The sequence below is a fragment of the Balaenoptera musculus genome, chromosome 4 (genome assembly GCF_009873245.2).
Source record: "Balaenoptera musculus isolate JJ_BM4_2016_0621 chromosome 4, mBalMus1.pri.v3, whole genome shotgun sequence".
Classification (NCBI taxonomy): domain Eukaryota; kingdom Metazoa; phylum Chordata; class Mammalia; order Artiodactyla; family Balaenopteridae; genus Balaenoptera; species Balaenoptera musculus.
Genome location: NC_045788.1, coordinates 59,222,868 through 59,294,956, shown reverse-complemented (window position 1 = coordinate 59,294,956; position 72,089 = coordinate 59,222,868).

The window sequence follows — 72,089 nt, the reverse complement described above, 5'->3', positions numbered from 1 at the left end:
CTAACCACCAGGGAAATGCAAGTCAAAACCACAATGATATATCACCTCATACCTGTTAGAATGGAAATTATCAAGAAATAACAAATGTTGGAGAGGGTGTGGAGAAAAGGGAACCCTAGTACACTGTTGGTGGGAATGTATATTGTTGCAGCCACTATGGGAAACAGTATGGAGGTTCCTCAAAATATTAAAAGTAGAACTACTGGGCTTCCCTGGTGGCGCAGTGGTTGAGAATCTGCCTGCCAATGCAGGGGACGCGGGTTCGAGCCCTGGTCTGGGAAGATCCCACATGCCACGGAGCAACTAGGCCCGTGAGCCGCAACTACTGAGCCTGCGCGTCTAGAGCCTGTGCTCCGCAACAAGGGAGGCCGCGATAGTGAGAGGCCCGCGCACCGCGATGAAGAGTGGCCCCCGCTTGCCGCAACTAGAGAAAGCCCTCACACAGAAATGAAGACCCAACACAGCCAAAAATAAATGAATAAATAAATAAATAATAAAAATAAAGGAATTCCTTAAAAAAAAAAAGTAGAACTACTGTATGATCCAGCAGTTGCACTTCTGGGTATTTTTCCAAAGAAAAGAAAAACACTAAGCTAAAAAAGATATATGCACTCCTGTGTTCATTGGAGCATTATTTATAATAGCCAAGATATGTCCATCAATAGATGAATGGATAAAGAAGATGTCATATATATATACACACACACACACACATATACACATACATATACATACATACATATGTGTGTGTGTATATATACACACACACACACACATATATACATACAATGGAATAATAGTCATATAAAAAAGAATGAAATCTTGCTATTTGCAATGGTGAATGGACCTAGAGGGTATTATAATAAGTGAAGTAAGTCAGACAGAGAAAGACAAATACCATATGATTTCACTTAGGTGGGCTCTAAAAAAGAAAACAAATGAACAAACATAACAAAAACAGACTCATAGATAGAACAAATGAGTGGTTGCCAGAGGGGAGGAGAATGGAGAGATGAGTGAAATAGGTGAGGAAAATTAAGAGGTACACATTTCCCATTATAAAATAAATAATTTTATAATAGATGGCGTAGGGAATATAATCAGTAATATTGTAATAACTTTGTATGGTAACAGATGGTAACTAGATTTTTCATGGTGATTATTTTGTAATGTATAAAATATCCAATCACTATGTCATACCCCTGAAACTAATATAATATTGTAATTCAATTATAGTTCAATAATACAAAATAATAAAGGAGAAAGAAAGATAGAAACATTGTTATACCTTTTAAAGTTTTTCAAGTATTTACATTAAAAAGGGAGATAATATTAATTACAGTAATGTTCTTGTTAATTAGGGATTTTTATAGTAATGATTTCCCTGGATGTTTTTATTAGTTACTGTATAACTTTTCATAATGTTAAATATGGGTTTTTTAGTTGATACATATATATAAAAGACTAGGGCAGAGTTTCCTAAACTTTCTTGGTAGTTTTTCACAGTGCCCCTAAGCCAAAGAAAATACTTAGTAGTTTCATGTATTAAGTAGTAAGGTCCAGTGGACTTAGTAAGTATTTATGTCTTAACAATTTAGTGCCTTTGAAAAAAGTAATTCATATAAATTGAAAGAGAAAATATTTTCATTTTATTCCTAATCAGAATTACTTACTAGTGGGATGTGTATACCTACTGGCCACTGCAAAACTAATCAATCCTTGGAATCAGATTGGTTCCCACCACCTTTATTTCCTGTTCCACGTTGCTTTTAGTATAGTACTTGCTTTTTATCAAAGCAACCACAGAAAGCTCAGTTTTGCAAAGATATGAAATAAATAAAAAGGAATGTAGAACAATCTAATGTTGAAACGACGAACCACCTGGGGCTGGCAGTTTGCACAGTGTCTGTGCAAAATACCAGACTATAAATATAAAATATCTCATGGTACCCCCTGTGAGTTCACTTTGGCACTCTGGGGCACCTCTGCACACAGTTTGGGAATCATGGGATTAGGGTATTATATATGATATCCTGTCTTTTAGCAGAAGGTGTTTAAGTATTTAAACTGCATTGTGTGTGTGTGTGTGTGTGTGTGTGAGAGAGAGAGAGAGAAGCTGGTATTTAGAAATCAAACTGTCTGTGGCTTTTTCTGCCTTCTAAGGGAGATGGCCTAATTCATGAGAAGGGCAAAGCATCTCTCTTCTGTTCTTTTCCTCTTGATAAAGGGAAGAAGAAAGGGTGAGGCCCAGCACAAGAATGAGTCTGTTGACAGGCAATGGGATGCCAGAACCTAGTTTAGAATAGACTAAGAAGAATTGAACTGCTCTGCATAATAAAGTGAGCAATTAAATAAAAGAGCGAGGTGGGAGACTAGACCTCCAATTAACACAAATGACTGCGGAGGTTTTTTTTAAGAATAGTGAAATCTGATATTCTACTTTATGTTACTGGGTTATGAACCCAAACCACCTCCACAGACCTTCAGTGTAGAATGCTCTACACACATGCCTTATGTGAGTGTTTTTCTGGTGAAAATCAGAGAGGGCTGAGGTTTACCCTTGGATCATTCCAGAAGAGATGAGTGATGATGCACTCATCACAGTAGGAAGTGATGATTCATGAGTAACATTGAGAACTCTGTGGAGGTAGGCTCTCAAAGCCAGAAGGGACCATTACAAGCAAATCACCAGGAATGCCCAGAAAGCTTGGAGAGGATAAGGATGGGGGTTTGATAAGAGATGCTGAGAGGCTGATTTAAGGTATGGTAGATCATGAGGGACTAAGCAAAGGACCACAGCTTGGAGGTAGTGGGAAGAAGTCATTAATGCAGAAACTGGGGTTCTGCAGATAGTGTCAATCTAGTGGGAAAAGCTAAGGTTGGCGACTAAAGTGTTTTTGTTGAGTCAAGAGACCCAGTCCCAATTAGAGGGCCAAGGTAGGTGTGTAGTCTGGATCCAAAGACAGAAGTGGCATAAATCATGACCTAAAAAAGCAGAACTGGCAGCAAAGATTGTGTATCAGATACTTACCAGAATCAGGGGTGATTTTCTCCATTGGTCATGCCTAATTTTGGTCTTATTAGACAAGCAATGACACAGCAATTCAGTACTGCAAGAGACCCAGAGGCCAAAGAGTTGTTTTATGTCTCAGTTATTCTATACTCAAGATATTATGATATCCAACACAGTTTAATAATAAAAACACTCAGAAAACTAGGAATAGAAGGGAACTTCCTCAACATTATATAGGGCATTAATTGAAAAACCCACAGCTAACATATTTAATGGTGAAAGACTGAAATCTTTCCCCCTAAGATTGGGAACTACTAGTTTTTCATTGTTGTACGAGAATTTCTAGCCAGAGCAATTAGACAAGAAAAAAGGAAATTCAAGTCATCCACATCAGAAAGAAGGAAGTAAAACTATCTTTATTCAGAGATGACATGATCCTATGTATAGAAAATCCCAAAGAATACGCAAGAAAACAACTAGTGCTAATGAATGAATTTGGCAAAGTTGCAGGGTATAAAACCAACTCACAAAAATCAGGGGTGTGTGTGTGTGTGTGTGTGTGTGTACAACAAAAATGAACAATCCGAAAAAGGAAATTAAGAAGGCAGTTCCATTTACAATACTATCTAAAAGAATATAAGATTTAGGAATAAATTTGACCACAGAAGTGAAAGACTTGTATACTGAAAAATATAAAACATGCAAAAAGAAAATAAAGAAGATCTAAATAAATGGAAAGACATCTTGTGTTCATGGATAGAAAGACAATGTTGTTAAGATGTCAATACTATTCAAAGCTATTCACAGATACAATGCAATTCCTATAAAAATTCTAACAGCCTTTTTTTTTTCAGAAATGGAAAAGCCAATCCTCAAATTCATATGGAATTGTAAAGGACCCAGAATAGCTAAAACAATCTTGAAAAACAAGAACAAAGTTGGAGTACTCCCATTTCCTGATTTCAAAACCTAGTACAAAGCTGCAATAATCTAAACAGTGTAGTATTGGCATTAGGATAGATACATAGGCCAATAGACTAGGATTGAGAGTCAGGAAATAAACATATGTGGTCAGTTGATTTTTGACAAGTGTGCCAAGGCCATTCAATGGAGAAAGAAGAGCTTCCTCAACAGATGGTAATGGGACAACTGGATTTCCACACGCAGAAGAATGAAGTTGGACTCCTACCTCATACTATATACAAAAATTAACTCAAAATGGATCAGTGACACAAAACACACAAGCAACAAAAGAAAAAAATAGATAAATTTGACTTCATTAAAATTGAAGTTTTGTAAATCAAAGGACGTTATCAAGAAAGTAAAAAAAAATAACCCACAGAACGGGAGAAGTTATTTACAATGATATATCTGATAAGGGTTTAAATCAAGAATATATGAAGAACTCTTAGAACTCAGCAACAAAAAGACAACCCAATTAAAAAATATGCAAAGGACTTAAATAGACATTTCTCCAAAGAAGATGTACAAATTATCAAAAAGCACATAAAAGAGGCTCAACATTATCAGCCAATAGGAAAGTGCAAATAAACACCACAATGAGATACCGCTTCACACCTACTAGGATGGCTATAATAAATTACAAAAACAAAATAACAAGTATTGGTGAGGATGTGGAGAAATTTGAATCCTCATACATTGCTGGTGGGAATGTAAAGTGGTTTAGTGGCTGTGGAAACCAGTTTGGAGGTTCCTTAAAAAGCTAAACACAGAATAACCACATGACCCAGCAATTCAACTCCTAGGTATCTAGGTATATACCCAAAATAATTGAAAACAGGGATTCAAACAGATACTTGTACACACTGTAGAATTATTCACAGTAGCCAAAAGTTTGAAACAACCTGAGCACCATCAACAGATGAATGGATAAGTAAAATGTGATATATAAATACAATGAAATATTATTCAGCCATAAAAAAGAATGAAGTTATGATACATGCTACAACATAGATGAACCTTAAAAACATTATGGTAAGTGAAATAAACCAGACACAAAAGGACAAATATTGCATGAGTCCACTTACATGAAATATCTAGAACAGGCAAATTCATAGAGACAAAAAGTAGAATAGAAGTTATCAGGGTCTGGGGGAAGGGAGAGTGGGGAGTTATTGCTTAATGAGTACAGAGTTTCTATTTGGGGTGATGAAAAAGTTTTGGAAATGTATAGTAGTGATGGTTGCACAACTTGGCAAATGTAATTAATACGAATGAATTGTACATTTTAAAATTATTTTATGTTGCATACATTTTACCACAATAAAAATGTACCCCCCAATTTGGGCAATATTATTTAGGGAAGCTGAAGGAGCAGATAAGTATCAGAAAAATGAACCTGTATTTTAGGATCTTGGAATTCTTTAATGGGAAAATCTGAATAAATCACTCAGCCAAAAAAAAAAAAAACCCATTAGTATATACCATTCAGATATCAAACATTAGTTTCGGGCTCCTGCTTTGTTCTTCTTCCTAAGTCTGAGCATATCTACATTCTCTAGATTTTAAGTAATCTGGGTGTCAGCTTCAGAGACATGGGAGGCACTCTGGCCAGTTGTGATTGACGATCCATTACTTCATTGGTGGGACTTATTGGACAGGTCCCGTTGGTTCTTTGATTGCAAAATTAAACAGAAAACTGGGAAACTTTTGGACAGATTTCCAAGAAAGTTGCATTGTCTTTCCCATGAATTCAGTAATGTGAAAATTTTCTTTCTGAGCAAAGTGAACATGGAAATTGGTGTGACTTCCTTGAGAATACTATCCATCACCATTTACTGTTTTCCTTATTTTTTCCCAAGAGGGTCTATGAAAGAGAGTTTGATCAGGGTTCCTTAGAACAGATTGTGATATAGGAAATCTGTTTATCTGGAATCTGGGAGTTGGAATAAAGGGTCTTTGGGGCCAACAAGACAGGCTGTAGGTGATGGTAGTATGTGGGCTCTGTAGGAGAGAGCTGGAGCAATGGAGTCAGACCCAGCTACTGGGTGTCTGAGCAGCAGGTCATTTGCTGGGGGAGGTAGGGTGATAAGAGCAAAGCTAATGTTGATCCTGAGTCAATCTTCTGTTACCTGTCTGAAATCCTTCTTAAGTGAAATGGATTTAAATAAACGAGTAATAAATAACTCATACTTCCTGCTTGGAGCTGAATATATACATAGCCGAACCTACAGGTGGAGGCAAGGAGACAGCCTGGGCTAAAGGAAAATGGTACAGGAAGAACCATAAGTGCTCTTATGTATGTGAAAACATATTGTCAGTGATGAAGCATTAATCAAACCTTAGTTATCTGGTTATTCATGGATGCAGAATTTAAGAGCTATTTCTCAGTAGAAGGATCTGGTCATCTTTGGAGTCCTGATGGTAAAACAAAGATGAAAATAACCTCATCTTTTAATATCTCACTGCAACATAGTGAGAATTGGGGTCTTGAGAGGAAGCAACCAAGGTTTAAATGGTCATGTTTTTAATCTAGGAAAAAAAGAAAACTTCCCTGGTTTTAGTAACAAACTTTAGACTTCTAAAAATGTTTATCATCTGTAGTCTTAGGAAAAAAACCTTCTACAAAATAAAGATGTCCTGTACAGCATAACCCAAACTAGATTTGGAGTTGTCCTGGTAAAGAAGGATACTTATTTGGAGCAACTGTTAACTTGCCTTAGTAGCCAAGAGCTAATATTGAGAGTTTACCATACACTAGGAAATGTTCCAGGTACTTTAAATGTATCAAGTTGTTTAACACTCCTAACTTTTTCTTAGTTAGGTACTACTATCATGCCCACCCTAAAGGTGAAGAAACTGAAGAAAGGAGAGACCAAGTAACTTGCCCAAGAGCCTGCAGCAAGTCAAGAGTTTAAACGCCAGCAGTCTGGCTCTAGAGTCCATACTCCTAAGCACTGCATTATCCCCTTTTTCACAACTAAAAAGAAAGGCCTCTGTTGATAGGGAGAAGTGGTGCCAAATCAGTACTTTCAAAGAGTGATCCAAAAGACATTGGTCCCTCAATGTGTTTCATGGCAAAAAAAAAGGGTCCACTGGTGAAACACTGAACATTATATACCCCTCCTCCCATTGCAAATCCATAGTAAGTACTAGTATTAAAGGCTCTGTTAAGTTTTATCATAAATAAATCTTTTCATAATTTGTTTCACCCAGCACAGGATCTTCATTTGTATAGTATCTATTACTGTATCTCAGAATAGGTACTATATAAACTATATCTGAGAAAGGTTGCATTAAAATGCTTTAATAACTGGCCATGTTACAAAATAACTGTTGCTAACAGTTTGTTTTTGAGAACCGTATGTCGTTAGTTAGCAAGGCAAATCCATTATTTGGATTTAGTGAAACGGGCCTTAAAGTTAAAACCTTACACTCTTCCTTGATCAGGGAATTATTCTCCATATTAGATTTTTCTTTTTTCCAGGTTATAGGGATCTCTTTTTTATGTTTTTACTTTTATTTTGCTTTCCCCATATTCTTCTGGTCTTATGCTGGTCTACACTGGCTTTAGTCACTTTCTTATTTCAGGACTTTTTACTATTTATAGATTAGTTTTAGACTCTGATAATGGAATCTCTCAAAATTCACTTAAATGTGCAAGTCTTTATCAACTGATTTTCATGAAAATTTGTTCTTTTTAATACCGAAAATAAGAGAAATGACTTGTCTTTAAATATGTGTCTTGTGTCTGTGTCGCTGACATGCTGTCTTAATGAGAGGAGAGAGGTGGTTAGAGTCTCCCTTTTTGGCTACAGGAGTCATGTCTGAATTGGCTGTTGAATTGAAAATGGATTTCCCCAAATGGCCAGAAACATAAGCACTGTGAAATATTCCATCCTTCTGTCCTGCCCCTACCTCCCACCTTCACCCCCTACCCCCTAATATCGCTCTGTCCAATTTGTCAGGATATAGTCTTTAAACCACTTTATTCTGCATTACAGTCTTTACATTGCTTTCTGTATGACTGATATTACTATTAGGTAACACATGATAGTTTCCTTTTTATTATGTGGTAATATTCTCTCTCTACTAATGTTCTGATAGCTTAGAACATTTTTCTAATTATTTTGAGCTTGAACACTTCTCGTAACTAAGTTACTAGTTCTTGTTTCTTTCTATATCCTTTGCCCATTTATATATATTTTTCCATGTTCATTTATAAAACCTTATTTTTTTAATCCATTAAAGACAGGCTGTGTTTGAATCTTTGTTCCACAATTCACTAACTGTGTGTCTTGGGCAGCTTATTTAAACTTTCGGTATCTCTGGCTGCTTATCTATGAAGTGAGGTTAATAACATCTACTTTCCAGGGTTCTTACAAACATTAAAGGAGTTAACATATGTAAAGTAAAGTGTCTGGCTGTGGCAGATACAGCGTATGGGTTCACCATCCATTTCATTTTCCTTGTCATGGAGCTAAACTATATTTCTCAGCTCCCCAACATCTAGGTAAAGTCATATGACTAAGTCTCACCAATGGAATGTAAAGGGAAGTGATATGTCACTTTACAGGCTGAAGTAGGAAGGAGTCCTCTCTATTTCACCATTACTGCTATAAGTGAGAGACTCTGAGATGGCATAGTTGCAGAATGGAAGGAAACTATTTTCTTGAATCATCAGTTAGAGGAAAGCCACAAAGAAGAGCCACTGGATCCATATCAAACTCTCTTGATATCTAGCAGATATTTTTTTATTAAGAACTGGGATTTGGGGGTTTACTGATTGTAGCAGCTAGAGTTATTTACCTGTCCTCACATTTGCACATGGTAGACAAGGAATAGAAGCTATGACCATTATTATTGTTCACCATCAAAAGTAATGGCCAATGTTAGCTTTAGACTTTAATGATACTTAATATTCATTGGCCAGATGGACTAAAACAATTTCCTTCTGACTCTGAAAACTTCTCTCTGTACCCTACTTAAAAAATTGTATATTCTCAGGATGATGTTTTCACAAGAAGTATGAAGTATAATATTTTATATTTAAGTTTTATTTCTTTAAGGTCTCCACTTAACCTGAACTCCTTAATGCCACTGTCCCTTATTCATCTGAATAACTGATTTCACGAAAAGGAAATTAATACAATATGTTGGTGGAAGGTACTGATTAGTAAAGTTTGGTCTATAGCTGTAAATCTGTTTGGACATAATTTTGGGTATTTATAGACCAACAAACAAGTGCAGGGACATGTGATCCTTGTTGAAGTAATTTATTCACAGACAATCAATAGGTATAAAATGTCTAAAGTACCACTAGGTAGAACAATTTAACCTCATTAACACCCCCAGCCCTTGTATAGTCCATGTATATATTTCTGAGAATGAGAAACAATTTCAAAATGTTCTGATATGAACTATTTTATTATTATTTTTAAAAATTTTACTTTAGGAATCCATTCAGTGTCCAGCTTTTTGTGAATCTGACAGTACCCAGCTGAGGTGAATGGAAGGGGGCAGAGGGCAAAGGAAAATGCTGGAATGGTTCATCTTGGTTGAATTAATTGTGTTTTTTCACAGTGAGCTCTGGGGGATTCTCCTACTTTTCCTTTCAACCTCCTGTCCCTTCCTTTCTCATCTGTTCTTCCTGTTCCTCTTTCCCAGATTTTTCACAAAGGAAAAATGGCCCAAAGGGCTCTGCTGTATAATTAGGTGTCAGAAGGCTGAAATCTTTATTGTTCCTTTCCCTGAATTTCTTCAAGGGCGGTCATGACTAATTAACTGTGAACATGGGAGTAAGGAGGACATCTTGTCAGAAATGAGCCATATTTGGGGTCGATGACTTTCATACACACAAAAAAAGGCATGCCAACTTTAAGATACTAAGCACAAGTAGCAAGCACAATTAGTAAATGAGTAATTGTATTTCCATATTAATATCTCATTTGGCCCTCATTGCAGCCTTCTCCGTGAAATGGTTTAAAAATAATCTTTCTTTTATTGAAGAAAATACAAGTTCAGAGATGTTGTAAAATGGTAAGAGCCAATAGAGCCAGTATGTGCTGCTAAAACCTGTCTCCTGACTCTACTATGCTAATATTCAGATGGACCAAAAATAATGGAGAACCTACTGTGGCCAAGTGCCGCTTTAACTTCTGTGAGACCTTTGCCAAGCTACTTAATCTTTCTGTACCTTAGTTTCCTCATCTTTAAAGCAGGGATAATAATACTAACTTTACGGGGTTGCTGGAGGATTAAATGAATTAATCTCAATAGATTCCTGAGAATGGTGTCTGGCATATAGCATATATTCAGTAAGCATAAGCTACTATAATATAATGTGGCAATTATTAGTAGTATTTCTAATTAGTAAGTGGAAGAATTTGGTTTTTAAAACAAGATCTTTTAACTCCACACTAAATGCTCTTTTAATCATAGCACAGTTGTCTCAGATTGCTTCACTATTCCCCAAAAGTCATTTAGGTGTCATATGGCATCACAGAAACACACAATTGAATAAAATTAATATTATATATTATATCAATATAGTTAATTAAGCACTAAAATGCTAAGCAGCTACTTAAAAATTATAAGTATACACTAAAGTACATGGTAGTTTTCCTCACCTTTAAAAAACTTATATATTGTAGTAAAATTCACCCTCAAGTGTATAGTTTTGAGTTTTGACAAATGCATACAGTTGTATAACTACTGTATAGAACAGTTCTTAGAGTTTACTTTTGAGTAGAATCTTATATGAATATTCTAGAAGGAATTTTTCTAACTTTAGAAGCCAATGTAAGCACATCTCCTTGATTCAGGGACATAAAAAATACTTGACACTTGGATAATAATTCTCATTCATTTATTAATTGACTCAAGAAGTATTTACCGAGTTTTTTCTACATGTATAGTATTGAGTTATTATTTATAAAGATGAAGAAGAAGTGTCCCCAGGTTTACTGCCTTCAAAAGAAGAGAATGTAATAGTTTTGTTTTACACTTCTACCTAATAGATAAATCAGGAGAGGGAAATAATAGGCCTTTTTGTAAATTCACTTTAAAAAGAGTGCATGAAAAGAAGGATGACAAAGTGTCAATTCTTCTCTAATTAGCATGTATTAAAACAATAATATCCTCTCTCCCTATAAGACCTACAACTCAGTTTAATTTCTTGAATATTTGTTGTAGACAGCACATCACTGGGTAGACACAGTCTTTGTCCTCAAGCAGTTTGTAGCATTGTAGAGCAGATAATTGTAATACAAGGCAGAAAATGATCAAAGGCACAAAATGGTATGTATTCAGAAAGAGGTGGGGACTGTTGAGGTGGGAGAATCAATAAAGACTTTATAAAAGACGTAGTGTTCAGACAGGGTCTTGAAAAGGTGAAAAAGCTATTGATGGAGGGAGGAGAAAAGTTTAGTATTCTGTAAAGCTGCTGCACTGTCCAACTAGCTGCACTAGCTACATGTGGTTATTAATTCCAATTAAAATTAAATAAAAATTAAAATACGCCTCCTCAGTCCGACTAGTAACATTTCGAATGTTTAATAGCCACATGTGCCTAGTGGCTACCCATATTGAACAGGATAGAGTAGAACATTTCAGAAATGTTCTATTGGATAGTGTTTCTATAGAAGGAACGGCAATGAAAGATCAGGAGGTGGGAACAATGAATTACCCAAATCTCTGTTCAAGCCCTTGAACAAAATACCAGAAATAATGGTATATCCATGTATTTCCTCCCCAAATATAAATTGGAAATATATGCCTATGTAAAGATCAATGACTCAATTTTTTCACTGGCTGGTCTGGTTCAATAGTCATGCTGAGTTCATACTATAAATCAATAACGAAGACATAAAACCTAACAGGCCTATCTAATTGCTCCATCCATCTGAGCATGCAGATCACAGTGGCTGAAAGCCAGGCCCTAGGGCCCAGCCAAGTGTGGTGCTGCTGTTTCTTCTGGCAGGGACCTGTTAGCTGACTGGGTCCAAACCGAATGGCTTGGGCCTGTCACAGTTGCAATTCCCTAAGAACATGCTCACTATTAAATCACTGGCTTCTTTAGAACTAGTGGCAGTATCCATTGCAAAACCTAAAGGTAGGTAGAGGTTTGAGGGAAACTATGACTCAGAGAAACAAGTCCTGGTGTACGAATATGGATGAATTGAGCCATGTGTGACGTTAGTCACTGATAAATTTGTGAAGGTGCAGGCTTCAGCCTTTTGATAAGAGTTGCTGTCCACACTGTCAGAAGGGTAGTTCAGCCAAGCCAGCCAGGTCATCATTTGTCTGGGGTCCAAATGGACAGAGGTGTGTAGGGATAGGAAACCATGTATCAAGGCTTTCCAAATCTGAGAGTCTAAAATGTGTGCCTTCATTAGTTTAAAAAAAGCCTAGAAAATCAATCATCTGGGGAAATCAAAGGCAGCCGTGAATATACTGAATCCATACTTTTTGGTTACGTGGTTCCTCTTAATTTTAGATCCAATCATTGCTTACACCTTGACTTTGATTCCTTTAAAATATTATTCAATACTAATTGGCTTTATTTTTTAATTTATTTTTGGTTGCGTTGGGTCTTTATTACTGCGCATGGGCTTTCTCTAGTTGTGGCGAGCGGGAGCTACTCTTCGTTGCGGTGCACGGGCTTCTCATTGTGGTGGCTTCTCTTGTTGCAGAGCATGGGCTCTAGGCACACGGGCTTCAGTAGTTGCGGCTCACGGGCTCTAGAGCACAGGCTCAGTAGTTGTGGCGCACAGGCATAGTTGCTCCACAGAATGTGGGATCTTCCTGGACCAGGGCTCGAACCCGTGTGCCCTGCATTGGCAGGCGGATTCTTAACCACTGCGCCACCAGGGAAGCCCAATACTAATTGACTTTTAATGTGTATATTTGGGGGGGTTGGATTTTTTTGGACACCATCATTAGGCATTTTATACATGCTCATTGGACAGTAGATCATTGTCTTCTCTTAAAAGGGCTTAAGAGTACCAGAAAAAGGCAAGGGGAAAAAACAGTGAGATACTAATTTTAAATAATTACTTTTCAAAAGTAAGAGGTACTATATGCATACTATATATCCTATAAATACATATGCACTTACTATGTTTTTTCTTATGAGGGAAGCTTATAGAACCATATTCTTCCCACCCAAAGACTGACATTTGGAGGAGTGTCAGTGTCATCTAAGTGGCTTTATAGTTCCATAATCTTATGCACAAACAAAGCAACTATTATGCCATGAAAAGTATTTTTGTAACCCTATTTACATATAAACACCTGTTTTCAATGTACTGTTAACTAATAGTGTCAAGGGCAAATATGAAAGTAAGTCTGCATACCAAGAAAACCTAAATAAATATAGATATTAATATTTTTCAGTTTATTAGATTCTTTTGAAAATGCTTATGATGATACCTGAATTTCAGTTATTAGATGCTTCTTGAGTTCACATTTATTTGGGACTGTTCCCGCAATGAACTCAGCATTTTCAAAGAACTGAAGGAGAGACTTTTTTTCCTTTTCTGAACAGTCAAGTGAGGGAAAAAGTGATTAATTTTAATTTTCTTTATTTTTAGAAGGCTTCTGTGTTTCATAGGTAGGGAAATCATACTGATGACTCAACCTCCCAGAGTGTTATTTTGCTGGTTCATGCTACCTCAGTAGAAAATACCAAGTCTAGTGTTTTTCCCCTGCATAATAAAAATCTATTACATTTATTGGGGACTCTACCAGCTGTAGGAACTCATTTATTTCAGGATAGTGTAGCTCCTGAAGTACTATTGATGACATTTACCTTCAACTGGATTGCAAGATCAGAATGCATACAAGTCATTTGGTTCCCAGTTTCATAATTTTGGCATCCGTACATTATTTAGACAAGCTTAGGATGCCTTGCTTGGCTATGATAGACATTTTAGAATATCTCTGACTCATGAATATAAATAGTTGTGCAAAAATAAATTTTATAAAACCAGAGCTGGTAACAAAAAATCACCTAGATATCAACAACTCTGAAAGAATCTAGTGTCACATTCCTTAGAATGTCAGATTAAACTAACATGTGCCAGTCAATATTGCTACACTGCGACCCTTGATGCCTCCTAAGCAAAACTATTAAGTCCAACATTCTCTCCTGTAAGCACTTATCTGTAAGGATGGCTAACATGTCCTCTGAAGCAGATATTGAAACTGATTGGACAATAGGTAGATACCAGACAGAGGCCTGGGGGCCGACCTCTAGAAATAGGGGGAGAAAATCTTAATCTGCAACACAATGCCGTTCTCTTGAAACCCTATCATTTTCACTTCCCATGTGTCTGCTGCCTGACTGTGAATGGATTTGAAAAGGAATGGTTAGTGCTGAAAATTGGATCAGAGCTAACATTCTCTCATTTTTATCAGCAGCTGCCAAAGGTCATCTGACATAATAGCTGATGAATTCAAGCCCAGTGGATTTCATTTGCAATTTTCAATTTACTGAGGCCTCCAAACCCCACGGTGATAAAAGCTTCCCCTATCGTGGCCTGTCACAAACATCAAGAAACTGCACAAACCCACAAGAAAGAAAAAAGAGAAAGCCGTGCATCCTCACAGGTACAGATAAGGAGAACAGGAAGGAATGGTATCATGCAGGAAGGTACAGAGCAGCTTGTGTGGCTAGTTCTCTAAATGCCAATTGAAAGGAAAAGACTATGAAGAACAATCAAATAACTTCCACGGAATAACATCATGTTTCTTTGGTGCTTTTGTGTGAAAATTGCCTTCTAATCTCTTACTTGACATACCCTCAAACAAAAATGTGAGTGTAAATATGCGAATAAATAAATGAATAAATAATTCTTGCTTATTTAGTCCCTGGAAAGAAAGCATGCTCTGTGTGTTGTATTTACGATAGTTTTGCTTTACAAAATGCAGGCTTGTAAAGAATCTTTTATCATGGAAGTGTTGGTCAGCACTAAGAAATCATTTGTTTTGTTACAGAGAACTGGTAGATCCTTTGATTGATTTGCAAGGGCAGTCAAAGGACTGACATAGCAACTACTTGTAAGTGGATCTAGACAGTGTACATCGAAGATGTATTAGCAAGAGGAAGAAAGCCATTTTTACCCCCTGTCAAGCTATTTACAGTGAACTTAGGCAGGATCATGGAAGTAATCCTGCTCCGAGCAATTGTTCAAATTGAGGAGACCATATCGTGTTCCTTAAAGAATGGCAAGTTTGAAAGCCAAGCAGTCCATCTTCATCCTATCCTACTCAACTCACACCACAGCCGATAAAAAGAGAAAGCAGAGAGAGGACCACTATTTGGGATGTAACTGCTGGGAGAATTTAATTTCAGACATGGATGTCTGGAGCCCATTTCTATCAAACAGATTCAGAAAGCCTTATGAAATTGGTCTAATGAGGCAAGAGGACTTGGCAGTGGGCATCTACCAACCTGCCTCATGACAGGATTTCTCATGACAGTTGACAAGAAACCCAAGCATGGCATCAACAGGACCAGGATATTCGTGTGTTGATAACTGTGAAACAATCAGAGTTTGGAAAGAAAATAATTCCTGATTGAACTGATGTGATTGTGAAAGATTGCCTCTTACAGAATCATTATTTATATTGTCACAGCAAAAAAAAAAAAGGGCTATTCATCATAATTGAATCCTTAATTCTTTGAAATTGAGCTATTTCTTAAGATTTTCTGTTAGCAAAAAATTTAATGACCTTTTAATTCTTGAAACTCTCAAAATAGAAGAAATGGTTTCCTCAGTAGCTAAAGATGGCAGGAATTAACATTTTGAAATAAGGGATATAAAATTTTATTCTTAAGCTGCAGAAAATATGGTAGGTAACCATATTTTAGCATCTTAGTATTTCTCTCCCACACAAAATTGTCAGGATGCCACTTTTCAAAGGTTACTTCCCCCCTGTCCCTTTTTTTAGTTTTTATAGGTTCAAAAAGAACTCTCTATAATTTGCAGTTTCTATGGTTTCTCTTTGGATTGTTAGCATAATACGGAGACCCTGGTGGTGGCAAAAGATTACTTAATAGGGTCTTAATCAGTCCTCTAAAAAATACATATAACTAATTTGGTGAGGGTTTTTCATTATCTTTGCTCTTCTATGACAGTGATATAAGGCAAGCTGTACTAGTTGGTCTGTCGTTACATAGCAGAAAGGTTAATCTCTTTTATGTTCCTTCTATTAGAAAAGCAGATCTTGAATCTTCAGGGCAGAGTCCTAAATTGCTCTTGTAGACTGGTTCAGAGAGACTGTTCCTTCTTATGCCCTGTGGCTAATTACATTGAGTCAGGCCAGAGCATTCACTGTAGTTTGAATGGTACAATAGAGCATTTCCCATTTCATTAATTGATTCTTTCATTCCTTCATCTAACATCTATTTAGCACCTATTAAGTGCAGTATACTATGAAAACTATGAATAAGACTTTCCCTACTTTCAAGCAGTTTACAGAAGAGTGGAATAAAAAAATGTTGTAAATCTATTTTCTCCACCCCCCCCTCATCCCCACTCCATTGAGTTTATGTCATATAGCTATAAAACTTTAAAATAATGAAAAGTTTATCCTGAGAATTTGGGCAGTGGAATGATACTGTTGACATCTGGACATTTTATTTTAGGTGGAAGCTGTGTTTCCCTTTTTTTTGGTTTTGCTTTGTTTTTTGATAATATACATATCACCATAACATTTTCCCCCAAGTCTATATACAATCTATACTTATTTACTAGATACTTTTCTTTGACTGAACTCAGCTTTTTTAAATTAAATTCAATTAGGAAGAAGTCATTGTCTATACTATCACAAATGGAAAGCCAGTATCATGAACCATGAGTAAAATATAATAATAAATATAAATGTAAAACTATTATTGTATTAGTCTGTGTACCACCTACATAATTTCACATTTCACTAGTGGTATGAGTTCCACCCTTTGGAAAATACTGGTTTGGTGCATGGTGCTGACAAAGACCAGCGTTGCAGGTTTGACCTCCATGAGAACGGAAGCTCCATGAGAACAGATATTTTGATTTGTTTCTTGCTGACCACAAGTTCCTAGAACAATACCTAGCACATATTAGATAATAAAAATACTTGTTAAATAAATGAACAAGCGTCAGTTAACTTCTCAAAGATCAACCTGTATTTCCCATATAGTCATAATCATCATACTTTATCAGGATTACTTGACTAATATCTCTCTTAATCACTAGACTGGTAAAAGACTTTGTCTTTTTTGTTCATCACTGTTATAATCTTCAGTGCCTAGAAAAATGTATGGCACATAGTAGGTGCTCAAAAACTTCATTGAATGAAGGGATAATGGCATTCCAAGGTCATACAGCTTTTTCTATAATCTCACTGATCATTTTTATAGAGCAGTTGAGTTGGCTTAAAGGTGTTTAGTGCCTGGCATGTTAAAAAAATCCCTGTTGAGTAAATGAATAAATGAACATTTTTGTGACACCAGAGAAAGGGTCAACTCCATATATGAAAGATAGAACTTTAAAGGGGAATAAATAATCCTTCCTTAATGCTTAAATGTAGTGCCAATTTTCAACTCTTGAATAAGTCACCCCTGGCAAGCCTTTCTTACTATTTTACAAATTAAGATTACACTGGAATTTATGCACTTATAAAAAAACTGACAAATATTGAGGCCAGCAAATTACATAAAATGGTACCAGCCAGTGACCCGATGATATATTTTCATTTAGATTGCTTTTATGAATTCTTTGATTCACTTAAGAATCAAACATCCTGTCTAGACAAGTAGTATTTACAAAATCTAAGTTTTCAATAATGAGAACATCCATAAGAAGAAATAGTGAAGAATTAGCTGCATTTCTCTGGTCCCACCCCCAAAGTGTACTGTCAGTCATTGCCCCAAACATATGCTTTTGTAGGTTTTGAATGCTTTGAACTGGAAAACGACTATTTTAGTGGATAATTAAAGGGTGTTACAACTGATTGAGCTTGTATAGAATTAGGAAAATTGGTGGGATTGGAATGGACATGTAGGTCACACCACGTTTCTTTTGTAATATTTTCTACTATAAATGATGCTTCAGTTGAAAATCAAGCCTTGAACTAAGGTGTCACAAATGGGTTGATAAGGTATGGCTGTAAAATCAAACACTGGGGGAATTGTGTTTATCATTTGAGAAATCATACTCAGCTTAAACAAAGGGATGATTTCTTTAATAGCATAATTTTGTCTCGTAAATTTACAGCTTGAATTATGTATGTTATAACCACGGTTTATTTTAGCAAATCAGCACTTATCTAATCTGTGCTGCATGGAATAGGGTTCAGTAAGATATCAATGAGTATCACATAGAAGAAAAATCTGGGGCCAGGAAAGTTTGCGTTAAACAGATTTAAAAAAAAATGTTCCAGGACTTCGCTGGTGGCGCAGTGGTTAAGAATCCACCTGCCAATGCAGGGGACACAGGTTCGATCCCTGGTCAGGGAAGATCCCACATGTCACCGAGCAGCTCAGCCTGTGCGCCACAAGTACTGAGCCTGTGCTCTAGAGCCCGCGAGCCACAACTATGGAGCCCACGCACCACAACTACTGAAGCCCGTGCACTGTAGAGCCCATGCACCCTAGAGCCCACGCACCACAACTACTAAAACCTGCGCACTCTAGGGCCCACGTGCTGCAACTACTGAGCCCACGTGGTGCAACTACTGAAGCCCGTGTGCCTAGAGCCTGTGCTCTGCCAAAAGAGAAGCCACCTCAATGAGAAGCCCACACACCGCAACAAAGAGTAACCCCCGCTCGCCACAACTAGAGAAAGCCCACGTGCAGCAACGAAGACCCAATGCAGACAAAAAAGAAAAAAATGTTCCCCTGACCTTCAGTATATGCCAGTATATATTGTAACCAGTCAATAGTCAACTTATTTAAGCAGGAAGATGTTTTTTTCCACAGAATACCTATTAGAACCATCCAGAACACAGACTGGGAAACTCTCAGATCACAATCATCCCTATAGGAATGGCCTTCTTGAAACAATAATGCTCATGACTACTTATAAAATATCTTCTGTGACAGATAATGGAGACTCTACCCATTCTCTCTTATAAAAAGTATCTTATTATAAAATATGACAAACATATAGAAAATAAAGAATAATATTATAAAACCATGGGTATACACTAGTCATTTCCCATTTTTGTAAGATCTTTTAAGGTGTAATAAAATATTACTGAAATAATTAAATTCCCCTGTATGCCTCTTTCCCATCCTATTCTATTCTCACTTTTCCCAAAGGTAGCCAACATCCTGAACTTGATACATTCCTACATATACGTCACTAGATACGTTTGTATGGCTTTGTATATTTTAAAACTTATTATAAATTTTAAAATACTGTATAATACTTCTGCAATTTTTCACTAAAATTATATTCTGAGATATGTCAACATTGCTACATGTAGGACCAAATTATTTTAACTCTATATTGAACTGTTTTATAAGTATATCATATTTTATTTATCTATTCTACTAATGTTGAAAGTTTGTTTTCAGTTCTTTGATAATACAATGTGGGAATGAGCAGTTTTAAACCTCTCTCCTTGGTTCGGATGTGCTCTTCTTCTTTCTTGCTATGGTGCTGCTCAGTGGGTACTCTTGCATACCCAGTGGAGTTCACACCCGGTGAATTTCAGACACCCTTCCCCCTGACATGAAGGTGACTTCCAGCAAGTACAGCAGCTGTCCCAGTGGCCAGGTTCCTGCTGAGTTCCCAGGCACCCTGGCCAGCTTCTCCCAAAGTTCAGTGGCATCCCTCATAGGAAGATTTCTTGCAAGGTTCATGAGCACCCCACCCCCCAAGCTCATGGGTAGCCTAGGCTTGCTGTCCCTTACCAGAATTAAAGCCCAGATTTGAATAAATTTCATTTCCTAATTGGATTAAGATGATCTGAGATTGGTAGTGGCCCCAGCCTATGTTTCTACCAGAAACCAATGTAAATCCTCTTTAGAGAAAAATACTATAATCCAAAGCCTCAAAATATCTTTAAAATAATAAAATGAAAGAAAAAGAAAAGAAAAAGCAGATACTTGAAACAAATACACAGGAGATATAGATAATGGAATTATCAGACATAGGCTTAAAAATAACTATATTTCATATGTCCAAGGAACTAAAAGACAAGACAGAGAACTTCAACAGGGAACTGAAAGTTATAAAAAAGAATGAAATAAAAATTCTAGAAATGAAAAATATAATAACTGGATTTAACAGCCAGTTAGGCACAGTTTAAGAAAGAAGTTATGAAGTGGAACACAGTTCAGGAAAAAACATGAGACAAGCATAGAGAGACAAAACAACGAAAATAAAGAAAAAAATATAAGAGGCGTATCAGATATATTTGTAGACAAGAGAGTAGAGAGAAGCACTATTTGAAGAGATAATGGCTGAGAACTTCCCAAAGTGCTAAAAGATGTGAAACCACATTTTAAAATATTTTAAATAAAAACTTTTTATTGAGGTATATTGACTTACAATTAGTTTCAGGTGTACAATATAGTGATTCAAAATTTTTATAGATTATAGTCCATTTAAAGTAATTATAAAATATTGGCTGTATTCCCTGTGCTATACATTATATCCTTGTAGCTTATTTATTTTATTTTTTTCACATCTTGATTGGAGTATAATTGCTTTACAATGTTGTGTTAGTTTCTGCTGTACAACAAAGTGAATCAGCTATATGTATACATATATTCCCATATCTCCTCCCTCTTGAGCTCTCTCCCACCTATCCACACCCCTCTAGGTCGTCACAAAGCATCAAATTGATCTCCCTGTGCTATATAGCAGCTTCCCACTAGCCATCCATTTTACATTTGGTAGTGTAAATATGTCATTGCTACTCTCTCACTTCGTCCCAGCTTCCCCTTCCCCCAACAGTGTCCTCAAGTCCTTTCTCTACATCTGCATCTTTATTTCCTGCCCTGCCACTAGGTTCATCAGTACCATTTTTTTAGATTCCATGTATATACGTTAGCATACGGTATTTGTTTTTCTCCTTCTGACTTCACTCTGTAGACAGACTCTTATGTCCATCCACCTCACTACAAATAACTCAATTCCATTCCTTTTTATGCTGAGTAATATTCCATTGTATATATGTGCCACATCTTCTTTATCCATTCATCTGTCGATGGACATTTAGGTTGCTTCCATGTCCTGGCTATTGTAAATAGTGCTGCAGTGAACATTGTGGTACATGACTCTTTTTGAATTATGGTTTTCTCAGGGTATATACCCAGTAGTGGGATTGCTGGGTCGTATGGTAGTTCTATTTTTAGTTTTTTAAGGAACCTCCATACTGTTCTCCATAGTGGCTGTATCAATTTACATTCCCACCAACAATGCAAGAGGGTTCCCTTTTATCCATGCCCTCTCCAGCATTTACTGTTTCCAGATTTTTTGATGATGGCCGTTCTGACCAGTGTGAGGTAATACCTCATTGTGGTTTTGATTTGCATTTCTCTAATGATTAGTGATATTGAGCAGCTTTTCATGTGTTTGTTGGCAATCTGTATGTCTTCTTTGGAGAAATGTCTATTTAGGTCTTCCTCCCATTATTGGATTGGGTTTTTGTTTTTTTTTTTTAATATTGAGCTGCATGAGCTGCTTTTATATTTTGGAGATAATTCTTTGTCAGTTGCTTCGCTTGCAAATATTTTCTGAGGGTTGTCTTTTAGTCTTGTTTATGGTCTCCTTTGCTATGCAAAGGTTTTAAGTTTCATTAGATCCCACTTGTTTATTTTTGGTTTTATTTCCATTACTCTAGGAGGTGGGTCAAAAAGGATCTTGCTGTGATTTATGTCATAGACTGTTCTGCCTATGTTTTCCTCTAAGAGTTTTATAGTGTCTGGCCTTACATTTATGTCTTTAATCCATTTTGAGTTTATTTTTGTGTATGGTGTTAGGAAGCATTCTAATTTCATTCTTTTACACGTAGCTGTCCAGTTTTCCCAGCACCACTTATCGAAGAGGCTGTATTTTCTCCATTGTACATTTTTGCCTCCTTTTTCAAAGATAAGGTGACCATATGTGCATGGGTTTATCTCTGGACTTTCTATCCTGTTCCATTCATCTATATTTCTGTTTTCTGTGCCAGTACCTTACTGTCTTGATTACTGTAGCTTTGCAGTATAGTCTGAAGTCAGGGAGCCTGATTCCTCCAGCTCCGTTTTTCTTTCTCAAGATTGCTTTGGCTATTCGGGGTCTTTCTTGTTTCCATACAAATTGTAAAATTTCTTGTTCTAGTTCTGTGAAAAATGCCATTGGTAGTTTGATAGGGATTGCATTGAATCTGTAGATTGCTTTGGGTAGTATAGTCATTTTCACAATGTTGAGTCTTCTGATCCAAGAACATGGTATATCTCTCCATCTGTTTGTATTGTCTTTGATTTCTTTCATCAGTGTCTTATAGTTTTCTGCATACAGGTCTTTTGCCTCCTTAGGTAGGTTTATTCCTAGGTATTTTATTCTCTTTGTTGCAGTGGTAAATGGGAGTGTTTCCTTAATTCCTCTTTCTGATTTTTCATCGGTAGTGTATAGGAATGCAAGAGATTTCTGTGCATTAATTTTGTATCCTGCTACTTTACCAAATTCATTGATTAGCTCTAGTAGTTTTCTGTTGGCATTTTTAGGATTTTCTCTGTATAGTATCATGTCATCTGTAAACAGTGATGGTTTTACTTCTACTTTTCCAATTTGGATTCCTTTTATTTCTTTTTCTTCTCTGATTTCTGTGGCTAAAACTTCCAAAACTATGTTGAATACTAGTGGTGAAAGTGGGCACCCTTGTCTTGTTCCTGATCTTAGAGGAAATGCTGGTATCCCAATCTACTACTAAGGAAACGAAGGATCAAATAGCATTTAATAGGTCATAGAAATTTGAAATTCTAGTATAGGGGTTAGAACACAGTTTTTTCTAGATTCTTGTCCAAAGCCCCTTCCAGAAAAGGATGTTAAAGACTAATACATATGTGCATCACTCAGGGCATGTAGGTACATAATAAATGTTATTTGAAATTTAAGGTATGTGCAAGTATGAAAAGAAAGATATACACAAATGATTATTACAAAATGTAAACTTTTGAATGCACTCTTTTCTCAACTTAGAATGCCTCTCCTTCCTTTATTCCCTGGCAAACTCACAGCTGTCCTTCAAAACTCCACTATAGCACTTTCTCCTCTGAGCAATTATCCTTTCCACATAAACACAGTTCAACACTGAGTTCACTTGCAGAAGTAATATTGTGTAGAGATTAGGAATAAGTGCTCTAGAGTCAGACTCAGGATTGGCATCCTAGTTCTGACACTTAAGAGTTGTATAACTTTGGACAGGTTACTTAGCCTCTTGGAGCCTCTATTTCCTGCCTGTAAAATAAGGATGATAATAGTATCTTATCTATCTTACAGCATTGTTGCAAAGATTAACTAAGTTAATATATGTAAAGTGCTAGAAGAGTACCTGGTATACAGTAGGTATTATATAAGTGATAACTGGGATTAATATTTTTCAAAAATATTTATTGTGTACCTACAAGATGCCAGGGACTGTGCTAAGCTTTTTTGATAGGCAGAAGTGAAATAAATAGTTTCTTGCCTTGTAGTGAGGGAAACAGACAATAAGTAAATAAAGATAATTCACAATTTTAAAATTTGTATAAAAGATACAAACACAGGGATATAATAGAGAGTAGTAGTAGTAGTCATCATTGTCGTCTACTTAAAGTAGAATGGTCAAGGAAGTGATGTTTAAGTGATCAAAGGGCGGGTATAAGTCTCCATTGCTAGTAATGAATAATGAGAAGAGCCATGAGGGCATCTGGAAGAAGAATGCTCCAGGCATGTGGAACAGACAGTATGAAGATGCCAAAATTAGAACAAGTTTGTGTGTCTGAGGACAGAAATGGGAGCAGTGTGGGTGGGAAATACTGGAGAGGATGAGAGAGGTAGCAGATAAAGTTGGTGAGGGGAACAGGGGTTGGATCATGCAGACTTCATAGGCCATGGAAAGAAGTTTTGACTTTATGTGTAGCTAGAAAACACTGCAGTAAGTTACAAGCAGTAGAGGGATATGATTCAATTAATGCTTTAGAAAGCTCATCCTGACTTCTCTTTGGAGAATGGATTGCAGGAAGGCAAGACTGGAAGCAGAGAGACTCATAAGGAGACTGATAGGACAAGAGATGATGGTAGTAGTAGAAAAGGAGCAAAGTGAATGGATTTGGGATATGTTTTGGAATAGGGGTTTACGGGCTTGCTGATAGACTGGATGTGGAGGCTATGGGGAAAAAAGGCCTCCAAGATGACCACCACAGTTTTTGGCTTAAGCAGTTGGGTGAATGGTGGGGCCATTTACTGAGATGGGGACTGATCATTCCTTTGGGACACTGGTGGTATATTTAGTATATGATTCTCTTCTTGAATTTTTCACACTGATTCACAGTGAATTATTATATAGCCTCATTATTTCCCATTTATATTATTAGTTTCTTGAGGACATGAAATATATTCGTGTGTATGTGTAGATGTATTTCTAGTATCTGGTAGAGTATCTCATACGTGGTGTGTGATCAATAAATTCTGGTTAAATTGAAAGGAAAGAGCCTGAGAGGAGTAGAAATAAGGAAGTTCAGAGTTGGCAGAAATTATTTGTAACAGTGGAAAGGATCAAATGGCACTTGAGATGAGACCTTGAAGCATAGTTGAGTGTAGATATCCAACAGTGAGCAAGAAGTAGAGAAAACAATGTGTGCAAAAAGCAGGAAACAGGGAAAGCCAGAGTGTGTCCAGTGTATAATCCTGTTTGGCTGAAGCATAGGGGCTGTGAAAGAGAACACTGGGAGGTGAAGTTATGGAGGAGATTGAATCCAGTTCAGGGAACACTTCCAAAGCCAGGCTAAGAAATCTGAGCTTCTTCTCACAGACACTGGGAGTGGGTGGGACATGGATGGTTTCTGAGGACGGAGTGTTGAAAACTGTCAGAGTTGTGCATTTGGACATTAAATCCGGCATAGCATGCAAGAGGACTCCCACCTTCTCTGGTTGCAGTATCTCTCTCTAAAAGTAGCTCCTGTGGTCATTATGATGGCCATGACTTTCTTACCTCTCATCTGCATTATTTTATCTTTCATTGGGTTGACTACAACCATTTTCACTAAGGGCTTTAGTTTGATTATCACACCATATCATACTATATGTTTCTGTGCTTCTTTCTTACGCCATTGTTTTTGCACACATCTCTCAAGATTTGCCTTTCTCTCTCTTCCCTTACCTCCCCGCTCACTTCCACAAGACAGGTCTCATGCTTCTTACCTGAGTCACATGGCCAAGGGGAGGGTGACCAGTTCAGGTTCTGCTGAGCACTGTGCCACACACTGGCCACCCCTCATCTGATCATCGCATTGCCCAGGACACTCTGAAAGTCACATCTCAGTCATTTCATAATCTCAGTTCAGCTCTTTGGAAAGCCATTCTTTTTCATCTCTAGCATGAAAACATGCTGTTATAAAGCTTTCCTTCTAACAACAGAGATCCCTCCCCTCTATCTTTCTCTTTCTCTCCCAAGTAGCTTCCTGATTCTTTCTTTCAAAGGTATTTCCCTTCTTGTCACAGTTGTACTAGCATTCAAAGGACAACTATCCAAGCAGAAAGTCCCCTTTCATCACTTTTACACCCTTGACTTCTTCCAAATTCGCTCCATGTGGTTCACACATATACAGCCAACAAATGTAGAGCTGAGACTGTCAGATTGAACCAAAAGACCAAAAGAATCATTCTGACTACATAGTTATAGGAAAAAAATCATTTCTCAACTACAATTAAACTATTCATCTTTTTTCTTTTGGAGACCTAGACGATACCATTCTCACTGTTGTAATGAATTCACATAAGTGAAGAATTAAAGAAGTTGTTTTGAAAAATGCCTTAGCCACCAGCTGAATGTGACAAATGCATTGATGTTTTAAGCTTCAAAATAAAAGTCTACTGACATGCCATTAAAATAATAACTTTCAAGTACTTTACCTTTATTTAAAAGTATTATTTTCTATACATTTATTCTAGAAAATACAGAAAGGCCAAAGAAGAATATAAAAATAAATACCATTCTTTTTCTATGCATATGCATTAATTTTTACAAAAATATGATTACATAGTACAGGATATTTTGTGATATGCTTTTTCACCTAACACTCACTATATTGTGAGCATTATGGCATTACTCTATTGATAGAACACTTTTATTAAACTGTAGAATATTTCACTGTATATCATATGACTGTGTCATAATTTATTTAATTAATTCCATTTTATGGGACATTTAGATTGCTCTCCTTTTGCTACTGAAAACAAAATATCCATGCAATAAAGTTTTTGAATATATCTATGAAAAATTTCAATGATAAATTCTTAGAAAGCTGAGTCAAAGGGTATTGAAAATATCATGACTTTTGACATATTTTTAGTTTAAGACAATAAACTGAGAGGAAATTGCATCCTTAATTCACAGGTTGAGTTTAGAAGTGGCCTGAAATCATCATGCACACAAGTGTAAAAGCTTGCTCCACTGTCATCTTTAGAATACTCCAGTTTGTAAATAGCAGAAATTACATTGTGGATTTGTTCACAGAAACTTCAAAAAATAAAAGCCTATTTTCTGGTTACTCCTTACAAGTATAACTGGTGGAAATTAATCACCATTTGGCATCATATGCAGAAATTCCCTTCCTTAGTGCAGGAACTATATTTCTGGTTAGGAAGTTCTTGTGATTGGATAGAACTAAAATTGCGAAATAAACAAGCAGACTTTCGACAAGATAGTGTGTTCATTTGTTTTGCTTGGTTGTTTTTATTTTTATTTTTTTAAACACAGGACAGTGGTTGACTACAGGAACCCAAGAGGAGCCAAAAGACCAACGTGAGTCATAGAACCTCTCAGGTATATATAAGTACACAGCCCAAACTTTGGATATGTATATTTATATGTATTTTTTACTGCTCTCCTTCCCTACATATTTCTTCACCAATCCTTCCACTTACTCCTCAGTGTTGCCTCCTAACCCACTACTTCCTTTCCATCTCCCTAGCCAGAGCACACACAGTTCCCTGCCTTTAGTCTCCCCACTGTGTGATCTTTACAACTGTGTGTCTGACCTTCCTCAAACATAATTCTCATGATTTCACTTCTCATTCAAGAACCTCTAGGGATCGCCAAGTTATATCCTCTCTCATTTCCTCAGTTTGAGACCTCTACCAATTGTCTCAACGTAAGTTCAGCAAGCTTTCTGGGATGTTTTGTTACCTTCTGGCCCAAAGAAGTCATTAGCAGCCCCAGGTGGGATACATAACAGTGAATACATTTCATGGAACTTCTCCCCCAATTATTCTTTCTTGGTTCATTCACTTAGCATGTTTTTCAACTCCTTAACATCTGACCACACTTGCCTTTCCAGGCTCATCTCCTGCCACTCCTTCCTTTCCCACAAACGTACTATATTCAAGTCACTCCAGACAGCTTGCAATCCCTGGAAGACTGATGCTCTTCCATATCTCCTCACCTTGACTAATGCTATTCCCAAGGTCTTGAATGCGTGTCTTCCTTTCATCATGTAAAGAAAGGTGGGACCGGTACCAATTTCACTTCTGCAAAACTTGTCCAACTCCTTGAGCTGGCCTTATGCTTCTTTTATAGTCATTGCTTCCTACTCTATTTTCCCATAGCATTTGGTTTAAAATGTTTTGTTTGGATTTATGCTGGGTTCTGTATCGTTCTGTATCTCAGACTCCACTGTATAAAATCCTCAGGGCAGGCATCATTTCCTATAGTTATTTCTATATTTCCTATAGTTATTTCTATATTTCCTATATTCAGCTTTTATTCTTCAAGGGCTGACACGGGCTGCTTAATAAATGTTTGCAATTTGAATGGAATACATTCCCATAAATTGTATGTTCCTGTTCTCTGTACCCCATTTTAAGTGTCCTGTGTTGTTTCTTATGTATGTGGCATGTCACGAACGCTAAGTTGGCCTTAGCTTGGCTCAGCAACCACCCTCTTCCATCTCTGCTGCCTCTGGAGTAACTCTCATTCCCAAATACTTAATATTAATACTCTATGGCATTCCATAAAGCCAGTGAGATATTCCACAAACATTTTTTGATTATTAAGAAAAATTATAATTCCCTTGGCTAAGGCTTCCAATAAAATTCAAGACAAGAGAATCATTAAGATCAATTACTGTACAACATAATGAGGACCAGCCTTTGTCAACCTTTGGTTGTGTACAAGGGCCTAGCACGTAAAACCCTGACATTATCCTTACCTATTATTTTTGTGTGGTTTAGAGGTGCCCGTCTCAAGCTACTCTGATAATAATGCTGCCCTTCATTGAGCACATTGTATGAGTAGATACTGTGTTGATGGCCTAACTTGTATCATCTCGTGTGTTCCTTATAGCAATCCTAAAAATCTATTTTCAAGATTAAAAAATCCTGAGGCTTAGAGAGGTAAAGTAACTTGTCCAAAGTCACATAGCTAGTAGACGGTGGAGCTGATACTCCTGATAAATGATCGTGTAGATTTTGAGTTATCACTTCTGGTGACAAGTAAATCATTATGTCATTTGAAAATAACTTTTTGAGGGTTAGGGCTTTAAAAAAATATTGAACTGAAATACGTAGCTTTCAGCTCTTGGTCATAGTTCTGTATTCTAAATAGATTATGTGTAAAGGTCTAATTCTTACTTCTTATGATAGCCTTATTAATATTTAAAGGCCGTTGCTGTTTTTTCAATTAAGTTTTTTTTTTAGACCTAATATCATCAGCTCTTTCAGCTGTTCCTCATGTGACTTGGCCTCCTCAGATCTCACACCCTCTGGGTTACTCTCCTTTGGACAAGCTCCAGTCGTGTCAATCAGTATCCCTCTTAAGACTCGAGGAAGCCCAGAGCTGAACACAATGCCCCAGATGTTTTCTAACTAGCACAGACTGAAGTGAAACTATCACCTCCTTTGTTTAGATACTTTACTTCTATTACTGTAGTCTGAAATTGCATTATGTTTCTTGTCAACTAAGAACTTATTTGTTGACTTTTTACATTGCTGTCAACTAAAATCCTAAGTGGTTTTTTCCACATGAATTATGAAATTTATGAATAGGAAAGCAATTTATAGACTATAAACTACTACACTAATATTATTTATTAATAGTAGCATAAATGGAAGATTTGACCTACATTTAAAGCGAAAAAGTTCACAGAATAAATTTTAATTGGTGGATATTCTTACTTCCTTCTAAAAATCTCCATACCATTTTTTAAAAAACAGGTTAAGCTAATCTGCCTGCAAATAGTAGAGGAAAATCTCTGTGAGTAGGAGCTTTATCACCCATGAACTCTAATATTTCTAAACCACTCCTGTGCTCAACATCAACCTAGAAACCAGGCAACACAATTTTTATTATATAGGCTGCTCTGGACAGCTACCGTGACGTCAGAGTGTTCATCTTTAGAGCAGAGTCTCTTCATCAAATACACATATGTAAAGTATAGCGTTTGACAGCTGTTTGAAGGAAAATAGCTATCCTATTTTCAGAAAGCAGAAAGTGCCCTGCCTAAGAACTGGAATCAACTATTCATTTCAGTTCAGAAACTTTTACTAAGCACATACATAGTACGTGCACGGCATTGTAGTAGGTGCTTTGAAGGATGTAAAGACAATGGGATTCCTGCCTTCAGCCTGGGAGAGGAGCCAGATATTTAGATCCATACATAGATAGAAGTACACTTATCATATAAAACCATTATTAATAGGCCCACTTTCATATTTTCTCAACATTCTATGGAATAATAAAGATCACTTAGGAACAAGATCGATTATCTTTCAGTTACCTGGAATTTTCAGTTAATTTAGGTAGGCTTCAAGTTTTCCATATATCCAGTAATAACACAGAGGTACCTGTACTGAGACAGTTGCTCATCAATTCATCCAAGAAACACATCAAATTCAGTAAACTCTAGTAATTGGGCCTAGCTAGGGTTAATGTATTTATGGGGAATGAAAACCAATAAGGCTATGCTGGAAGGCAGGGGCCAGATGCGATGGTCCTTGTATGTTAAAGTGGAGCATATGTTGTATTTGTCTAGCCGCTACCCTTCTCCAAACTCTCCTGGTAACAGAACTCTCTCTTCCAGGAGAGAACCCTCTTCCCGTGGCTGGGAGAGGCAGAATGACCTGAGCTCCTCCATTCCTCACCCAGATACAAGGGTGGGCACATGAGCAAGGCCTAGGCAGTCAGAGGACACTCTCCCTCAGACCTCAGCAATTGGTACAGGGCAGGCAGGTGACCCAAGTCAGGCTAATCAGGGTGCTGTCCCGGGCTTTTCTGTTAGAGCTTTCCAGAGGGGTAGCTAGACTATCCATGATGGAAGTGGAGGTTCAGGGAGAGGGAGGCTTTTCAGCACCATCTTGACGCCAAATGGAGACAGTCTGAGAAAAAACCAAGATAGAGCCCTGATGACATCACTTGCCACCAAATGAAGCCAGGTCTGCCCCTGTATTTCATAGTATGTTGGCTAATAATTCCCATTTATTGTTTAGGTTAGTTTGTATAGGGTTTTGTTGTTTGCAATCAACTTGATTCTAACTAAAAAACTCATGTTATAAAGAATTTGCTATCATGACATTCATATCAAAATCTATAAGTTATATATGTATATTTGGCATATGTGTATATGTATGTATACAATACATATATGCATACTCATTTCTCTCTCTCTCCTCCCCTGCCCACCCCCCGCAATGTCATACAGGCTCTAATACTGTGCTCAGTTCGCTGATCTAAACTTTATGCAATTTCATCTTCAGCAAGGCACAGTCTCTGTCTCTGTATTCTATCTGTAAAATAGATATTATATTATAGCTGAGATAGGGAATTTTAATAGAGCCTATTGGTGCTGAGTGGTTATTTAACATATACTGGTGACCTGTTGAAAGTAGGCTTATGAGGCTTCCACACACCCATGCCTTAATTGCGGCAAACTCCACTGTTTCTTTAGCTTCTAATTTTGGATGAATATCCAAAATCTGAAATTTACTATCCAGCATTCTATTCACTAAAATAGAGAACACGGCAATCTTAAACCTCACTTCAAAACTGTTCTTCACAAAATTTTATGATGTATCAAAATAAGTTATGTCTGAAGTAAATGTTCTAATTTTAGAACCACTTTAGAAACCACTTTAATATAGACTAATTTCCAGTATACTTACTGGAAAAGACATATTCCAAAAGAAGGAAGTAATTTGCAAGTTTTTTTTTTTTTTCTGACTGAACAAGGCCTCTAAAAACAAATACTCATCTATAATGCATGGGGTTTATTTTAAAGCAAAAATTGTGTCACATTTTGCCGTGACTAAATACTTATATTTTCTACTTTCTTCTTCCTTCTCTCCAGATCTAGTAATATTTGAATTGATCCACAGAAAAATTACACTGAATTTTTTCAACAATTTAATAAAATACAATAATAGCATTAATGTTGTAGATGGTCTACACATACAAACCAATCTACCTGGAATAATTTGACCGGTTAAATTGGTCCAATTGCTTATTTTAAAAGAAGTAATCAAACAACCAGTATCATTATTGTTTGACTGATTGATCAAACTTGGCTTTGCATGTAGTACCCAGAACAGACCTGAAGCATCAGAAAAGATGCAAGCTTTTCTGGGCCTCATACATCCAAAGTTGAAACTTAGTCCTGTGAAGATGTTTGATACCTACAGCAAACAGGCATCAAAATTCAAATATTTGCTTTGTTTCAGTACTTTAACAAACCATGGCTATACAAACTCCATGTAGAATTGGGTCAAAACAAATTGAGCTTAGGAGGTTTGTTAATTCTTTGCCTATATAATACAATATACACTTTCAAATGTTAAATATTCAATAAGTGCAGTTTTTTGTAATGCCAAATGTCTGACTGTGTGTGTATGTGTTTGCATAGACACAACTAATAAAAATAAGAATTAAGAACAAACTAGAAATCATTTTGTCTTTTGATACCTAAACTACATCCCTGGCTGTATATTAAAAGTAGCTGAGAAACTTCAAAAAAAATACCCATGTCACCTCAAGAGATCTGATTTATATAGCCTGGGACAGGGTCCACACATTTTTTAAAGCTTCTCAGGTGATTCTAATATGCAGCTAATTTTGAGTATGGTCTAAACTTTTCTAACCCTTAAAGTATTATTTACAGAGAAAGTGTTATTTAGCACATCATCAGGGGTTGAATGCTCAAAAGCCACCAAGGCATCACATAGGTAAACCAGTCTGGGTGGAATGTGAGAGGAGCTGCGGGGACTATGGCAAAACAGGAGAGACTCAATCTGAAGGCGACACGCACTGCTTAGCTCCTGCCACTTGTCACGTAGGAATACAGGCAGTACTTTCAGATCTTCTGTTCTTCTTAAAAAAGAAAGAAATTCAGGGTATTTTTATGGTGAAATTTCCCTTCTTTTAAAGCAGCCAAACAAAACATATCTGTGTGTCACTAATTTTCTATTCTGGTTTAATTCTCTTTTGCCATGTAAATATACTCTTGTTATATGGTTGTGGATGGTTTCAAAATTTGCCCTTGTTTTAGGTTCATTTTAATTAAATAATTAATTATTCATTTATCTCTCTACCAAGTATTTCTTCCTAACTGGATCAAGGATTTCTAATTTATTTAATTTTTATTGAGGTATAATTGCCATGCAACATTATATTAGTTTCAGGTGCACAACATAATGATTTGACATTTGTATGTACTGTGAAATGATCACCACAATAAGTCTAGTTAACATCCATCACCATATGTAGTTATAGAATTGGATCAAGGATTTCTAGCTATGACTTTGCATGACATAAGCATATGATGAATCTATTACTCTTTAGATCTTGTGTAGTTAAAATACAAAATTTGTCTATGATACACTTTTTCCCATGTTATTAATGGCATAATTTTATCTCCCTCTATTCTTATCTCCCCTCCCCAACCAATAGTAAATCCGATGTGTGATACTAGAATTCTTTCTTCAATTTCAACTGCACTAATTTGTTATAGACATCACTTAATATGTTTCATTTGCAGTCTTTCTTTTCGGGACAAACAAATGTTATCTCTGGCCACTTGTATCAATAAAGTTTAGTTCCTTCTAAAGAACACCACATTTTCTTATTCTTCTGTATCCAGTAACACCACTTAGCTTCACAGTTGCTAATACGTGCACACATACATGAATGAAAGCAGCTTTATCTTTCCTTAGAAATCTAATGTTATATCAATACCCATAAATATGTTACACAAATACTATAATACACTTATGTTTACATAAGGTGGATGAAGTACTTTGAACCCTTCCCATAAGAGCCCTGAGTTTCTCATTTCCTACCAAAGCAGCCAAACATGGAGGTGACAGGTTTGTGAGTGGATTTGCTGAGAAACTCCATCCCCATTATAAGCCATGAAGATAAGAACTGACACAAAAACTTCCTCCATGAATTATGAGTAAAAAAACCTATTCAAAGTTTAAAAATTTGAGGCCTACAATTACTGTATAGAAGTTTGGGAAATTGTACCAAGACTGATGGAAGGGCACAAAATGAACTGATAGCCGAAGATGTGATTTATTTGTGAAAGATTCTGTCTTTTGAGTATGCCCTTAACAGAGATTAAAGTTTTTGTTTGGGATTAGTTAAGGTTTTGATCTGAATTAGGGTCTCTTGAAAAGAATAGAGTGATCTTGAAGACCTCCTTGTATGAATGCAGGTTTAAACAAACCAATTAGAAAATATCCAAATGTCCAGAGTGGATGATAATTAATGATATGTAACTTAATAGTGATAAATACTATGAATAGTTATAAATAGGTATAAATTCAACCAATTCATGATTGATTCATAAAGGTAACTCCTGTTGATAGAACAGGAGAACTAAATAAACTTTTCTGTGGAACTCCACCATTTGTGGAACCCACCATTTCACTTAGAGGAAGGAGGCCATAAGCTACTTGGAATATGAACTTGTTGAAGGGTAACATTTTCCTCATTCTACTATGGCAGAAAAAAAAATCATAGAACTTGAAGTTTTCAATATGATCATTTGTGTATATGTAACATACATACATGTATGCATGCATATGTCACACAAATGTTATATGTGTGAATATGTAACATACATATACCCATATGTGGCTTCCTTTCTTTCTCTTTCCTTTTCTATTTCCTTCCTCCCTTCCTTCCTTTCTTCTTGGTAACGAAGAAATAAATAAACATTCAGTGCTGTAATACAGTCAACTTTTGTGAGAAGAAAACATTTAATCAATAATTAGTATTTACTGAAGTTTTACCTAAAGTTATTATTTAAAAACATAAAAATTTTATTTTTTTGCAGGAAAGGAGGATGCAGGAAGTATGGGCTATTCAAATATTTTATGTACTATATTTGAATACAGTACATACTATGACCCTCTCTAGCTGTTTTTCATAGACTCATAGAAAGCCAGACCTGGAAGAAACCTAAGCATATAGATTAAATTCCTCATTTTATAGATGAGAAGACTGAAGCTCTTACTAGTTAAGTATCTTCCACAGACAACCAGGATTTAAACTCAGGTTTTCTGACTCCAAGTCAGTAGCTCTTTCAGCTCTACCAAACAGCCAATTTAAACAAAACAAAACAAAACAAAACAAAAAGTCTGAGTCTACAATTCTCAGCATAAGGTTAATTAAAAAGAAAAAAAGATCCTTTTCATTTGGTGACAAAGTCAGCCAGAGTAGTAACATACAGTTAAAGAGAATATATTTTTGTTCATTTGTTTAAATTTTCCATCAGTAGTTTTAATACAATATATATCATTTAACCCATAATTCCCACCATAATAAAGCAAAAGAGTGGCACTGGGCAAATATTGTTCTTGCTCAAAATGATTAGCTATAGTCATGTAAGTTAGTTCTGATATTCAAGTTCATTGCTACAAAATAGGTTAGACTGGAATATTGAATGCTGTGTTATAAAGAACTGTGGATAGAACACATATTTGGCATTAGCAAATTCTAAGTTCTGATCCTACCAGGTACTTACCAACTGGGTGACCTTGGGAAATGTAAACTTTCTGAGCTTTGGTTTCCTTATTAAATTGGGTATATTAGCATATATCTTAGAGGATTCCTCTGAGTATTAAATAAGATGAGGTGCCCAAAGTGCCTGGCTCTGATGCTCACTAAAGTTCAATACTTTATCTGTGAAATTTTAACAGCAGTTGATAAGAAGGTGGTTGATGAACTTTCTGGGGTTATACTGAGATGACTGGTTGATGTCTGAAACTACTTGGAAGATTGGACACCCATAAAAGAATACCTTCTTATTTTTAAGTTTTGTTTCACCTAAGACGTGGTTCTAGGTCTACTGGTCATTTGGAAGGCTTTTTTGTACTCATTGTTGACTTACAGTTTCGAAGGTAAACTTTATATTCCTTTCATTTCCCTAGTCTGAATCATAAGGTGGTTATTAAATGCTTGTTGAATGAATGTCATCGAGCTTTGCATTAGACATGTGCTTAGTGCATATATTCACACACAGGAGCACGTGTGAATGTAAACTCAGGGACAGGCTCTTGGCCCATTTTGTTCACAGCTCTACCCCCCAGTGCTTATAGCAGTGCTTGGCACATAGTGAGTGTTCAAAAAATATTTGTTGAATAAATCAATAAAAGTGTTTGTGTGTACCATCCCATTTTAGGCACTGTAGGAAGCAAGCTATTAATGGTTCCTGTTTTTTAAAAGCACTTGCTTCAAACACATGAAAGGATGCTCAACATCACTAATCATTAGAGAAATGCAAATCAAAACTACAATGAGGTATCACCTCACACCGGTCAGAACGGCCATCATCAAAAAATCTACAAACAATAAATGCTGGAGAGGGTGTAGAGAAAAAGGGAACCCTCTTGCACTGTTGGTGGGAATGTAAATTGATACAGCCACTATGGAGAACAATATGGAGGTTCCTTAAAAAACTAAAAATAGAGCTACCATATGACCCAGCAATCCCACTACTGGGCATATACCCTGAGAAAACCATAATTCAGAAATAGTCATGTACCACAATATTCACTGCAGCGCTATTTACAATAGCCAGGACATGGAAGCAACCTAAGTGTCCATCGACAGATGAATAGGTAAAGAAGATGTGGCACATATATACAATGGAATATTACTCAGCCATAAAAAGAAACGAAATTGAGTTACTTGTAGTGAGGTGGATGGACCTAGAGTCTGTCATACAGAGTGAAGTAAGTCAGAAAGAGAAAAACAAATACCGTATGCTAACACATATATATGGAATCTAAAAAAAAAAAAAAAGGTTCTGATAAACCTAGGGGCAGGACAGGAATAAAGACACAGACGTAGAGAATGCACTTGAGGACACGGGGAGGGGAAAGGGTAATCTGGAATGAAGTGAGAGAGTAGCATTGACACATATACACAACCAAATGTAAAATAGATAGCTAGTGGGAAGCAGTTGCAAAGCACAGGGAGATCAGCTCTGTGCTATGTGACCACCTAGAGGGGTGGGAAAGGGAGGGTGGGAGGGAGATGCAAGAGGGAGGGGATATGGGGATATATGTATACATATAGCTGATTCACTTTGTTATACAGCAGAAACTAACCCACCATTGTAAAGCAATTATACTCCAATAACGATGTTTAAAAAAAAAAGATCAAAATAAATAAATAAGTAAAAGCACTTGCTTATACCAATGCAACTAATGAAAGATTAAGAAACAACAGAACAATTGCAAAAATTGTCTATATTCTGTTCAAGTACTCAAATTTGCATACTGTTTTTAGCTAGTACCATTAGGATAGAAAAAGTGAGAACATTTCTAAAACTAAACTAAAGTTTAAAATTCTATTCTTAAAGACTTTCTGAAAAGAAATGACACCACATGCCCTTACTGTCATATCAAAAAGTTGGTTCTGCATGTTTGTGACCTTTCCTAAGTTCGTAAACAATAAGTAAGAAATGTTACTCAAGTTTTGCTTGGTTTACATGTTTGTCTCCCCTGTCCAACTGCAAGTTCATTGAGATGAGGGACTGTGACTAGTTAGTGTCTGCATCTTCATCACCTAACACTGCCTGACGTGTACTTAGGTGCTCAATAAACGCTTGAAGGAGGATGATGTTACCTAAGTGCCAAAGCCTATATTTGTGAATGCAGTTTTTAATGTCTCTCTCACCTTTTCTTCACTTGCCCTCTAAAGTCAAGATCATTTTTCTTTTAATACATAACTACTTTTGGACTGCATTTGGTCATTTTATGACAACTGAAATAGATGAATGCACAGAGAGAGCATCTATAATAAGGACAGGATTCTTCTGAGTGACCAGAGCATCATGTTGCCATCAAGTGTACAGTGGACAGGACTAGCAGGCTCCCTTTCCAGTTCTTCTCTTACTCTGTGCCAACGGGGCCCTCGGTCTTATCGGTATCCAATAATCAGCCCGATTACAGCTAGCCCTGGGAGACATGACAGAAAGAGAGTCCTCATCTCGCATTAATTGCTCCTATTGAAACTATGCCACATCTCTCCAAGCTAGATGTTGCTTAGTATCCCTTTGATATGATAATGACATGCTTCTTAGCAGATGAATATGCAAATTAAAAGCAGTAATTTGGTGGCATGCACCTGCTGACACTGCACGGCTATGCTTATGTGCTCTGCTGTAACACTGCAGCCACACAAAAGCATCACAGAGGTAAAATTAAATTCTAATGTCGTATATATTAAACAGATGCTTCCACTTTTCTTTGTATATCTACTTCTACAGATTTTGCCATTGGAATCTCAGTTCGCTTCATGCAATTAATGGACATTGATGTGTCATACACACAAGCATACTCAGTGCCATTTAAGGGGGCTGATTTTAAAGAGGTGGCTTACATATATGCACATTAGAAGATGAACATTTCTTCTTCATAGCATAGAAGCTGATGACTTTACTTTTGTTGCACAAAGACCCTATTTATACATGGAATGCATCCTTGGGCTGCAAAGCCAAAAATCATGTTTCTATAGCAAAGATGTGCACTGAAATATACGGTTACTTCATATCGCCTAAAAAGGATTCCAAAATGATTTGAAGAGGCTAGCAGAATACCCGGAATCAATACACTAAATTTCTCTGCTTCATGAGGCTAGCTGCAATGAATGAGAAAGCCTAAATGGTGATTGCTTGGATGTGACCTGTAATTACCCTGGGAACCTGAAAGTCTTTATCAATGTGTCATGTGCATGTGGCTTAACCAGTTAGAATTAAACATTCTTAAGACAGAATTTTATAAGGGGTGCTACTTCTCTGGTTTTGTTTTCCCTACCCTTAAGCCCAGGTAGCATTCACACAGTTATACACATACACACACACACACACACACACACGTATGACAGTAGCTGGATTGATTGGGATTGAACTGTTTAATGATACACACACAGATTAAACACATATTTCTTTACAATGAGCACTTTATACTATGAATTTAATGATTATATATTATATTAAGTGAATAGACTCTAATTTAATTAAATATCTCCCTATTGTTGGACATCTAGGTTTTTCCCAATTCTCCAATTATATACATAATACCACAATGAACATCTTCAAAACATATAGCATTTTCCTTCCTTTTGTTTATTTCCCTAGAGTAATCTTCCAGAAGAGAGTTTACTAGATCTAAAAATGAGGCCACTTTTAAGATTAAAAAAAAATCTCTGGGAAACTATTTGTTTTATTTCACAATGTTATGGTTTTTGGAAACTTAGCAAGAGGGACATTTTTATGATTACATGATTGGAGACACAATTTTCAATTTCCTTATACAGGCATGTTACATGTCGCCATCTGTGTTGATTTAGACCTACTTTGTATATTTTTGTAGAAATCGTCTAGTAATCTCTCTATAATTAACTGGAGACTTCTATGAATTAGCTTCATTTTATAGTCCCTGGCCATTCTAAAAATATTTCTCCAGTTCCAGCTAGTTATTTACAGAACTACAAAACAGCTTCATATATATATATATATATATATATATATATGTGTGTGCAGTTTTACATATGGATGAAGTGATTCACTGCTGCTTAATAATGCCGCTAAATATCTAAGAGTAAATACTACAGAGAAATACAAGTCTTCTCTTAACCTTTCAATCTTATGCTGTATATAGTTTATTAAACTGAGGAATAAGAGATTCAAGGTTATTTCTAATTGCATAAAAAGTCCTATTACTGGTGAGCTTTGTGGAAATAAGTATCTGCTACATTTATACACAATTTAACTTTTTACCGCAAGGAATTATATTCTTAAATTTTCAACTGTAGTCCTTGAAAAATACGTAAAGCGTGTGTGGTAGGAAGAAGGTCAAAATTTGCGGTAATTTTCAAAATTTCATTTTCATTTCTATTGTTCAATAAATGACTAGTTTTGTTAGATCATTTATAGATTTTTCAAGACTTCTATTTTAATTATTTAACAGCCACATCATCAACAAAATTTAACTTTTCAACAAAATAAAAATAGTGTTTGCAATGACTTAGGATAATCTTGAAAAGAAGTGGGAAGCCATTTTACTCTTTTCTGCCTCATTTCAGCCTTTGAAATTGCTGTAACTTTCTTTAATACTGCTTTGAAGAGCAGGATACAAATTCTGAAACCCAGCTTTACCTAATACTGGAATGTTCACTGTACTGGAAACCAGGAGACTCAGGTTTTAGATCCAACTCTGACATAATAATCTGGGCAAGCATGTTATTTAACTTTTCTGGGCCTCAAATTTTCACTGAAAGTAGTCATTAGTTTAACAAATATTTACTGAATACCTACTGTGTGCTAGGAACTGTTCAAGGTGACGGAGATATAGCAGGGAATAAAATAAGAGCCCTCTCTTATGGAGCTTACATTCTAGTATGTGAGAGGTATATAATAACAACTAAGCACACTTAATATGAGGTGCCTGGAGCTCAGTCACTTTATAGTGCTCCACATTCCTCCATCTTCTCTGTCCTCCACCAGCAAGCCTTCAGATTGACTCCTCTAAGGCCAAGCTCTGATTAAAGGTATATTTAAAATAAAAATAGAAATAGAAAATATGAACAGACCAATTACAAGTACTGAAATTAAATCAGTAATTTAAAAACTCCCAGCAAACTAATGTCCAGGACCAGATGACTTCACTGGTGAATTCTACAAAACATTCAGAGAAGAGTTAACAGCTATCCTTCTGAAACTATTCCAAAAAATTGCAGAGGAAGGAACACTTCTGAACTCATTCTATCATGGCCACAATCACCCTGCTACCCAAACCAGACAGAGATACCACAAAAAAAGAAAATTATAGGCCAATAACATGGATGAACATAATGCAAAAATCCTCAACAAAATACTAGCAAACGGAATCCAACAATACATTAAAAGGATCATACACCATGATCAAGTGAGATTTATTCCAGGGAGGCAAGGGTTTTTCAATATCCACAAATAAATCAATGTGATACAGCACATTAACAAATTGAAGAATAAAAACCATATGATCATCTCAATAGATGCAGAAAGAGCTTTTGATAAAATTCAACATCCATTTATGATAAAAACTCTCCAGAAAGTGGGCATAGAGGGAACATACCTCAACATAATAAAGGCCATATATGACAAACCTACAGCTAACATCATACTCAACAGTGAAAAGCTGAAAGCATTCCCTCTAAGATCAGGAACAAGACGAGGATGACCACTCTCACTACTTTTATTCAGCTAGTTTTGGAAGTTCTAGCCACAGCAATCAGAGAAGAGAAGGAAATAAAAGGAATCCAAATTGGAAAAGAAGTAAAATTTTGTCACTGTTTGCAGATGACATGATACTATACATAGAAGATTCTAAAGACGCTATCAGAAAACCACTAGAGCTCATCAATGAATTCAGTGAAGTTGCAGGATACAAAATTAATATACAGAAATCTGTTGCATTTCTATACACTAACAATGAAATATCAGAAAGAGAAATTAAGGAATCAATCCCATTTACCATTGCATCAAAAAGAAGCAAATACCTAGGAATAACCCTACCTAAGGAGGCAAAAGACCTGTACTCCAAAAACTATAAGATGCTGATGAAAGAAATTGAAGACAACACAACAGATGGAAGATATGCTGTGTTCTTGGATTGGAAGAATCAGTATTGTTAAAATGACTATACTACCCAAGGCAATCTACAGATTCAATGCAATCCCATATCAAATTACTAATGGCATTTTTCACAGAACTGGAACAAAAATTTTAAAATTTGTATGGAAACACAAAAGACCCTGAATAGCCTACATAATCTTGAGAAAAAAGGATAGAGCTAGAGGAATCATGCTCCTTAACTTCAGACTATACCACAAAGCTACAGTAATCAAAACATATGGTGCTGACACAAAAACAGACACATAGATCAATGGAACAGGATAGAAAGCCCAGAAATAAACCCACACACCTAAGGTCAATTAACCTACAACAAAAGAGGCAAGAATATACAATGGAGAAAAGACAGTCTCTTCAATAAGTGGTGCTGGGAAAATTGGACAGCTACATGTAAAAGAAAGAAATTAGAACATTCTCTAACACCATATACAAAAATAAACTCAAAATGGATTAAAGACGTAAATCTAAGACCAGATACTATAAAACTCCTAGAGGAAAACTTAGGCAGAACACTCTTTGACATAAATTGCAGCAATATTTTTTTGGATCCGTCTCCTAGAGTAATGGAAACAAAAGCAAAAATAAACAAATGGGACCTAATTACATTTAAAAGCTTTTGCACAGCAAAGGAAACTATAAACAGAAGGAAAAGACAATCTATGGAATGGGAAGAAATATTTGCAAACAATGTGACTGACAAGGGCTTAATTTCTAAAATATACAAACAGCATATTCAGCTCAGTATCCAAAAAAACAAACAACCCAATCAAAAAATGGACAGAAGACCTAAATAGACATTTCTCCAAAGAAGAAATACAGATGGCCAATAGGCACATGAAAAGATGCTCAGCATTGCTAATTATTAGAGAAATGCAAATCAAAACTATGAGGTACCATCTACACTGGTCAGAATGGCCATCATCAAAATGTCTGTAAATAATAAGTGCTGGAGAGAGTGTGGAGAAACGGGAACCCTGCTACACTGTTTGTGGGAATGTAAATCGGTGTAGCCACTATGGAGAAAAATATGGAAGTTCCTTAAAAAACTAAAAATAGAGTTACCATATGACCCAACAATCCCAATTCTGGGCATATATCCAGAAAAGATGAAAACCCTAATTCAAAAAGATACATACACCCCAATGTTCCTTGCAGCACTATTTACAATAGCCAAGACATGGAAGCAACCTAGATGTCCATCGACAGATAAATGGATAAAGAAGATGTGGTATATACATATTGATACAATGGAATATTACTCAGCCATACAAAAGAATGAAATGATGCTGTTTGCAGCAACGTGAATGGACCTAGAGATTGTCATACTAAGTGAAGTAAGTCAGACAGAGAAAGACAAATACCATATGATATCACTTATAGTGGAATCTTAAAAAAAAATGATACAAATGAAATTTTATATAAAACAGAAATAGACCCACAGACATAGAAAACAAATTTAGGATTACCAAAGGAGAAAGGCAGAGGGAGGGATAAATTAGGAGTTTGGGATTAACAGATGCATACTACTATATATAAAATAGATAAACAGAAAGGACCTACTGTATAGCACAAGGAACTATAGTCAATATCTCATAATAACCTATAATGGAAAAGAATCTGAAAGAGTATATGTATATATGTGGGTGTATATGTGTATAACTGAATCACTTTGTTGTACACCTGAAACATTGTAAATCAACTATACTTCAATAAAAAAATAAAATAAATACACTCACTATTTGAAAGCTGTTATTTCTCCTGTAATAAAAAAATCCTTTTTTCTCCATTTCTTCCTATAGCTACCAACTTATTTCTCTGCTGCCCTTTTTGTTTTTCAAGAAAAATTTCTTGAAAGAGTTCCTGTACTTATTGTCTCCGGTTCATCTTATCCCAATTTCTTTTGGACATAATATCACTTTAAGCAAGCTTTTGTTTTCACCATTCTGCCCAAATCGCTCACTGTCAATGTCACAAATGACCTCCACATTGCTAAAGTCAATGGTTGGGTCTCAGTCCTTTCCTTCCTCTTCTTCTTGCTACTACATCCTGCTACTATTACTATTAAGTGTAGTAATAATCATAGCTGTTATGGTATATTTGAAAGTTGTTAAAAGAGTAGATCCTAAGAGTTCTCATCACAAGGAAAAAAAATTTTTTTCCTTTTTTTTGGGGTAACTGTATGAGATGATGAATGTTAACTAAACTAACTTGTGGTAATCATTTCACAATATAGGTAGGTCAAGTCATTATGCTGTAGACCTTAAACTTATAGAGTGCTGTATGTCAATTGTATCTCAATAAAACTGGAAGAGAAAAATACTAAAAATGTCCAATGTTAAAAAAAATCATAGCTGGCATTTATTGGGCACTTACCATATCCAGGCACTTATTCTAAGTGTATTAAACATAGACACTTTTGCCTCATAATAACATATGAAATCAGAGCCATTATAATACCATTTTTACATATGGAGGAGACACAGAGAGGTGTAGTGACTTTTTCAAGATCACATAGCAAATAAATGTGAGAGCTGGATTTGAACCTGGCAGAATGGCTTCAGAGCCCTTATCTTAGCCATTACATTATACTGACTCACTAGTATCTGACTCAGTTGATTGCTTCCTCCTCCTTAAAACACTTTCTTCATTTGGTTTTCAGGACACTATGCTTCCCTGGATTTTTTCCCTATCTTCTTGACTGCTCCTTCCTATTCTCCTTGCCTGTTCCTCCTTCTAGCTTTCCTAAATATTAACATTGGAGTGCCCCAGAGCAAGTCCTTAAATGTTCTCTCTTTATTCACTTCCTTGGTGATCTCATAACATTTCTCATGACAAAGTGATATGTGAATTCTGACAACTCCCAAAGTTTTACCTCCAAACCAGTATTTTCACTGAAAGCCAAACTCGAGTATCCAAATGTCTACTTGACATCTCCACATTGACAGATAAGTATCTCAAACTTAACAAAATTGAACCAAACCCCTTATGTCTCCCCACCACCTCCGTAAACCAGTTTCCCTTCTCAGTTAAGGAAAACTCCATTCTCAGGAGTTGCTTAGGCTCAAAATTTTAGAGTCTTCCTTCACGCTCCTCTTTTTCTCACACCCCTATCTTGTCCATCAGCAAATCTTGTTGGCTCTACCTTCAAAATATGTTCAGAATTCAACTATTTTCACTCCCTCCCCACCCACTTCTGCCACCATCCTGCTCCAAGCCATGGTCAATTCTCCCTGGATCATTGCAGTGAACTCCTAACTACTCTCCCTACTTCTGCTCTTGTCCCTTGACAGTCCAGCCAACCGATCAACCAGAGTTATCTTGCTAAAATGGAACTAAGACCATGTCACCCCTCTAAACCCTCCAATGGCTTCTCATTTCACTCAGATCAAAACCCAAAGCCATTACAATTGTCTACAAGGTCCCCCACAATCTGGCCCCCTATTATCTCTCTGACCTTATCTCCTACTACTTTATTACTTGCACTCTCTGATCCAGCCCCACAGGGTTTCTTGTTCTTCCTTAAACATGCCAGGCATACTTGGGCCTCTGTGCCTTTGCACTGACTTTTTCCTCTTTCTGCAATCTTTTCCTCATATGTCAACACGCCTTTCTTCCTCCCCTCCTTTAAGAATTTGCTCAATGTCCCCTTTTGGGCAAGGCCTTCCCTATTATATTTAAATTGTACCCTAATATTGCCAATTCCCTTTCCCTGCTTTATTATTTGTCACGCTATGTATTATATTTATAAATTCTTTTTATTTCTGTTTCCCCAAGTAGAATGTTTTATGAGTTGTGAGTTTTGCCTGTTTTATATATTGTCTGTTCCTAGAACCTAAAACATTATCTGGCATGTGGTAGGAAAATTATCAGTCCATATAAGAGGAATTTCAGTGGGGGTAGAAGCTTCTGGGCTACATTTTGCCTTTTTCATTCTTGTGAGAGAAAGTAAGTTTGTCTTCTTGATATTCTTCTTAAGAGCGAGAAAGAACCTTTTCTGAAAACTTCCAGCATAATTCTCCTTGCCTCTCATTGTCAAGAATTCTGACCAATCATTGAATGAGAGGGCAGGGCTTGAGATTACCTTTTGGTTCAATCAGACTCACCCCTAAAGCTGAAGGTGGGGTCAGCTTTCCTTGAGGAATATGGGCTGTGGAGGCAGGGGTGGGGGGAGGGCAATACTGAAGAAATCAGGGTTCTAGAGGGATGAAGTGCTGGACAGGCAGCCAACAGTATCCACCACAGACATCTCGGAGTGTAAGTGCTGGCTCTAACGATATTACATGACACTGGAACTCTGCCATTAAAAAAAATTACCAATCTGATGACTCAGAAATTATATCTTACTTCTGATTTAATTTTCATTTCTCTGAGTACTACTGAGGTGGAATACATTTTTACTTGTTAATTAATCACATATGCTTCCTCTTTTTAAGATTGCCTGGTGATATTCTTTCTTTCTTTCTTTCTTTCTCTCTTTCTTTCTTTCTTTCTTTCTTTCTTTCTTTCTTTCTTTCTTTCTTTCTTTCTTTCTTTTCTTTCTTTCTTTCTCTCTCTTTCTCTCTCTGTCTCTCTCTCTGTCTCTCTCCCTCCCTCCCTCTCTCTCTTTCTTTTTTTTTTTTTTTTTTTTAATTTTTATAGCTTATTATTTTTATTGAAATGTAGTTGATTTACAATATTATATGGTTTCAAGTGTACAGCATAGTGATTTAATACTTTTATAGATTATATGCCATTTGAAGTTATCATAAAATATTGGCTATATTCCCTGTGCTATATAATATATACTTGTAACTTATTTATTATATACATAGTAGTTTGTACCTCTTTATTTGCTACCCCCTCTTGCCCCTCCCCCTTTCTCCTCCCCACTGGTAATCACTAGTTTGTTCTATCTGTAAGCCTGTTTCTGTTATGTTATATTCATTTGTTTGTTTTAGTTTTTATATTGCATATGTAAGTGATACCATACAATGTTTGTCCTTCTCTGTCTGACTTATTTTACTAAGCATAATATCCCCCAGGCCCATCCATGTTGTTGCAGAAGGCAAAACTTTGTTCATTTTTATGGCTGAGTTATATATATATACCACATCTTCTTTATCCATTCACCTGTTGATGGACACTTGGGTTGCCTCCATATCTTGGCTACTGTAAATAATGCTGTGATGAACATTGAGGTGCATTATCATTCTGAATTAGTGTTTTTGGAATTTTTTGGATATATACCCAGGAGTGGAATTGCTGGATCATATGGTAGTTCTATTTTTAGTTTCTTGAGGAACCTCCATACTGTTTTCCATAGTGCCTGCACCAATTTACATTCCTAATAACAGTGTACTAGGGTTCCCTTTTCTACCCATCCTCGCCAACATTTATTATTTGTGATCTTTTTGTTGATAGCCTTTCTGACAGGTGTGGTTTTGATTTGCATTTCACCGATGATTAGCAATGTTGAGCATCTTTTCATGTGCCAGTTGGCCATTTGCGTGTCTTCTTTGGAGAAATGTTTATTCAGGTCTTCTGCCCAATTTTTTTTTTTTTTTTTTTTTTGCATTTTATTTTATTTTTTTTTTATTTTTTTTTTTTATTCACACACACACACACTGTATTTTATTTTTACAAGACATAAATAGACTGACACCAAGCATTGTACATGGATGACCACAACAAAAGCAACAATGATTGCAATTACCAAACATGAAACACACTCATACTATGTCATAATATTGACATTCAGTCCAGTAATCCTCCACTGTAACAGCTCCTTTACTTTGCAGTGAAAATTGATTTGTATATTCTTTGCCTCTGAGTCCTTGTGGGATTTTTTTTTTTTTTTTTTAATTCAGACAGAAAGTCACAAAAATTATACTCATCCTCATCAGTTCACTCAGTCCCATGTAATTAATTTTTTTTTTTTCATCTTGATCTTTTGTTAGCACTTTTATGAGTTCATCAGTTTTTCATTAGAGTTCTGAAAATGCTTATTCATTCAGTTCAGCAGTACAGTCAGTTACCAGAAACCTGTACTTGTCAGAGTCTTTTCCATGAATTTCTTGAAGATGAAACCCTTTTATAGGAACATATTTGCAAAATCATCAGAGTACACCCAGAACTGTCTGTAAATGACAAAAGACTTAAAAATGACCACGGTTAAAGATTTGATGAAAGTTCATAATAATGCAGTTGACAAGAAAATTAGTTATTTCTGAGATATACATTTTAAAGTAATAACTAGGATTATTACTTATAACATTATACCAGAACATATAAGATTTTTAGAAATTTCATGTAATGTCTGAAACATTTATATTAACATATTTCCATACATATTTCCATACAAATACAAATATAAGATTTTTAGAAAGAAAGAGAGAGAGGTTTTTTTTTTTTTCTAAAAAAAAAAACCTCTCTCTCTTTCTTTCTTTCTTTTCTTCGTTGGGTCTTCATTGCTGCTCATGGGCTTTCTCTAGTTGTGACGAGCAGGGGCTACTCTTCGTTGTGGTGCATGGGCTTCTTATTGTGGTAGCTTCTCTTGTTGTAAAGCACAGGCTCTAGGTGCGCGGGCTTCAGTAGGTGTGGCACGTGGGCTCAGTAGTTGTGGCTCACGGGCTCTAGAGCGCAGGCTCAGTAGTTGTGGCACATGGGTTTAGTTGCTCCACAGCGTGTGGGATCTTCCGGGACCAGGGATCGAACCTGTGTCCCCTGCATTGGCAGGTGCTGCGCCACCAGGGAAGTCCCAGACTGGTGATATCCTTTGCTGATTTTTTTCTATGGGTTGTTTATCTTTTTCTTGTTAATTATTAGTAGTTCTTTATATATCCTATATGTAATCCTTTGTTAAATATATATTACAAATATTTTCTCCCAATATACTGCTTGTCACAAATTTGTTTGTGGATTTTTATTGGATCATACATAGGTTTGAAATTTTATCAAATCTATCAATAATTTGATTTTTTAGCTTCTAGGTTTTCTCTTAACAGTGCTTGTCCTACTCCAATATTATAAAAATATTTTCCTGTATTTAACGGTTTAAAATACAATCTTTATTATATCTTAAATTTGCTTTTCTGGACTTTCCATTCTATTTCATTTATTTATCTATTTTTCTGCCCCCTAATATCACTCTCTTTTAATTTCTTAACATGCTTTGATATTTTAGAAGGTTTAAGAAGATATTTTACCTCCATTTTTCTTTACATTATTGACTACTGTCACCTCCAGATATATTTTAAAATGAATTAGCTCTTAAGTTTTTGTTTGGTATTGCATTGAATTACAGATTAATTTGAAGAGAATTGTGAGCTTTACTATACTGAGTAATTCTATCCATTGCTGAGGCAATGTTTTACTACTTTCTCCATATAAATCTTGTATATTTCTTATTAAACTAATATCCTGTATATTTTGTGGGGTTTTTCCCTTTTGCAATTGTGAATAATATTCAAGATTTTTCTAATTGGTTATTATTGGTGTATAGGTAAACTATGAGTTTTAAAAATCTTATTACCATATTAAATTCTTTTATCAGTTCTAGTAATTTTAGTTATTTCTTTTGGATTTTCAAAACATAAGATTATATTATTTATAAATCATAATTTTTCTCTTCCTTTCTAACATTTATAGCTCTTATTTAATATTATTAGTCCTATATTAATATAATTTATTATTTTTTTTATTGCATTGCCTAGGACAGCCAGTACAATCTTAAATACTGAGACTTATTCCTGACTTTAATGGTAATACTTATAGTGTTTCATTATTGATTTTGGTGGTGTACTGTGAGATGCAGACATAAATATTCTTTATTAAAGTGTGGAGTCTTGCCTCTATTCCTAGTTTGCTAAGAATTTTAACAAAAAATATGTTATTGAATTTTATTTTTTAAAAATTTGTAATGTATTCAGATGACCATATTGTTGTCCTTCTTTATTGTTACTAGAGTCAATGACATAAATAAATTTCTAAATGTTAAATTACCTTTTCTTGAGACATTATTCTTTAAATATTTTGCTAAATATTTACCTAGTAATATACCACATGCGTTTATATAGTGTCTTCATTATCATTCACTTGTAAATATTTTTTATTCCTTCTTAACTCAGGAATTACTTTAAGAATTTTAAAAAGTTTACCTAAGTAGTTAGATTGTTTCTAGCCATCAGTTTGTTATTGATTTCTGATTTTGTTGAAGTCAGCACATATCTGTGTAATTTCAGTTTCTCTTTGAAATTTATTAAGATTATTTACTGAGGCATAATATGTGATAAATTTTTAAAAATAAGTTAATGCATTTGAAATAAATGTGTATTCTCTTTTTATTGGACATGTATGCATATATAATTTGTTATATGTATTATTAAAACCCTATGTATCTTTATTATTATTATTCTTTTGTTACTTTAGTCCTCAGATTCTAAGAGAGGTGCACTAAATTCTTCCACTAAGAATATGGACTTTATATCTACTTGCATTTCTAATACTTTTTGTTTTATATATGTCAAAGCTGGATGGTTAGGTACATAAAATTTGTGACTTTTGTATCATGGGAAATTATTCTGTTTAATGTGTCAAATCTTCCTCTTTGTCCAAATTAATGATTTTGATCCCTAAATCTGATTTATATCATATTAATATTATTTTTTTTTTACATCTTTATCAGAGTATAATTGCTTTATGATGGTGTGTTAGTTTCTGCTTTATAACAAAGTGAATCAGCTATACATATACATATATCCCCATATCTCCTCCCTCTTGCATCTCCCTCCCACCCTCCCTATCCCACCCCTTTAGGTGGTCACAAAGCACCAAGCTGATCTCCCTGTGCTATGCTGCTGCTTCCCACTAGCTATCTATTTTACATTTGGTAGTGTATATATGTCCATGCCACTCTCTCACTTCATCCCAGCTTACCCTTCCCCCTCCCCGTGTCCTCAAGTCCATTCTCTACATCCGAGTCTTTACCTGTCCTGCCCCTAGATTCTTCAGAACCTTTTTTTTTTTTTTTTGATTCCATGTATATGTGTTAGCGTACGCTATTTGTTTTTCTCTTTCGGACTTACTTCACTCTGTATGACAGTCTCTAGGTCCATCCACCTCACTACAAATAACTCAATTTTGTTTCTTTTTATGGCTGAGTAATATTCCATTGTATATATGTGCCACATCTTCTTTATCCATTCATCTGTCAGTGGACACTTAGGTTGCTTCCATGTCCTGGCTATTGTAAATAGCGCTGCAGTGAACATTGTGGTACATGACTCTTTCTGAATTATGGTTTTCTCAGGGTATATGCCCAGTAGTGGGATTGCTGGGTCATATGGTAGCTCTATTTTTAGTTTTTTAAGGAACCTCCATACTGTTCTCCATAGTGGCTGTATCAATTTACATTCCCACCAACAGTGCAAGAGGGTTCTCTTTTCTCCACACCCTCTCCAGCATTTATTGTTTGTAGATTTTTTGATGATGGCCATTCTGACTGGTGTGAGGTAATACCTCACTGTAGTTTTGATTTGCATTTCTCTAATGATTAGTGATGTTGAGCATCCTTTCATGTGTTTGTTGGCAATCTGTATACCTTCTTTGGAGAAATGTCTATTTAGGTCTTCTGCCCAGTTTTGGATTGGGTTGTTTGTATTTTTGATATTGAGCTGCATGAGCTGCTTGTAAATTTTGGAGATTAATCCTTTGTCAGTTGCTTTATTTGCAAATATTTTCTCCCATTCTGAGGGTTGTCTTTTCATCTTGCTTATATTTTCCTTTGCTGTGCAAAAGCTTTGAAGTTTCATTAGGTCTCACTTGTTTATTTTTGTTTTTATTTCCATTTAGGAGGTGGGTCAAAAACGATCTTGCTGTGATTTATGTCATAGAGTGTTCTGCCTGTGTTTTCCTCTAAGAATTTTATAGTGTCTGGCCTTACATTTAGGTCTTTAATCCATTTTGAGTTTATTTTTGTGTATGGTGTTAGGGAGTGTCCTAATTTCATTCTTTTACATGTAGCTGTCCAGTTTTCCCAGCACCACTTATTGAAGAGGCTGTCTTTTCTCCATTGTATATTCTTGCCTCCTTTATCAAAAATAAGGTGACCATACGTGCATGGGTTGATCTCTGGACTTTCTATCCTGTTCCAATGATCTATATTTCTGTTTTTGTGCCAGTACCATACTGTCTTGATGACTATAGCTTTGTAGTATAGTCTGAAGTCCGGGAGCCTGATTCCTCCAGCTCCATGTTTCTTTCTCAAGATTGCTTTGGCTATTCCGGGTCTTTTGTGTTTCTATACAAATTGTGAAATTTTTTGTTCTCGTTCTGTGAACAATGCCATTGGTAGTTTGATAAGGATTCCATTGAATCTGTAGATTGTTTTGGGTAGTATAGTCATTTTCACAATGCTGATTCTTCTAATCCAAGAACATGGTATATCTCTCCATCAGTTTGTATCATCTTTAATTTCTTTCATCAGTTTCTTATAGTTTTTTGCATACAGGTCTTTTGCCTCCTTAGGTAGGTTTATTCCTAGGTATCTTATTCTTTTCGTTGCAATGGCAAATGGGAGTGTTTCCTTAATTTTTCTTTCAGATTTTTCATCATTAGCCTATAGGAATATTAATATTATTTTAACTGATCTTTTTCTTGGTTACTTAGCATCTTTCTGATATACCTATGTCCATCGCTTTATTTTAATTATGCTGTGTCATTTTGTTTTGGAGGTGTCTCTGGGAAATAGTACATAGTTAAAGTAAAATGTGACAATCTTTACCTTTTAATAGGAGAATTAACATTTTACATTCCTTGTAATTATTAAAATGTTTGGCCATATTACCACTATTAAATTTTAACATTTAGCTTTTTAAAAAAGTAATTTCTTCTTTACTTTCTCTATTTTGTGGGGGGGGGTGGATTTAATTGAGATTTCTCCATTTTTTCCTTCCCCAGAGATTTAAAAATTACATATTTGGTGTCCATTCTTGTATTGGTTAGCCATGAATTTTTTAACTCGTACGTTTAAATGTATATAACCTTCTCCTAAGAAAAGACAATGAACCACAGCATGCTATCATTTTCCCCTTCACTGACATTGGCTTCACCTTCAATTTTTGTGTTGAACTCATTTGGAGTTTGGTTCCAGATTATCAGTATTTTTAAAAGTTTACATGTTTGTCAGGATCTATACTTAGCCATATGTCTCACTGGTTTCTCTTCTTCTCTTATTTTTGGTACTTAATGTATTTCTTTCTCCTAAAATCTTTTTTGTTTTCTTTGAGTACTTCCTTGAACATTTCTTTCTGAATGGATTTCTTAAAATACCTTCATTTTCTCTTCATATTTTATGCTCATTTAGTTGGATTTAGAATTCTGCATTGTTCAACTGAGAAGGTGACATTTGAGTAAAGACTTGAAGATAGTGAGGGATGGAGCTATGTAGGTATCTGGGGGAAGAGCAGTGTAAGCAAAGGCAACAGTAAGTGCAAATGCCTCAAAGCAGGAGCACGCCTGGTATGTTCCTGAAATACATGTAAGTGTGATATTTTACTTAATGTCTGTCTTTCCAATCAGCCTGTAGACCTTCTGACCATGTCTGTTTTATTTTCAGCTGTAGCCACAGCACCTTTCAAAGTATTGAGCATATAGCATTTGCTCAGTGTTGGCTGAGTGAATGAACAACCTGAAATTTAAAATGAAAGCCCTAGATCATGCCATCCGAGTTCAGTCTTATGTTTTAATATCAATAGTAGTAACAAAGAGGACATAACCATCTCCTTTACTTTACTTTTTAAAATTGAATGTTGAAAAGAATAAATTAAGTCTCTGCCACTCTGCTACCAACATACACATACACATACACACACACACCCAGAAATCATTCTTTGAAAATGCACCTACTTCCAATAATCTGCATTTTTCACTTTTCCAACTCCCTTTCGATTAGAGACCTTCTTATTGGAGATTACATTTGCTCTCTGTAAAGTACACTTTGCTTCTCTTTAACCCAGTAATAAAATTCTGTGTAAATAAAAAAGACCTAAAATCATGCACAAGGAGAATGAGAACTAATGTAGAAATTATTTTGCAGGGTCATTTTAGAGATCCAAAATACTGTAATGAAACAATAGGTTTGGCTTCATATATTAGAAGGTCTCAATAAAGATCTTTATGTGATGAATGAAAAACATAGCAGGGATTTCAGATGGGCCTCATCTGATAGGCACTTGACTGTCAAACAAAAACATGTTTTAAAGGAAAGATGGAGAGTTGACAAATCATCAGTATTCTTTCTAAAACCCATTTCTAAGCATTTATAATGCATCTCTTGAGTCTTCAGTTTAGATTACATGAGGTAGAGTTTGCTAGTACTTCACGTAGTTACAATTCCAAGAACTATAAAATTCTCCTTTGGGAGCAATTACACTAAACGGATGGACCCGTGAAAAGAGTAGTTACTGCATCATTGCCTTCATAACCAATCACTAAAATCACCAGGCAAATGTCTTCATTTCTACGAGGTACCATTTTCCCCATATGTGCTTATGGCAGTTTCTCTTTTAAAAAAAAAAAAGAAGGAAAGAAAAATATTCGCAGGTTTTGTAACTACTCAATTTCAATGAAAGCAGCAGAGCCCAATTGTAGAAAAATCCCTCACAGGCAATACCAATTTATGAGTAAATTTACGAACAAAAAGTACATTTTTTAGGTGACATAATATCAAACAGTTTACTGTCCCCCTCCCCCAGCTCCTCATCCCCAGGTCTCCTACCTTCCCATCCTCCCACCCCTTAACAGCATTTGAAATCCAGGGATGGCCCATATGTTGGGTATCTTTAAGAAGGCTCTGTTTGTGATATTGCAGCAGTTCTGATGTGGGGTACAGGTTTCGTGATCCTGGCTGGGCCAGGAGGCAGCTTGAACCCCTAGAGTCTCGACCCACAGAATCTGAGGTGGGCAGAGGAGGTGCTTCACGTAAGGAAGGAAACAGACTCAGGGGGCAGTAGGGGCGGGAGAGGTAATATCACTGTGGGCAGTGGGCCTGGTATTAGAAAAACATGTCTCTCTGGCTTGTTTCTATTTCCACACATTTTTACAGAGACAAAGATGTAAGAAACATTTTACTTTCCTTTTGACTCTGAGTTTGGAAAAATAACAGCAGGAACACAGGGAAGTAGCAATTTGCATTCAATCCTGGGGAGAGAATGAGGGTGTCAGGACCTGGTGACTGGAGGACCCCTGCACCATCGCATCGTGGAGGCCAGGGCCAGCAGACGGCTCTCATGAGGGATTGTGGATGGTGATGCCTGATCTTTTGATTTTTAAAAAGAAACTGGAAATCCAAACTTTTAAAAATGTGAACTCTCCTGTCAACTTACTTTAAAAATTATAAACACTCTGCAAGTTGATAGTGAGTCAAATGCACATATATTTGGACTAGATCCTGCACTTAGGCCACAAGTTTGCAGCCTCTGCAAGGCCAGCAATTCTGTCTCCATCTGCAGTAAGGTGAGGGTCAACTGCCCTCAACATCAGAATTATAACTGCAACAACAGAATTATAACTGCAACACTGTCTCCTTCCTTCTTCACTAACCAATACCCCCATGTATAATGTTTTGAACAGGAGACAAGAACACTGGAGACAAGAGGCCTGGACTTAGAAGGACTGAAGGAAAAAACTCCAGACTTGTTACATGGAAATATATCAAGTTCTAACACAAGTAATCTCTAATTCTTGCTTTATAAACATATATCTTATTGCCTATATGTCAAATATGGCCCACACTACTTTTTTTTATCATCTTTATTGGAGTATAATTGCTTTACAATGGTGTGTTAGTTTCTGCTGTATAACAAAGTGAATCAGCTATACATATACATATATCCCCATATCTCCTCCCTCTTGAGTCTCCCTCCCTCCCCTCTAGGTGGTCACCCCCACTACTTTTAAAGTACTGAAATTTGTCAGAGAGAGATTGTCAATGTGGTGGGATAATTTCTCTCCCTTGTTCTTTTAGGTCAAGTGTTAATCTCATAATGAAATGCCCATATTTGTGTGTTAAATTCCTGTTGCAGAAGAACAAAACAAAACTATAAAACACAGATTCATTTAATCCAAGTGTAAAATTACAAAACCAATTGATCTGGCACTAGTATTTAGTGATTTCCAGTTACAAGAAAAAAATGATTTTAAAACAGAAAACCCAAAAAAACTACCCTAATACTATCAAACATCAAGTAAATTTTCAATCACAGAGCATCCATTGGTTTACTGTTAGTAATTCACTAGTGGGGTGAACCATGAAACCATAATCTCTTAGGCTACTTCTTTCTGAAAAACTGGACCATTCAATTGACAGAACCATGTTTATCCAACACTATGTTAAATTCTCTTTTCATGTTTTTATTTTCTTAATACCCTTTCCTCTTGCCTATTTTCTAGGGCTTCTGCTGACATATCAGAGCCTTGTGATTCACTGTCAATTTTCTTGGCTTGGATTTTTTCCCTCTTACCTCTTTTAAGGGGGCCTGGTGACAAGGGTGGTGGTGGACAAGGATGCAGGCGTGTTTCTTGATTTAGTCCACCCAACTTCACAGAGCTAACAGTTTTTCAGTGTGTGGCTTCCTATGCACCAGCTCCACCTGACTGCTTCTTACCTGGTGCGTGATCTTCAGTTAAAAATTCCAGCAGTGTGCAACTTGTCTTTGGCAAATGAATTGTAAGTATGCCAGCTGCCAGATGTCTTCATTTTTAAAACACCTTCAAAACTGCTTCTGGCACAGTTCCATAAGCAAAACAGGCTAAGCTGTAACTCTCCTTCCCATGCTGTGAGCAAAAGAAGAGGGGGTGAGGGAAGCAGATGGAGGCAAGAGAAAAATGTATTGCCTTCACATCTTGGAAAAAGAGATAAATGAAACTGAAAACAGAATCCAGCTACCCTTATCAGTAAATGTTTAGATGAAGAGTTATCTGTGACCTATGATATGTTCAATATGCACATGAATAGTCACTTTAAACAATATAGTAATTTGAAATACTGTGGTTTTTATGAGTCCAACAAAATAATGATGATACACTTTCTTAAAAAAAAGGACTTCTGGCTCCTAAGATAACAAATAAATGTAAGCCTAGGGAAAGCTATCAAAAACCAAATAATTCTTTTTTCTTTTTTTTCACCTTCTGCAATACAAAATTTTCTTGATGTCAAAAGTAGGATTTTGAGGGACTTCCCTGGTGGTGCAGTGGTTAAGAATCTGCCTGCCAATGCAGGGGACACGGGCTCGAGCCCTAGTCAGGGAAGATCCCACATGCCACGGAGCAACTGAGTCCGTGTGCCACAACTACTGAGTCTGTGCTCTAGCGCCCACGAACCACAGCTACTGAGCCCCCATGCCACAACTATTGAAGCCCACACACCTAGAGCCCATGCTCTGCAACAAAGAGAAGCCACCACAATGAGAAGCCCGCACACCAATGAAGAGTAGGCCCCGCTCGCCGCAACTAGAGAAAGCCCGCGTGCAGCAATGAAGACCCAACGCAGCCATAAATAAATAAATAAATAAATAAATAAATAAATAAATTTATATATTAAAAAAGTAGGATTTTGAAGTGGGAGAGTCAAAAAGAAGCTTCCAGTTGTGGAGGATGGCCCTCAATTCCTATCCTGTCATAAGTCTCCTTCAAAATCTCCTAATGGATTAATTAAGCCATACTCTATAAGGGGACAAATTTAAAGAATAAGGCACTTTGCATACGTTTAGAATGACTGACATTCCTAAAAATCTGTGATATCCACATTACTTTGGAAGTAATTGCAGCCCAGAGAATGGATACATCTTAGATGTGATACCAGTCAGAATTATTGAGAAAGTAGTGACACTGAATTTGAACCTAACAACATTTATAGAACAAAAACAGATATTCACACTTGAGCCTAGAGAAAAGTCAGAATATGGCAATTTAGGATCAAGTCAAATTAATTCAAAGAGAATTATTTCAATCAGTATCTTTCAGTAGCTCTCCTGATAGAAATGGAGACATCCTATATGAACTACACAATGGAATAAAATTAAAAGTAAACTGAGCAAGGAAAAGACATGTCAATGACTTATAGTCTGCTTTCATTAAGCCCTGATTATAAACTGTGTTATCCATCTCATATTCACAATACATAAACTTATCTTTGAGTGACTAGATGTCCACACTTTGAAAGAATATGGACATGCCTGAAAAGTGATGGGGGATTATAAATATATAGGAGACACATTGCTATGAAGCCCAAGAAGGAAAATAATACCTCTTCTTTATACCTATCAATGAATTAAAAATATCTCAATTTTGATTCAATCAAGAGGCCTTACAGAAAGGAAATGGGCTTACAAAAATAAGTGAGAAGCACTGGTCTTAGAGGATGTACGCCACTGGTAAAATTATGAAAAGGGAGGTTTACTTTTCTAGCTTTCAGTTCTACAGTCCATCATGCACGTTTTTCCATTAATCACACATTCTCTGTGCATGCCTTTCACCTTCCCACCTCTGTGGATGATAATAGCATAAGCTATTTTCTCTCTCTAACTATCCTTACCATTCATTCCTGTTTATTGAATTCCTGTCCATCCTTTAAGTTTTGGTTCAAATGAAATCATCTCCATGACCTTTTCCCAGTTTCCACTACCTCCATTGAAAGGATTCTCTTTCCTCTACTATTCCCATAACGTGACTCTTTGATTTTTGTCTTCTAATCTGTCTCCCTATCCAGACTGTGAGCATCTTGAAGACTGAAATAGAGTCTTACATGTTTTAAACCCCAGAACACTTAGTATACCGTGCACGGTCTTACTCCTCAGTAAATGCCAGAATAACACTGGATGCCTTCTATCCTTTGGGTCAGTCAACTGTGCCCTCATCCTGCCCTCTCCCTACACAAGTTTATTACACAGTAGGCCTTTTTTATTCCTTAAGCCTAACTTCTCAAATAGATTCTATTTTTATTCCATTTGTTCTATCTGGTACACTATTAATTTGTGGGTAAACAGGCATTATAATGGATAATATGAAATGTAGCTTCCAAGTAACATAAACTGGATTTTAAAAGAAGTGAGGACCTTAATTTAAACTGCACTGGAGTAGACTAGAGGGATAAATTTTCTGGGTCTTTTAGTGCTTTTAATTCATAACAGAACAAATGCACATAGAGCTATGTATGAACACATATAGAGAAAAGTAATAGTAATAGAAAAGGAAGAATAAAAAATAAACAAATGACAAAGAAAATGAACTGAAGTTTAAATGTATTATACCCAATTTGAAAACCATAAAGTATTAAAATTCCAGCTCCTAAAAGTTTTTCCCCAAACTGAGAAATGTACGCTGGCTTCTTGAAACTGGTGGACCTTTTTTTTTTTTTTTTTTTTTAAGCCATCAATCCATATTTTAGTTTGGCTCCAAGTTTCCCAGAAGAGCTTGAGCACATCACCCTGAAACCTCACAAAAATTGCCCAGGGATGTCTGGCCTGAGCTTCGTGAATGCTGCTCTAAGTGATGGGACTGAAGGAGAACCTTGGCAGCAGCTGGGAGAAAAAAAGACACCCAGAAATTAAAATTGAAGTTAATTACAGTACTTACAGATTTTTTCCCCAGACCTGATTCTTGACGTTCAACAAAGAAGAAAAGCTCTCAATACAACTTCAACATGACAATGCCAGCCCTACACCTAAGCCTGTTCTTGGGGGACTGGGGAGGGGGAGACTTGTAGTTGCTCATGTCATTATGGTTGTTTGGGGTCTGGAAGTAGTGAGAGTATTTCTTCATCTATGGCTAGTGATGGAAAATGGATCAAGAATGATCTCATGTACAAATAGATGGTTTTATTTTTTCCAAATACCCAGAGACGTCATTGAGTTTTATTCTCCCAGACTTTAGGGGTGCTCTGGGTTTGGGATATTGGTTCATGTGATTAGTAGTAAGCAATGCTTGTCTTAGGAACCCTCATCAGACTTTTCTTCTGTCAATTTTTTATAGTTTAGAGTCTGATGATCCAGGTTAGGGAGGCAGCGCTTAACTACCTACCAGTTGTTTGACCTGAGGCAATTTACCTGTCCTCTCTGAGCCTGTTTCTCTATCTATAGAATGAAGATAACCCTATCTGCTTCATACCTCTGACATGTGACTCTATAAAAATGTTATCAATATCTTACAGAGTATGAAGTAGGCACAGTGACAAGATGTATCTATGATAGGAAACTTTAGCTATCTGGACATTTATTTCACTAAGAGCAGAGTCTTTGATAAATTATTGGTTTGATGTATCTCCAATTACATCACTTGAAAAAGCCTAGGAAATAATATCATTCTGAAATTTATTCTGTCCCAAAAGGAAGAACTGATTGGTAGAGTGTCATGGAGCTAAGTGAGCTAAGCAATGTTGGAATTAGATAGGATTCTCTAGACTCTTGCAACACAAAGTATGGTGAGAGAACTAGCAACGTTGCATAATCTGGGAGCCTGTTAGAAATGCAGAATCTCGGGCACCACCCAGACCTACAGAATCATAATCTGCTTTTTAACAAGATCACCTAGTGATTTGTATGCACATTAACATTTGAGAAGTACTGTTTAGAATTCAGAAAAATGGATTTTCAAAAGTTAAGGTACAAGATCTAGATTATTCTGTGGACACAGATTTTAACAGAGATTAATTCAAAATGGAAAGAAAATCCTTAAAACTAAGAAAAGTGTCTCTTAGTGGGGAAAGAAAAGTGAGCATCTGAAAATTAAAAGAAGAAACACTGTAGATGTCTGGGCTTTCTGATGAGCTCAGATTTTTAAAACAAATATACAGAACATGGAAGGAGGGTGTGTCAGATTAAAGATGGCCATAAATTCTTTTCTACTCCTCTTATCGAGGGATGGAAACTAATCCCCTTCCCTTGAATTTGGGCTGGAGTTAGTCATTAAGTCTAGTTGATCTGTTTTCTAAATACATTTTAAAGTTGTTCTTCCATTTTCCTCTCTGGGTGCTGACTTAGTTCAGGTTTCATTATCTCTCATCTACACTAATTAGAAAGCCTCCAAACTGGTCTCCCCACTTTCAGTCTTGTTAGTGTCTGACTGCTCATTCTAAAGAGAGAATTGGCTCAATACATATATCATGAATGAAAGGAAATTTGTAAATTGAATATGCTGCTTTGTGAGCTAGACTTACTGGCACTAGAAATGTTGAAATATTGAATGAGTATACATCTTCTCTCATTTTAAAATAGCAACCATTTTTAAAGTCTTACGTGATTTGATTCTATTGTTACATCATTAGGGTCCTCTTATTCCAAAATGAGTTAAGAGAGCACATTGGAATTGTGCTTAAATTCTCAAAGGGTCTACCTGAAATTATATATATTGAGCAAAACATATCTCTTCTTCACATCCTAGGTAGGAACAAGCAAGAATATGTACAGAATGAGCAGGAGAAAACTTTATGAGAAGTGAAAATATTTATAGGCCTTTTTAGATTTTTTATTTTTATTGTTTAATTTTATTATTATTGTTAATCAAAATATTACAAATGGAGGGAAAACCTGCATATTCCTGTTCTAATACAAAGTCTACCTTGTATGTTGTGTGTGTGTATGTGTGTGTATTCCTCCAAAACTTATCCATGCAGAGACATACACTCAGTTTGTCAATCATTGTGTACAATTTCACATATTGCTTTTATGGATATATCATAATATCTGCTCATGAAGTTATATGGGTTTGATAATCATCATCTATTTGGCCTACCACAATTTTACTCACCATTCCTCACTGATTGGACTTTAGGCTGCTTACAGTTTTTCTAGTTAAAAGTAAAGTTGTTGGGAACATCCTAGAGCTTACAGCAACTTCCTTTCCTAAATGATGTCCTCAGGCTAACTTCCTAGTAGTGGGATTATTGGCCCCAAATGTTTCAGTGTTTTGAGTTTATACTGTCAGCTGTATTTTCACAAGGTCCCTCACAGCACCCATTTCAAGGAAACCTTAATAGCATTAAGTATTTTTTGAAAAAATATCTTTTTTGCTAACTTGTTGGACAGAAAATAGCACCTTATGATTGTTTTTATTTTATTTCTAATTAAGATGAACATTTCCCCCCATTTTTGGTAATTCCTTTTTTTTTGTTTGAATTGCCTGTTGATGTCATGCTACATATATGTATACATGCCTGTTTGCCATATATACCATATATTCAGATGTTGCGTATTAAAAATCTACAGACAAAATCATCATTTGATGAAGCACCTGCTAACTAACCAGTTAATTGATGCCAGCTGCAGAAATCTATGACCCACACACTGTGGTTTCTACAAACCTATGACTGGTAGGTGCTTTCCCTTTTTGGAATGACTAAGGTCATGATAGATCAGGACACGTTCTGGAAACTAAGGATACCACCCTGACCCCTGATTCTTTTTAATTCCCATCCCATAAGGAACAAATGCCAGGCCCCTCACTCATTTTTCTAACCCTGGTCTCTCTCCTATTCTCTCCTGCCCACAATCATACGGAGTGGACCTATCTTCTAGGAAAAAGCGTTCCTGAGCTATACCTTTGATAAAGATCTAACATAACAACATAAGAACAGATGTGGCAAAGAAAAGAGAGAGCAATATAGTGACCATGGTCAATGAGGTGGAGGTCTGAGAGGAAAAGGATGTGTCTAGTTATCCATCTCTTTTAGCATATCTAGCAGCTAGTGCTGAACTTCTATAATAGTCTCTAGAGGGCACCTGTTCACTATGTAACTTACCCGCCTTGGACCTCAGAAATTGGAGTAGATAATTTCTAAATTCCTTTCCAGCTCTAATATTCTTACAGATGTAATATAAGAGGTTATGTCCATAAGAAATGATACTATGTAACATCTCCTCACACCACATACAAAGATAAACTCAAAATGGACTAAAGACCTGATGTACGACCCCAAATCATAAAACTCCTAGAAGAAAACATAAGCAGAACACCCTTTGACATAAACCATAGCAATACTTTTTGGATCTCTTTCCTAAGGCAAAAGAAATAAAAGCAAAAATAAACAAATGGGACCTAATTAAACTTAAAAGCTTTTGCACAGCAAAGGAAACCATCGACAAAATGGAAAGACAGACTACTGAATGGGAGAAAATATTTGCCAATGATATGACTGGTAAGGGGTTAATATCGAAATATATAAACAGCTCAAAAAACCAAACACAACCCAATTAAAAAAATGGGTAGAAGACCTGAATAGACATTTCTCCACAGAACACATACAGATGGCTAACAGGCACATGACAAGACGCTTAATGTTGCTAATTATTAGAGAAATGCAAATCAAAACCACAATGAGACATCACCTCACACCTGTCAGAATGGTTAACATCAAAAAGTCTACAAATAACAAATGTTGGCAAGGATGTAGAGAAAAGGGAACCCATGTACACTGTTGGTGGGAATGTAGATTGGTGCAGCCGCTATGGAAAACAGTATGGAGGTTTCCCATAAACTCAAAACAGAATTACCATGTGATCCAACACTTCTACTTCTGGGCATATATCCAAAAAAAAAAAAAAAAAAAGAGAAAACACTAACTCAAAAAGATACATACACCACAATGTTCATAGCAGCATTATTTACAATAGTCAAGATATGGAAGCAACCCAAGTGTCCATCAACAGATGAATAGATAAAGAAGATGGAATATTAATCAGCCATAAAAAATGAAATTCCGCCTTTTGCAACAATGTGGGTGGACCTAGAGGGCATTAAGATTAGTGAAGTAAGTCAGAGAAAGACAAGTATTCTAGGTTGTCACTTATATGTGGAATCTAAAAAAAATAACACAAGTGAATGTATATAACAAAACAGAAACAGACTCACAGTTATAGAGAACAAACTAGTGGTTACCAATAGGAAGAGGGAAGGAGGAAGGGGCAAGATAAGTGTAGGGGATTAAGAGATACAAACTACTATGTATAAAATAAATAAGCAACAACACAGGGAAATATAGCCATTAGTTTGTAATAACTTTAAATGGAGCATAATCTTTAAAAATATTGAATCTCTATGCTGTATATCTGAAACTAATATAATATTGTAAATCAGTTATACTTCAATAACAAAAACTTTCTATGCAAAAAAGCAATTATACTATGTATTGATAGTATCAATTTCTTTCTCTTTTTGTTTTCACTGAGATATAATTGACAAATACCATTATGTTAGTTTCTGACAGCAAAATTTCTAGATAAAACTACATGTGAATTTCAAATCTTGTTAAGACATAATCAAATTGCCCTTCCAGAAGTTTGCACCAATTTGCACTGCCACTACCAGTATTAGAGTTTTTGCTTTGACATGCTTTTGAATGTTGAGTATTTTCATGCCTCTTAATCTATGTAGGTAATATCACTGCTAAAAATTATCCACTGATATTCTTACAAAACTGTGCCAAGATAGGTAAGCATAAGGATGTTCACAGTAGCAACGTTTATACGAGCAAGAAGATGGAAACAACCAAAGTGCCCCCAAACAAAGGCTAGGTTAAATGAATTATGGTGAAGTCATAAGGAGGAATGCAGTGTTATTAAAAAGAATGAAATAAATCTGTTTATGCCAATATGATGAGTTCTAACATATATTATTTAGTGAAAAAGATAAGGTTCAGAACAGCATGTGTGGTACGATCCTGTCTGGGGAATAACAAAAAAATGTATAGATCTGGCATATGACAGACTTTTCTTCACAAAGGATTAAAATACAAGATACTATTAACCATAGTTATCTTGGGGAATGGTACTACTTGTTGAGGGTGAGATTTAAGAGGGAGATTTCACTTTGAGTCTCTATCTTTTTTTTACTGCCTGAGCATTTTTATCAAGTGCATGGTTTGCTTTATTTTACAAAACACTGTAAATACAATTTTAAACATAATGATAGCTAATCCCTTCAAATAAATATTTTGTTTTAAATGTAAATCTCACCAAGTAACAGTTCAGTATAAATAAACTAAAAATATCCTCCATTTGATATCCCACCAAAGGGGAAAAAATGGAAGAAAGAAATGACACTGTGGAAAGAACATTTTCCTTAACTCAAAGATTTATCTTTATCTTTCTTATGGATCATGATTTTGAAAAAGACCTAGACCTTACAATTGTAAGATTCTGTTATCTTGTTTTGGAGGGTTGTAAAGTCTTCCCAACACCCACACATTTAATTTATAAAAACCCAGATTACTCAGATTCATGAGTTAGGGAGCAATTGTTTACTTTTCAGTAGAATTCTTAGATGTAAAGTAGAATTTTTGCCAGCTTTCCTTTAAATAGTAAATCTCTTCTAGTGCATTTAAAGTGTATTTGTTTTGCTAGATAGCTAGTGGGAAGCAGCCACATAGCACAGGGAGATCAGCTTGGTGCTTTGTGACCACCTAGAGGGGTGGGATAGGGAGGGTGGGAGGGAGATGCAAGAGGGAGGGTATATGGGGATATATGTTTATGTATAGCTGATTCACTTTGTTATACAGCAGAAACTAATACACCATTGTAAAGCAATTATACTCCAATAAAGATGTTAAAAAAATAAAGTGTATTTGTTTTGCAAAAAATGTGTTTGTATAGAATGCAGTTATGAAAGTCATGTGGCACACTTATAACTAATGCACGAGAATACATCCTCGTGTAATGATGTGCTGAGGCATTATTAACTAACCAAGTGGTACCTGGATATTTCGGCAAGCAATTCACTTATGAGAATTCTTTTAAAGATTAGGTCCAGGTGTTATTACTTACATAGCTCATGTACTATAAAAACTGTGAAAGGTGCACAGGAACCTCAGAGCTCTATTTCCAGGGAACTTCAGAAACCTGAGACTATATATTTAATACACAAAAGTGGATTTTAGAATAATACGTGATGTTATCTTTGTAAAAATATATACTTATTTTATATATTATATATTTGTGTGTGTATATGGGTGTAAACACAATATAGAAAAAAATATAGAAAGAAATGCAGAAACACTCCTAGGAAATGAGACTGGCCTGATAGGAATGGGGAATCACTTTTGGTTTTTACTGTGAACTTTATATGCTTCTGTTTGATTTGTGTGTTTTTAAAATATACATGTAGCTTTAATAATCTAAAAGCAAGTAAAGACAAACTGAAAAATAACAGTGAGACAGAGACCAAGATGATAATACTGAATCATTTACCCAAATTTATAACAAAATAGTTGAATTGGTTGAGTTTGCACTTTTCTAAAAAGAAGTAGAAATATTTATTAGGATTCTTACCTAAAGTCTGGTATAATTAAAAAACTCAGGATTGCCTCTATTTCCTTTAGTATAGGTCAAGCCTTCCAAGAGAAACTTCAGAGCATGGATAATCTACCAGAAGCCTTTTATCCTTTACTTCTTTAGCAATGGTTGCTTTAAAAAGGCAATAAATGCACTACCAGCAAATTCCACCAATTATTGATTGCATGTTAGTTATGTTTAAAAATGTCATTGTCATATCCACTTTTTCTAAAGGTGCTCTCCAGGATAACAGATACTCTTTGAAGAAAGGATACGTATGTGGGTAAATATGTTTGGAAAATGGTGGATTTAACAATATCTAACAAATTTCTTTGGAGCAGGAATTCTGTAATATGCAAGAACAGGGAGGATGAAGTATGCAGAGTCTCCCAAATGTGACGACGGTCACGTATCCCAGGCCAGCCTAGTGGCTGCACATTGTAGAAGAATCAGCTAGTGTTTGATGAATGAAGAAAAGGGCAGGAAGAAGTTAACATGAGGAAAAGAGGATAGAAGAAAATAGTATATGAAGTATATCATTAGTATTGCCCTACTTCTCTGAAGTTTTGTATTGTCTGTCTAAATCATTATAATGAGTATTGATTTCAGAATCTAAATTTCGGGCAAATGAAATTAATTTCTACCACAAAAAACCTTATTAGTTTGTAAAATGAAAGACAGCTTCTCTAGGCCCTGACCGAAGAATTTTGATTCAGATGATCTAAAGTGGTATCCAGGAAGTACATTTTTTAACAAGCAAGTAATTCTAATCCTTGTGATTTAAGGATCAGGTTAAGAAACACTGATTCAGAGAAATAAAATTTAGATGTTTTATATACAGGCTAAAACAAAATGGAACACATTAATTTACCTCCAAATGATCAGGAATTTCAAAGTGGAACACACACAAATAGGAATCAATATCATCTTGAGGATAGTTTAAACACTCACATGATACAATTCCAAATGAAAAATCAAGCTTCTTGGAGACTTCTCCTTTGTGGTAAAACTTCTCATTCTAATCTCATTATGTCCTGCAAACCAACCTGGCCACAAAGCTTTGGCCTGTGCTTTATTCTTATCTCTTGATCTGGGATTATAGTTCTTACAACTGTGAATCCACAGCATTTGAAAGTTAGTTAAAGCCTTCACTTGTTGGAACTGAAGTGGTCCAGGGGAGTTGAGAATCACATTTAGGTGTGCCTCCTGGTTCTACTACTTAGTATTAGTTGTATGATTTTGATGGAGTTACTAAATTTCTCTAGTTCTCAGTTTTCTCATCTGTAAAATGGAGTATTTGCAGTTATATAAGTAATTGTGAGTATTAAATGAGGTAATTTATTTAAAGTGCATTAAGTAGTAGCTATTATTTATTACATATGCATTGATATAGTGCCTTCTGTGCGGGATTTTTTTGTGTGTTTTTAGTGTTTGTCAAAAATGCTAATGGAACACATTCCTTTCTCCAACATAGTTGAGCGATTTGGTATGTTACATAGTATTATTTATTTATTATATTGGTATTTATTTATTCTTAATATATATTTTCCATTATTTAAATTATTAATAAGAATCTAACAAATTACTTAGAACCAAGCCTACTTTTGGAATAAATCTGGAGGACAGTTTGATTTCAAATGTTTTATTCATTGCCCCCATAACCTCTGAAAATGCCCTGTGCGATCCAGTAATTTAGTATGGATGCAATATTTTCCACACTTCCTCTTCTATGTAGAAATAGGGCAAATGTTGTTTGTTAGACTTTATAGCCTCATTTGAAAAATGCAGCTACTAAATTCCCTGTTGTCTTTGTAGCATCAAAGCATGAATGCCAACTGACCATTTTATGTTAATGGCATCTTGTAACTGTCTCCTAAACCCTTCTCCTCAATGGAGCCCAGTACAGAGTTGATCTTTTCTGATCTTAGGAAATAGAAATGACCAGTAAAAACCCATAGACAATCCAAATATTCAGTCAAGGGAGGAAAATAATCTCAACTCTCTTTGTCTCTCTATTTTAGTAGTAATTATCTGGAGATGTATATGTATACATATATCTATATTTCCACACTGGAAGAGAGTCAAGATTATGTGATGGCTAAAGGTCTTAATGATTCAGTGACTGTAATTTAATTGAATATCCAAATTTCAACCAAAATAAGCCTATCTAAATCACCAGCGCCTTCTAGCCACGTGGAGAGGTAAACTTTAAGTGAAGACTGCAATATAATTATGAAAAGGAAGGAATTATTTCAGATTCAAATCCATGTAACTCACTGTTAAACCAATTTCAATTTCAGAATATTGGGTCACATTCAGTATCATTGATTTACAGCTCATAATAGCATGTGAGATGTTGCTTTGAATTCATACTATTATGGGAAAAATTCTTTTTAAAAGTCCTTTTTAATTTGCATATTTAGTACATAAAGATTCATCTGTAGATTTGTCTAATTTAAATCATTAGTGCTTGAACTTGATAATTACAGAATAGGTTGTCTTCATCCTATTCTCTTCACTATAGCACCCTAAGGCTAATATAATCTAACAAATACTGAACCATTAAAATATGCATTCTCAAACCAAAACTACAATGAGGTACCACCTCACACCAGTCAGAATGACCATCATCAAAAAGTCTAAAAATAATAAGTGCTGGAGAGGGTGTGGAGAAAAGGGACCCCATGTACACTGTTGGTAGGAAGGTAAATTGGTGCAGCCAGTATGGAGAACAGTATGGAGGTTCCTTAAAAAACTAAAAATAGAGCTACCATATGATCCAGCAATTCCACTCCTGGGCATATATCCAGAGAAAACCATAATTCAAAAAGAGTCATGTACCACAATGTTCATTGCAGCTCTATTTACAATAGCCAGGACATGGAAGCAACCTAAGTGTCCATTGACAGATGAATGGATAAAGAACATGTGGCACATATATACAATGGAACATTACTCAGCCATAAAAAGAAACAAAATTGAGTTATTTGTAGTGAGGTGGATGGACCTAGAGTCTGTCATACAGAGTGAAGTAAGTCAGAAAGAGAAAAACAAATACCGTATGCTAACACATATATATGGAATCTAAAAAAAAAAAAAAGTTCTGAAGAACCTAGGGGCAGGACAGGAATAAAGACTCAGACGCAGAGAATGGACTTGAGGACACGGGGAGGGGGAAGGGTAAGCTGGGAAGAAGTGAGAGAGTGGCATGGACATATATACACTACCAAATGTAAAATAGATAGCTAATGGGAAGCAGCCACATAGCACAGGGAGATCAGCTCGGTGCTTTGTGACCACCTAGAAGGGTGGGATGGGGAGGGTGAGAGGGAGGTGCAAGAGGGAGGAGATATGGGGATGTATGTATATGTATAGCTGATTCACTTTGTTGTAGAGCAGAGGCTGACACACCACTGTGAAGCAATTATACTCCAATAAAGATGTTAAAAAATAGAAAATAAAATAATATAAAATAGGTAGAGGAAAAGAAAAAAGATACATGCACTCCAATGTTCATTGTAGCACTATTTACAATAGCCAAGACACGGAAGCAACCTAAATGTCCATCCACGGATGAATGGATAAAGAAGATGTGGTACATATATACACAATAGAATATTACTCAGCCATATAAAAGAATGAAATAATGCCATCTGCAGCAACATGGATGGACCTGGAGATTATCATACTAAGTGAAGTAAGTCAGAGAAAGACAAATACCATATGATATCATTTGTATGTGGAATCCAGAAAAAATTATACAAATGAACTTATTTAGAAAACAGAAATAGAGTCCCAGACATAGAAAACAAACGGTTACCAACGGGGAAAGGCGGGGGAGGGATAAATTGGGAATTTGGGATTAGCAAATACACACTACTATATGTGAAACAGATAAACAACAAGGACCTACTGTACTGCACAAGGAACTATATTCGATATCTTGTAATAACTTATAATGGAAAAGAATCTGAAAAAGAATCTATATATATATATATGTATGTATGTATAACCAAATCACTTTGCTGTACACCCGAAACATTGTAAATCAACTATACTTCAATAAAAATAAATAAAAATGTGCATCCTCCTAGACATTTTCATCTACCTCTTAACAAAATTTGAAATCAGTTTGGTGAAACTGAAGCACTTTCACGTATCCAGGTCATGCCCCAAGAGGTCCTTCAAAAGGAAAAGGAAACATTCGTAATGATTGGCTCTCAAGGGTGGTTGCACTTTGGAATCATCTGGGGAGCTTTCAAAATACCCGACACCTTGTGAGCCACCCCCGCAGATTTGAAGTACTTTGTTTGTTTGGGGTACATCCCAGGCACTAGGATTCTAAAAAAGCCCCCCAGCCAAGGTGGGGAACCACTGATCTCAGCACCATTTCACGCCCAAAGAAATAGAAAACTATCCCCTATTCTTTCCTGAGGGTCAGGGGATGTGTTAGGCTGAAAAATGGTCCTTGAAGGTGTTCACACCCTAGTCTCTGGAACCTGTGAACGTTACCTGGGATGGCAAAGAGACTTTGCAGAGGTGATCAGGTTAAAGATCTTGAGTTGCGGAGTTTATCCTGGATTGTCAGGTGGGCCTGAGATGTAACCGCAGGGGTTTTATGAGAGGGATGCAGGAGGAGTCAGAGCCACACAGAAGGTATGTGACAAGAAGGCAAGGGACAGAAAGAAAGAAATGTGAACATGCTTCGCTTTTTCTGCCTTTGAAGATGGAGGCAGGGGCCACAAGCCAAAGGGTGTATGTAGTCTCTGGAAGCTGGAAAGGTCAAGGAAACAGATTCTCCCCTGGAGGCTCCAAAAGGAATGCAGCCCGTGGACTCATTTTCAACATCTGGCTTCCATAACCGTAAGAAATAAATGTGGGTTGTTTTAAGCCACTAAGTCTGTGGTAATTTATTACCACAACAATAGGAAAATAATATAGGGGAGGATGAATTCTGTCCAGTAGCAATTTGCAATGGTTTTATGGGGAACTCTGCGGCTCTTAAATATCCAAACACCAGAAAACTCAGCAAGAAAAGCCAAGACCAAATTGCTATGATCCACATTTTTATTAAATGTTAAGTATATTTCTTATACATTGTCTAGTCCTTAGTTTCTTTGTATGCAACACTACTTTTGTTGTGTAGAATCTCCTTAAATAGAAACTAACTAAATGTCATGCTATTACTGCCAAGCAAAGCCTCAGATTAAAACAAATAAATGAAGATCTGGCCAAGCATTTCTGAAAAGCTGTCCACCATGGGGAGATGGCCTGACTTTTCAGGTTTTCAGGTCCTGGCTTGGTCACAGTAATTTCAAAGTTCTTATTTAGTAGATTCTTAAGATTACAAACATTTGCTTTTGTAAAGATACCCTTTTGGGGGCTGAATATTCTGTACATAGAGTCTATGTTGCCTTTCCATTCACCACCAGCCACTTCTTGTGAACAAAAAGAGAGCCACCAGATCTCAAGCACCAGTCATACTTTGATCTCACAGGACTGTCCTCTGACCATGGTGTCAACTCAGGTTCCAACACAGTTTGAATATCAAGAGCCTAGAAAATGCAGCTTTTGCCTTCTATGATGATTCTCTCTCAATTAGCTTAGACTATTAACTCTAAAATTAATTTTGATCACTTACATAAAGTGCCTAGGGAGGTGGTCCACTTATAAGAGTTCAGTAAACCTTAGTTCTCTTACTATAGAATATAAATAAAAACATTAAGAGATGAGAAGGCCTAGATAGAAGCCAAATTAAACCATTACAATTTGTGTGTTTAGGGACAACTTCATTAACTTCCTTGAGGTTTGTTCATTTCGCAAATATGTGCAAGACAATATAAAAATACATCCCTACAGTTTTTTTGCAGCCTGCATATTTTCTAATATTTTAAGAATCAGTGGCATTATTATCAGGGGTCAATGTGGGGCTGTCAGCCAGTTCCAAAGAGGCACAATCTCCATTACTGGCTCAACACTATGAGTACATTCCTACCAGAACAATCACCCGTCAACCACGGAAAAAAGGTTTTCCAGCATATTTCTCTAGGAAAACGTTCATACTGCTTAACCAAATAATCTCCCCACTAATAGTATTTTATTTTGTGATATTCAAACTCTGTGGACTAAAGATGAAAGAAATATCATTAGAATCTCCTCCTAACATACCTAAACTATACCTTCCAATGAGGTTTTGGGTCTATCAACAAACGTACGTCAAAGCCTTGGTGCATAGAGTCAGAGAAGGTAGGAAGCCATGGCTTGGGGAGGTTTCAGGCAGAGCCGAGGAGTCAGACTTGCTGTGGGAACTTCTGGCTCGCCAGTGACCCCAAGAGTGTTACAGAATTCAGTAAAAACGAATGACAAAAAACCCCAGCAAAGCACATTCCTTTATTGTCTTTAATTACATTTTTACGTGGGTCCCAAAATGCTGTAGAAGAGTATGATGAAAGTCTAAGAAACA